The sequence below is a fragment of the Equus caballus genome, chromosome 15, assembly GCF_041296265.1.
Source record: "Equus caballus isolate H_3958 breed thoroughbred chromosome 15, TB-T2T, whole genome shotgun sequence".
Classification (NCBI taxonomy): domain Eukaryota; kingdom Metazoa; phylum Chordata; class Mammalia; order Perissodactyla; family Equidae; genus Equus; species Equus caballus.
The window spans coordinates 30,141,635-30,212,014 of record NC_091698.1 but is presented as its reverse complement, the minus strand read 5'-3'; the positions used below and the strand labels follow the sequence as shown (position 1 = coordinate 30,212,014).

At 46.7% G+C, this 70,380-nt stretch overlaps 1 long non-coding RNA gene across 1 annotated transcript; it reads left to right on the top strand.

The window, feature by feature from the left end:
* Window positions 1–48,661: 48,661 nt before the first annotated feature.
* Window positions 48,662–63,431, top strand: LOC111768041 (uncharacterized). The gene is made up of 2 exons (XR_002800012.2): window positions 48,662–48,765; window positions 59,274–63,431. It is a non-coding gene; the product is annotated as an uncharacterized lncRNA (long non-coding RNA).
* Window positions 63,432–70,380: the final 6,949 nt, after the last annotated feature.

Genomic DNA, 70,380 nt, shown 5'->3' with positions numbered 1-70,380 from the left:
TCTCCTATGTATTCTTCTAAATGTTCCATAGTTTTACACTTTACATTTAAGTATGTAATCTATTTGGAGTTAATTTTCGTAGAAGATGTGAGGTGTGAGGTGTAGGTCGAGGTTATTCATTTATTTTTGCCTCTGGACGTGTATCACTCCAGCAACATTTGCTGAAAAGACTACCTTCCTCCGTAGAATTACTTTTGCACTTTTGTCAAAAATCAGTTGGCTGTTCTCGTGTGGGGCCGTACTTTGGTTTTCTGTTCTGTTCTGTTCCATTGGCCTGTGTCTCCTCCTCTGCCCATACCGTATAGCCTCGATTACTATAGCTATATAACAAGTCTTAAAATTGGGTAGAGTAACTCCTCCCATTTTCTTCTTCTTTTCTCAAATTGTTTTAGCTATTCTAGTTCCAAAATATAGATTTTGGAATAATTTTGTTCATATTTACAAATATCTTGCTGAGCTTTTTTTAAAGGAATTATGTTAAACCTGTGCATTAACTTGGGGAGAATTGACATCTTTACCTTGAGTATGACCGTCCTTGAACACAGTGTATCTTTCTATTTGTTTAGGTCTTTGATTTCTTTCATCAGCATTTTTTAAGGTTTAGGATACAAATCCTGTACATGTTTTGTTAGATTTCTACCTAAGTATTTCATTTTTTTAAAAAAAGGACTGCTGTTTTTTCTTTTTTTTTTATACCTTGGCACCTGAGCTAACATCTGTTGCCAGTCTTCTTTTTTTCGCCTTCTTCTCCCCAAAGGCCCCCAGGACATAGTCGTATATCTAGCTCTAGGTCCTTCTGGGTGTGCTATGTGGGGCGCTGCCTCAGCACGTGGCCTGATGAGTGGTGCTATGTCTGTGCCCAGGATCCAAACTGGTGCAATCCTGGGCCACTGAAGCTGAGCACGCAAACTTAACCACTTGGCCACGGGCCAGCCCTAGGTATTTCATTCTTTAAGAGACTGTAAATGGTACAGTATGTTTGATTTTGGTTTCCATGTATTCATGCTAGTGTATAGAAATATAATTAATTTTTGTATTTCGGTCTTTTACCTTGTGACCTGACTGGAGTCTCTTAGTAGTTCCAGGAGTTTTTTCGGTGGATTCTATAGAGTTTTCTACAGAGGCCATCATGTCATCTGCAAAGGGCATCACTTGACCTTCTTCTTTTCTGATCTCTGAGCCTTTTATTTACTTTTTTTTTTTGCCTTATTGCCTTAGCTAGAACTTCCAGTACTAGGTTGATAATCGTGGTGACAACAGACATCCTTACTAACATCCTTACCTTGTTCTTTTTTTTTTTGCTGAGGAAGATTCACCCTGAGCTAACATCTGTTACCAATCCTACTCTTTTTTTTGCCTGAGGAAGATTAACTGTGAGCTAACATCAGTGCCAATCCCCCTCTATTTTTTTTCATATATGGGACACTGCCACAGCCTGGTTGGTGAGTGGGGTAGGTCTGTGCCCAGGATCTGAACCCATGAACTTGGGCCGCCAAAGTGGAGTGCATGCAACCGTAACCACTCAGCCATTGGGTTTGGCCTTCCTTACCTTATTCTTAATCTTAGTGGAAAGAATTCAGTCTTTCATCATTAAGTTTGATGTTAGCTGTAGTTTTGGTAGGTGCTGTTTATCAAGATGAGGAAATTCCCCTCTATTCCTGTTTCTGAGAGTTTTTGTTACAAATGGATATTGAATTTTGTCAAATGTGTTTTCTGCATTAATTGATATAATCATGTGATTTGCCTTCTTTCAGCTGTTGATGGGCCACACTGATTGATTTTCACATATTGAACTGACCTTGCATTCCTGAAATAAACTCCACTTGGCCATGTGGTATTCTTTTGATATGCTGCTAAATTTAATTAACATGTATATTCATGAAAGATATTGGTCTGTAGTTTTCTTTTTTTGTACTGTTGTTGCTGGCTTGATATCAAGTAATATTAGGTCCATAAAATAAATTGAGAAGTGTTCCCTTCTTTCCTATTTTCTGGAAGAAATTGTGTAAAGTTTGTGTTAAAACTTTTTTAGACATTTGTTGAAATTCCCTTCAGTGAAATCATGTGGGCCTGGAGATTTCTTTTTAGGGAGTTTTAAAATTATGAGTTAAATTTATTTATTAGTTATAGGGCTATTCATAGTATCGATTTCATCTCGGGGGAGTTGCGGTGGTTGGCAATTTTCAAGGAATTGTTTCATTTCATCTAAGTTGTCAAATTTCTGCATGTGACGCTGTTTGTAGTATTTCCTCATTATCCATGTGATATCTGCTATATCTGTAGTTTTATTCCCTGTTTCATTCATGATATTGGTAATTTGTGTCTTCTCTCTTTCTTAGATTTGTTAAACTTGCGAGAGGTTTGTTAATTTCACTAATCTTTTTAAAGAACCAGCTTTTCATTTCATTGATTTCTGTTTTCAATTTTAGTGATTTCTGCTTTTTCTGATTTCTGGGGTTCCCCCTCCTCCCAAACAGGAGAGGCTTGAACTGGGTCACAGAGGTGAAAGTGGAGAAGTGAGTGGGGGTGAGGAATTTATTTCCATCCTTCTGTTTGGACGGTTGCCTATGGGAGGAGTAGAAAGGAACAGCCCAAGTAATGGAGAAGGGGCCCTCCAGCAGATCTTGTAGATTCACTCACTTCCTGACTCCAGGTTGCATTAAGGAGGGAGCTAGAGGCAGTGAGGAGGAGGAGCCCCGACTAGAGACTTCCAGGCTTCTCCTGAAGGGGATCCTGGATCTAGCAGCACTGTGGGTGCTGGAGGACACTATCCCATTTAAATCTCAAACCCGGCCGGGAAGAACTGGAAGAGGAAGCTGAGACTGTTATCCCTGTGTCTTGGAATGCGCCTCTCCCTCTCCCAGTGCCAATTTGGAGAACTCTACATTTGCACTTAAGGACTGCTGCTTGGGAGAAATGTTTCTGAAAATGCGCATTTGGGGACTCAAATGTCCTGCCTGGATCCAACAGTTCTTTCTTGTTTGTGAAGGTAAGTTGGCCTGGATAGTGCCCTGCCCGACCTTCTGCCCTGAAAAGCCTGGGATTTCTTGGCTCCTCAGCTTGCCCAGGTTGTCATGGGGGCAGGTGGTGGGGGGGTGGGAGGGGGTGGGGGGGTGGGGTGAGTATGGCTGGCAGCGCAGCAGGACACTCTGTTTAATAGGAGGACCCAGGCTGTTTTTCACATATAAATATACAAGAGGAAAGTTTCCCAGAACGTTTGGAGTTCAAACAGCTCTATAAAATGGCATTTTGATGAGCTGAGCATAAGTGAATTGGAAACATTCAGATAACATCTCCCCAGGGTTTAAAAACTGAGGAGAAAAGTGCTTGGCGAAGGGTCTAAGGGGCTGGCCAAGAGTTTGAAAAACGATTTCAGGTGTCATGATGAACCCAACTACCACCAGTTTCTCCCATCTCAGCTGGTGCAGAGAACCAAGGAGAGGCAGTCTCCAGACAGGGAAGAGGGGAGAACTCCTTTCTCTCCCAGGGAGTGGAGAGAGAACCTTTGAAACCATGGTCATCTGTGTGGGGCCTCCCACCTGGCCTGAATTTGCTGTCACATCTGTTGATCCATCCATCCAGCCAGCCAGCCAGCCAGCCAGCCATTTATTCGTCCATGTGTCCACCATCCATCCATCCATCCATCCATTTATCTGTCCCTTTGTCCAACCATCCATCTATCCATTTATCTGTCCAACTGTTCATCCATCCAATGAGCACTTATTAAGCACCCACTGTGTGCATGGCTCTGGGAGCACAGAAGGTAGTGAGGCTCAGCCCCTGCCCTTGCAGAGCTCAGCATCACGGTAGGAGAAACTTGTTACAATGTCTTGAGGACAGGCAGGGTGCTACAGGAGCCCTGGGAAGAGTGGCACCCCTTTGAGACTGTGAGGGTGACAAGCTTGCCGAAGTTTCCAGTGTCACCCTAGTGGGGTGCTAGGATGCCTCCAGGTTGGACCAGGGATCCCTAAGATGAGATGTCATTTGGGATGAAAAGCGAAGGAAGGAGTTCACTCTTCACTTGAGCCCAAAGCTGCACAGGCCTGCTCCAGGACAGTGGAATCTAGAGACCCCAGCAGTGGGAGGGTCCTCATTGCTAAGGGAGAGCCCCCTCCTTCTAAATACTGTCCTAGACCATTTCTTATTACCCCATGCAGCCCCCACCACAACCCCGTAGAGTAGATACTCTTGTCCTCTCTCAGGAAAAAGAGGCTTAGGGTGAGTATGCAGCCCAGGGCCACCTGGCTGGTAAGAGGGGAGCGGGGACCTGAATCTGGGCTCACTGCCCCTGAATAGGTGAGGGGGCTTCTCTCCAGCAGGTGAGAACAGAGCCAGGGTGCCAATTGCTACAAAATTCAGGCTCTGCCACCAGGCTGGGGAGGTAGCGTTTGGCCTTAACCAGGAAGAGAAATTACTGAGATGGGCAAGGCTGCAATCCACAAGGACATCAGTCCCGGGAGGTCTCTCTGTGAATTTAAGTCCTTCTTGGTGCGGAAGATAGAAGCTTGGAAGGGATTTGGAGGCCATAGGTCCAGATTCTGATTACACTGACCCCATCCTGTCCCCAAAGGGGACTTTCATAACCTGGACTTTTTTCTCTCTTGGCCGCAATTATGCTTTGGGTCAGCAGTGTAAATTTAAATGCTAGGACCCCAAGATAAATATTTCAGCCTTGTTTTCCTCACCCATCCCTCTAACTTGCTGCCTGGGGAAGCCCCTTGCACTGTGCCCTGTGGGCGAGGGGATTCTCTGAGTGACTTCTGCACACTGGCCTGCTTCTAAACATAGAATCCCCACAAACGCGACAGCTACACGTGCAGACCAGAGAAGGGCGTGGTGCTGGCGACCGAAACACCTGGAGAGCAACGGTGTTTGTGTCCCATTGTCCAGACAGGCTCTTGGAAAGATTCCAAACAAATCGAAGCACGGTCTTCTCTCCATGTGTGCAGTAGCTGATTCCTGGGAGAGTCAGTGTATTTTAAACCTTGCAACAAAAATACACCCTGTTTACACGTCAATGGAGAGCCCTTCAGGCTCAGGTGACAAAGAATGGATTTTCACCTACCTGGATGTCAAGGAAGATGTTTGAAAATCACACGGGATGTGGCGTGATTCTTTGTCGTGAGGGACTCTCCCGGAGTTCTTGATTTGCATCTGACAAATGCTGTCAGTGTCCTTCCCCCATCATGGTGACAACAGAAAGTTCCCACCGACTTCTTAAGTGTCCCCGAGGAGGCCTTGTCCCCCATGATGAAACCCACCTGCACGAATGAGACGTTTGGAAAGAATAAAGGGTGGGCTGCAGACATCACAGCCTCCGTTTGGCAATGGGATGCTTCTCTCTTTCCCCCTGAGAACACATGACCATTCTAGAAATCTAGAAACTTCTGAGGCCCATCCAAAATTAGCCCCTTGAAACACAACAGGTTACAATGGTTTTCCTGGACAGGTGATGTTTTTCTTCTTATACTGCTCGAAATGAGACAGTGACTATCGTATTCCAAAACAACAACCAACGAAAATACCCTTTAGACAAACTGATGCCTTAGAAGGCCAGCTGCTCCTGGTCCAGCACTTATGAGAATGTTGCCAATTTCTAAATACGGAGCGTGAAATATCATATGCTTTATGACCCCAACCACCCTGTGGATAAAGGCAAAATTCTGTCGTCAGCACCCTTGGGGTGTCTCTATTGCCAAGAAGCTCCCGGCACAGCGTCTGGCCCAGGATGCTGCAGTGTGAGAAAATGCCCAGGCTCTTTTGCTGGCAGCAGTTGGAACTCTGAGGCCCCTTGATCCATAGGTGGGACCCTAGTGAAGGCACCAGAGGACGCTGTCCTCAGCCAGGCTGGGATATCCACCCATCCCTGGTGTCCCCAGCAGGCGTTGGGGTCAAAACCAAGAGGCATTTAGCAGGCACCATCCCAAACATGGTTCCATCCCAGTCAAGAAGGCCGGACCTCTGTGGGAGCTGACTCTTCCCCATCGGGAAAGTAGTTTGCACAATAAAAATTTAGAGCTCCTGCTTATGTACTTGGCATGGTGATGGGGCCAAGGAGAAAAAATAAGAAGTGGAAAGCTGGTTCCTCACAGGAAAAAAAATCTGAAAGTGACCCACAAGTTCTCCTTGAGCCTCTGTCAGCCACGGGCTCGGCTTTTGAAGCCCACCTCGTAGAAACAGCTCCGTGTGCTTGGGGCCAGGAGTGTTCCAGACGCTTCCCATGCACAAGGAGGCCCGTGACGCAAGGCCACTCTGTCCCTGATTTGCAGGGCAGGTGGTGAAGTTTGGACAAGGAGAGATGCCCAAGCTTTGTCAAAACCACATCTGAATCCGTTCACTCCCTGAGGTGTGGCAGCAAGGCTGTGGGATGAGAGGTGGGTATGAAGGCTGTACTTTCAGTCCCTGCGACTCCCGATCCTCTGGCTCCCTTATCCTTGTTCCTCTTATCTCTCACCACAGCCCTATGAGGGAGATGCTATCAACGCCCTCAGGTTACATACGAGGAAACTGAGGCATGGGAAGGTTAGTGACTTGCTCAGAGCCGCCTGCTGGTGAGGACAGCACCGAGGCCAGAAGCAGGACCCTCTGCTGTGCTTTCTGGAGCCGGCAGTGTTCTGATGCTGGCAAACCGAAGACCCGGGTTCTGGGACCTCTTGGCCCAGGGAAACCCCTCACCCGGCAGCAACATTGCAGATCTAAGTTCTGCCAGGGCAAGCCCGTCTGCCTGCTGCATGAGAGAATAAGAAACCCGAGGGCCAGCCCAGCCTCCTCAGTAAGGTGGGCCGTGGGTGGAGCCCAGCGAGGAGGGAGAGCAGACCGGGGCTCACACTGAGAGCTGAGGCCGCAGGGCCCTCCCGCCCCCTCATTATCAGAAATCCTGCCGTTGGAGAAGGGGCTCTGGGGCTCCTTGAATCATGTCTTGTCATCTCAGAATGCTTTCAAGACAGGTGTGGCCCAAAGGGGCCTTCAGGGACTTTTAGACCACCCACACACTCTCGGTGAGCCTTTCCCCTCGGTGTGCTGGCACATCACGGTCGACGCTCACTGAATAGTGGCAGCTCTCCACTTCCTGGTGTGGCAGGTGGCACTTCCCGCCCCTGCAGGTGGGTGGGGCAAGTGACTAGTTCTGGACGGTGAATTGTGAGCCAAAGTGATGCTGTTAACTCAAGCGCTGGTGCGAGACCCTGCAGACTCCCCTTCCTCCAGTACAGAGGTGGGCCCCATTCCAGGCGGAGGTTCCTCTATCCATCGGGGTCCCTGAGTGACCCAGTGAGCACTGGAGGTTGGGGCTGCAGTACAGTGAAGGGGGTCTCCGGGGTATCTGGCAGGGAAAACCAGACCAAGGGAATTGGGCATTCAAAGAAAACGTTACTCAGAGAGTTTAGGCACCTGGGGTCAAAACTGATGTGGCTAGAAAGCAGGGAGTCAGGCTTCGAACCCAGATATTTCCAAGGTATAGGCGTCCTGCCTCCTGATAACTGACCTGTGGTCCTAGATGCAGCAGCTGTGACATAATGGCTGGGACAGGGCCAAAGGGTCAGTGTCAGAAGGCTGCTTCCCAGAGGGCCTGGCTCTCCGCACACACAGTGGGTCTATACTTAACTGGGGCAGAAGATGCTCTGGGAAGTGGAGCTGAACACCGGCCCGGGATGACTCCGAAAGCTCTTGTTAGTTACAAGGTGAGCGGGCCAGCCTTGTCCTCTCATTCTCCCTCCCTGCCCTTTACTGGGCACTGATTCCATGTCAGGCACTCACCTGTGCAGGCAGCACTTGCTGTCCTGTGTCACAGAGAAGGCCTGGGAGTCTGAGAGGACAGCGACCTAATCAGCTCACTGATGTGGACCAGCCTCACATCACCTCCTCTCCTCACTAACTTCAGCCCTGCATGGCAGGAAATGGGAGAGATTTTAGGCAATCACTGCCTGGCGTGCATCCCTCTGTTCTCAAGCCTCGGCCTGGGCGGGGACCGAGGTAGACCAGTGTAGGGAACAGGGGACGTGTTCCGTCTCCGCTGTGTCTTTAGTGCATTTTGCAGAACAGAATGCGTTACTTCTCGTCCTTGGGTGTGTGGTTTACACCGGGGCTCCTCAGCTCTAATGTGCACACGAATTATCTGGAATCTTATTGAGAGGCAGATTCTGGTTCAACAGGTCTGGGGTGGGGCCTGGGACTCTGCATTTTCTCCAAGCTCTCAGAGGGTGTTGGTGCTGCCGGTGAGGACCACACTTAGAGGAGTGATGGTCTATGTAAGCAGAGCTCCTTCTAAGAACAGCGAGCGCTGTGCTGGGGAGATGACGCCAGGCCCCTCTGAGCAGGCGCCCCGTTGTCCCTGAGCACCCCTTGGCGGCTTGCAGTGCCTGAGGCGTCCAGCATCCTGATAGTAGTAACAGCTGATAAGAGACTTGAATGCCAGGCCTCGCACAAACAGGTTTCAGAGTAGGCTGGATTTTATTTTGGTCTCTGAAATTTTGCCAGTTTGGCCACAGAATACATTGTCAGCTCCGAAATAAGATTCATTTTCTGGCATATTGAAATAATTAGAAATAAAGGACCTTTTCCTGCTCTTTTTGGATAACGAAAACAATGAGCCAGGTGATGCAAGGCCAAGCCGTTGTGGTAGGTGGACTTCTAAGATGGCTCCCAAGATCCGTGTCCTTGATGCACGTTATTCAGCACCTTCTCCCATTTTTTCAGTCAAACACTAATCTAGGAGCTGCTGTGAAGGGATTTTTGCAGATGCAATTAAGGTCCCCAATCAGTTGACTTTAAGGAAAGGAGATTATTGTGGGTGAGCCTGGCCTAATCAGGTGAGCCCTTAGAAGGGGCTGGACTCTTCCCGGCAGGAGAGGTTTGAGGTGTGAGAGGGACTCCGTGTGAGGGAGATTCTCCTTTGCTGGTTTTGAAGATGGAGGGGGCCATGTGGCAGGGGATGCAGGTGGCCTCTAGGAGCTGAAACTAACCCTTGGCCGAAAGCCAGGAAAGAAACAGGGAGCTTAGCCCTACAAGTCATTCATCCAACAACCTGAACGAGCTTGCAGGCAGATATTCCCTGGAGCCTCTAGAAAGGAGGCAGCCATCTGATACTTTGACTTCAGGCTTGTAACGCCCCGGGTGGAGAACCGGGCCACGCCAGCCACGGACTTCTCACTAACAAACTGGAAGCTGACAAATGGTGTTACTTTAAGCTGAGTTTGGGATAATTTGATGTGCTGAAACAGAAAACTGATGCAGCCACAAGAGGGGATCTTTACGACCTTAGGAACACACGTAGTGGCATAGCCCTGTGCACATGGTCATCTTTTTATACTGGCCTTCTGGGTCAGAATCGTCACAAATCAAGTGCTTGGAATCTGAAAGTCATAATTTTTCTACTTTAAAGCTAATTTTGTATTCACACTCTGGTTTCTTCTCTTTTTCTTGTAGGAAAAAACGTAAGACAATACATGAAGACAAGAACTGTTGTTTCCTTGAAATGATTGTGCCTGGCAAAGACAATTGTAATATTTTAAGTATGATATTTATGTTTTTCTGCTCCGTCCAGTAGGAAAAATATAGTTTGAAAATATTTGGTTAACCGCTTATGTCACACAGGGAGGTGGGCGTGGAGAGTGGAGGCAGAGAGTGCCGAAGCTCAGGCAGAATGTTGTCATATGTTGCATGTTGACTTTTTCTGGTTAAATGTTATTCAGTTTTCTAAAGGAGAGCTCAGTTGCCTTCTTAGTCAGCTCAGACTGCCATAACAAAATACCGTCGACTGGGTGGTTTAAACAACAAACATTTATTTCTCACAGTTCTGGAGTCTGAGAAGTCTAAGATCAAGGGGCCAGCACATTCGGCTCCTGGTGAGGGCTCTTTCCTGGCTTGCGAATGACTGCCTTTTGTTATGGCCTCTCGTGGCCTTTCCTTGGTGTGTGCTGGCCAGGAGGTGGGGTGGGGAAGAGAGAGAAAGGGAGAGAGAGACACGGAGAGAGAGAGAGAGTTCTGTCTCTTCCTTTTCTTATAAGGACATGAACCCCAACATGAAGGCACCACGCTCAGGACCTCATCCAAATGGATCCACTTCCCGAAGACCTTGCCTCCACATACCACCACACTGGGAGTTGGGACTTCAATATACAAATTTGGGGGCGTCCTAAACATTCAGTCTGTAACAGTTGCTTAGATAAAAGGCAGACAACAGCCAGTCTTACTGCCCCGACATGTTGTGGGTAGTCTTTCCCACAATGGATTTGAAGAAATGCTCCCCAGAGGCCATCTCATTCCTCTGTGCTCCCCAGCTCCAACCACCGGGGAACTCTGAGCTGGTGACATCAGTTTTAAAGACTCTGAAGAGATCTCGATGAGGGAACTTCTCACGGATGATCACAGGGTTCAACACAGTTTTCAAGTAGCCCAGCATCTTTTATGTGATTACCATTTCATAATTACCGTGATGATTTATGTGTTTTAATGGGGGGTCCAGATGGCCGATCTTTGGGAAAGTCCATGTTATATTCTTTAATTCCAAGTTGAAGTTTTTCAACAGAACTGGATTAATGTGGGGGAATACTGGAGTCCTCTCTTTGCCACCTACATGTTAATCTTTCCTCAATCTCAGTTCTCTTGCGTATCAGAGGAGGTTAATGACCAGACCTAAGTTTAGGGTGGTTGTGAGGGGTAATTTAGCTAATCCACGTCCAGTGCTTGACTTGTATGTCATTGAGGGGTCTACCTAGACTCATCTTATGGGCAGAAGGTTGGGGGGCATTTGGGGAAGGCGTGAACAGACGTGCCTAAGCTGGGCATGATGTGACCCGGTTTGTGCAGTAGCAAGCTCCATCTGCGGTGGAGCGCAGAAACATGGCTGACGGAAAGGACCACAGAAACTGCACTACAGGAGGCCATGTGGAGCGGGAGGGCCGTTTCAGAGAAGGGAAGCTGGGAGGCGGAGGTGAGAGACTGGTGATAAACTGGATGTGGGTGGTGCAGAGGGCAGAGGAGGCGGGCAGGACGGCAAGGCTTCCAGCCAGGACACGTGGGCAGGCGGAGGTGCAGGAAGGAAAGTACTACAGAGATGGGTGGCTGGAGCAGGGGTGGCCTGGGCTCCACGTGTGATGTGCTCCGTACGTGATGCACTTGACGTGCCCGGGGACAGTCAGCTGGAGAGATTTAGAGTCTCCTTAGTCCAGAGCTAAGGAGAGGGGCGGGGATGGGCTATGGAGAGCCACTGATAACTGTATTTTCTAACATACCCATTTTTATTAACCCTCCCCTCTGACCAGCCCCTTCTGTATTAGTTTCCTGTGGCTGCCTTAACAAATTACCACAAACTGGGTAGCTTATAATAACACAAATTTATCCTCCCACAGTTCTGGAGGCCAGAGTCTGAAATCAAGGAATTGATGGGGTGCCTTCTCTCTGAAGCCTCTAGGGGAAGACCCTTCCTCATTTCTTCTAGCTGCTGGGGGTTGCCAGCAATCCTTGGTGCTTGTTGGCTTGAAGATGTGTCACTCCAGTCTCTGCCTCCGTCTTTCCGTGGCGTCCATCACTGTGCATCTGTGTATCTCTCCTCTTCCTTTAAGGACACGTGTTGTATTGTCTTTAGGGCTCACCCTAATCCAGTATGACCACATCTTAACTAATTATACCTGCAAAGGCCCTCTTTCCAAAAGGACACTGAGGTTCCAGGTGGATACGAATTTTGGGGGGACACTATTCAACCCAGGACACCTTCCTTACGACTTACATTTCAAACTCTACATGAGCAGAATGTTGAATTCTAATTTCAGGGCCACGATTGCAAACCACAGTAGTATTAAAATTTGTGTGTGTGGCACCTGGCTGTCCTAAAGCCAGCATTGCCTGTTTCTACGATGTAAGAGTAGTGTACTTTGGCTCTGGTACTCGTATTTTTCTCCACCTAAGACCAGTCACGGAACTCAGTGCCTTTCCAGCTCCCCCAAAAGAAGCCAGTCATATGAAAACATTACACACCACAAAACTATCAAAAATTTTAGGGAGGGTGTGATCCATGCCCACCAGCTGGCCCATGCACACTGGTGTCGGCGGCATTCTCTTTCTGAGTCCTCCTCACCCTAGCCTGGGCTTGGTGTCTCCTCTCACCCTCCAGGACTTCTTCCCCTCCCTGAGAAGATTCCTGCTCCCTTTCCACGGCATGGAGTTGTGGCAGGAAGCAGCTGCCCAGCCAGGGGCCACGTGCCCCGTCCCACTTGCATCTAGATGGGGCCCCTGGACCAGTTCTCACCAGTGAGATGGGAGTGGATGTGATGTGAGTCACATCTTGACCCAAGTGGTTGTCACTGGCCGGAGCTGGAAGGATCCTGGATCCCTGAACTGCTGAACACACGTGCTGGATGGCCTGTGAGCAAGGAAAAGCTTCCTTGTGAGAAGTCTCTGAGCCGGGAGGTACCACTCACGGTGCTAGTGTTCTTCTCTCGTACCACCCGCAGTGCAGCTGCAGTCTCATCCCTCGATTGCCAGGAGTGACTCTGCTCTGCCTCAGCTCCAGTTCCCAGCACACGTCCCAGCCCTGACCCGGGGCTCAGTGGAACGCATGGTGGCCCAGGGAGCGGGGCCCTCCTCTTAGAGGGTGGTAGGAATTGTTCTGGAGAAGGTTCAACTTAGACAAATATGATGCTTCAGGATTAACTGGGGATGGGGAGGTGGGGGACAATCCTGCAGCCTTGAGGACCTGAAGGAGGCTCTGCATTACCCAGCACAGGCGATGAGTCCTGCTCCTCTCTGTAGCTCCCAGACAGTGTCCCATTCTGTCATTTAGAAATTGCCCACGTCACTTTCATCCCTAACATGACCTAATGTGACTAATTCTATTCTCTGACAGGGTATGCGCTGCGGTGGCTTTTTTTTTTTTTTTTTTGAGGAGAATTGAAGTTTTTTCACCTGCTCATCTGAAAAATTCAGTCCTTGGTGCAAGACGATGGTACCACTGATGCGACCAAGGCTTTCCACCCTATCTCACGTGGATGCAGGATATGTCCCAGGGGATGCTGTTGACAAGAAGTTTCTCGTTGGCTTTGCAGTCTCACGAAGGCACACAGGAGTCCTCATTTCAGCACGCAGCTGTGGTTTTTAAAATGACAATGCAAGCCTGTGGGGTTTGATCCTAATGTCCATTTAACTTGACCTCCTCTTAAATGTGGCCACTTTTCCTTTTAAGCGAACTGTGCTTTAAAACATTTTGTAAGACATCAGTTATTTCAGCAATTTCATTCTCTGATTCATTTATTCAGCAAATATTTATTGAGCTGATGTCATGTACCAGGGACTGTTAGAGGCCTGGGGATCTCACAGTAAGTATAATAGACAACCTGGAGGTTTTTTTTTTTTCCCCACTTTGTAATTAAGTTGTAATTAGATTTACACTATTTCTTCTTATCTTCATCTTTGCCTTCTGCAGCTGTGTCTGAAGCTGTGAGAAGGCGATAGCTTCGGGACCTGGCAGACAGGACCTGAAATCGCCCCTCTGCCCCTGGGTTTTCTGTGGGTGCCGTGAGGCTGTGCTCCTGTGGGGCTGGGCATGTCGGGTGCCTGATCAGTGAGAACCAGTCGGCGAGTTACTTATTTTGCAGGAATAATGCGTGACCACTTTGCATTTGACAAATCAGCTCATGTTAGTGCAAATTAATCACCCTGTTTTTGGTTTACCAGATACCTAAAATATCACACCATTTCCCAGGGCAGCGGCCTCCTGGTCCCTCTACCCGCTCCCCCGACTCAGCATCATTAGGTAAAGGAGAACACAAGCTTCGGGGTACTCTCCACGAGTCCTGACTGCTTAGGAGAAGGGAAGCAAAGGACCAGATCTGGGGGAAGGGGCAGTGCAGGGCCAGCGGTTAAGCCACCCACCGGCAAGGCCAAAGGTGATTTGATTGGTCTCCTTTGCAGAACAGAACCACCGTCATGGATTTTCTAAGGCTAGTCCTTACTCTTAAAGAACCGAGGTGTGGATGGCTGGCATTCTCACGTTTGCATTTTCTGATTTAGAATTAGAAAAGATGTATATTTTTAAAGCAACCAGCATGTGGTTATTCTAGCTGCGATTACACGGCTGAAAACATTTCTTCCCTTATGGCTGGGACCCTGTCACTGGATGCCCCCAGTAGGCAGAAAATGTATCTGTCACCTTGGACTGGCTTGGCTTGATCTGTTGCACACGATGATGTTCCCCAAATGCAATTTTGCAAGCGCCTGGTTCTATATGGGTCACTAGGGCTCTAATTCCTATTCTATGACAAAATGGTGTAAACGAAAAATAAATGAAATCTTATTGCCACGAAAATTACTCCACTTACTTTGAATTGATAGGTTTTTATTTATTTTTCGTTTTATATTTTCTGATGATAAAAATAATATATACCCATTTTCCAAAATATGAAAATCAACAAAGCACTAAGAAAAAGGTAAAAATCTCACATAATCGCACCCAGGATTTGCATTCTCACCAATTTTATTTTGGGTTTCCTTAATCTACCTGTTAATTCTCACTGTCTCCCTCTATCTCCTTAGAGCAACAATTCCCCACCTTTTTCTTCCCTGGAAGTCTCTCGAATGTGTTTGGCATCTCTCTTAGGATGTTCCTGCTGTTGGAACTCAGGGAGGGGTGTGACCCCTGGCCTTTCCTGTACAGGTGAGCTTTGGGTCAGGGCTATGTGGAAGCTACCCCAGATCCTGGGGGAAGGTAGCTTTTGTTAAAAAAGGACATTCAATGTGGATCCCAAGAGTGGAAGAAGGGGACGGACAGAGACTTTGGAGGACACACCCATAATAGTTGGGGCCTCCGGGGGCAGGCACTGGTCCAAGTGCTTGATGAGAATTAACGGGATTCCCGGCAGACACTGTGACTGTCTCACTGCAGATACCACAGGGGGTGAGAAGATGGGTGAGCTTCCTGTTACAGGCCTTGCTGGCTGGGATGATGCCCTGTCTGTGCTGTGGTATCAGCCACTCTTGTATGGTACCTGAGTGGCTGGCAGATACTAGGGACCCCATAAATAGTTATTTAATGGCTCAATGTATGGTGCTTTTAAATACTAACCAATAATTAATGGTATTGTAAGAAATAGTGTTGTTCCGAAAGAGGAAAGTCCCTGTGCCACCCCAGCTCTGGGTGCCTAACTGCTGAATCCTTCCTCTGGGCCCCTCTGTTCTTGTCCACGCAGGATGGCCAACTGGGTTTCTCTTGGGTTGTCATACTCAACCGTGTATGCCTCTATGCCATTCCAGTGGGTTCCCACGGTTGGGGCACTCTGGTGCTTAGTGCAGCGGAAGCACAAGTCACCCGCAAGGCCAGGCACCAGCTCCCGAGCCTTTCCTGCATGTGGTTGGATGAGAGGGGCCGGGCCCTGTCTTCGGCTCGATTCTCAGGTCTCTGAGGGATATTTCCTTCCATGAGAAGATTAGCCCTGAGCTAACATCTGCTGCCAATCCTCCTCTTTTTGCTGAGGGAGACTGGCCCTGAGCTAACATCCGTGCCCATCTTCCTCTACTTTATAAGTGGGACACCTACCACAGCATGGTGTGCCAAGCGGTGCCATGTCCGCACCTGGGATCTGAACCAGTGAACCCCAGGCTGCGAAGCAGAACGTACAGAACGTACGAACTTAACTGCATCACCAGGCTGGCCCCTAGCGCTAGTTTTATCTTCCTTTGACTTCTATTTTAAAATCGTTTTTTGTTTTGAAAAACTCAACAAATACACAGAAGTACAGAGAACCTCCAAACCCCTGTGATCATGCCATTCAGATGGGGTAGTTAGCACCACCTTATCATCTCTGTCGCATGTTGTCGTTGTGAGGTATGAATAAACAGTGTGGGTGAGGTGGGGTCCGCTGGCGCTCACCCTGCACCCTCTCCCCGTCCCCCCAGGCCCCACCTGCCCCAGGAACTGCCGCCCTCAGGATAGGCGTGCTTCCTTCCAGTCTTTTGCTTACACTTTGGCATACAATTCACATACACGGAAGCAGGAAGGTGTTCTGAACTCCTGTTTACCTGGCACTTAGCGCCAGTGGTCAGCACGATTTCCCCACATTTGCTTAGTTCCCTTCTCGTCCTCTTTGCTGGGGTATTTTATAACAAACCCCAGTCACCAGGTGATTTCATCCTGACAGCAGTTGGATACGCTAAAACGTATGGACTTTTATGTTTTTTTCTAACAGAACGACAAAGCTACCATCAAATGTAACAAAACGAGTAACAATTCCTTATCATTTAACACCCACTCCATAATTGGATTTCCTTTATTGTCTCAAAAATATCTTTTTTTTTTTAAAGATTTTATTTTTTTTCCTTTTTCTCCCCAAAGCCCCCCGGTACATAGTTGTATATTCTTCGTTGTGGGTCCTTCTAGTTGTGGCATGTGGGACGCTGCCTCAGCCTGGTTTGATGAGCAGTGCCATGTCCGCGCCCAGGATTCAAACCAACGAAACACTGGGCCGCCTGCAGCAGAGCGCGCGAATTTAACCACTCAGCCACGGGGCCAGCCCCTCAAAAATGTCTTTTTTAATCTGTTTGTGTCAGAATCCAAGCCCTACCCGGGAACCTCCCTCCTGACCCCACTTCATCTTCATGCTAGGAGCCCCCGGAAGGCGGGTCACTTGCCTGGAGAACAGTCCCATTCCGGGGTCTCCTTTGCTTTTCTCGGAGTGTCAGGGACCTCTGTCTGAGTCTGTTCCGGTGGCTGTAAGCGGACTGGGTGGCTTACAACAACACAGCTATTTCTTGCCGTTCTGCAGGCTGGAGCTCTGAGGCCACCGTGCAGCGCGGTCGGTGAGGCCTCGTTCCTGGGTCACGGACGTCTCGTTGTGTCCTCACACGCTGGAAGCAGCGAGGGAGCTCTCTGGCGTGGCCTTGTAAGGGCACTGACCCCATTCATGAGGATTAACGGCGAATCACCTCCCGAAGGCCCTTCTTCCTAACACCATCACCGTGGGTCTTAGGTTTTCAACACGTGGATTTTGGGGGACACAGACATTCAGACTTTCGCAAACCTCATCCTCCATGGCTGTGTTCCCAACGAATGGAGGTTCAGCTAAAGGCTGGACTTTAGGGGCAGGGTCAACTGTTTCGGCAAGAATTCTTCATAGACGGAAAAGATTTTTTTTAACTCATCACCGTCATGTGTGTCTTTCCAGAGCCTGACGAGCTGCTTCCATTTACCTGTGGAACAAGCCCCGTCTCCTCCATTGGGCCGTCGGGGGATACTCAGCCGTCCCCACCCGCAGGCTCTTCAGCAGAGCTGCAGCGCACGCCCTCGTGTGCACACGCGGAAAAGGGTCTCGAGGGGTTTTGCCCAGGTGTGTGGTTACTATGAGCAATCTTTTCTTTATTGAAGTAAAAATACCTCACTATCTGAGTCCACAGCACTAAGCAAATCCAAACATCGATGCTCGTGTAGTTGAGGCCTGCATTTAAACTGGCCTCAGTTTACCTCCTGTTTTTCAAACAATGGATAATTTTTAACTTTCACTTTCAAATAATAGATGCAAGTAACAAAAATAATCAGCCAATAGATTAATTTATAAAGGAGACATCACTCTATAACCTAGTCTTGCTGTAAGTTACCGAAACCGAAGTGGGCTCCCTCCTGGGGAGTTAATTTAGACTCTCCACCAGAAGTGGCTCTCCCACAAAGTGAAGTATATTTGCGGCAAATAGGAGACCGTGAGGAAGCATTTCAGAGTCATTGTGTCCTGGAACAAAGGGAAGCAGGGACTTTTATTTTGGATGGGGAATGAATATGCCAAAGGGCGAGGTGGGCATTCGCTTGTGCAGGCTGAGTTGGAAAACATGCGTCCAGGTACACTGCAGGTTATGGGAATAAGGCCTAAGCTCCTCCTGAGAGATCTTAGCGTTAAAAATAAGGCACAGGTCACAGGCATAGCTTGTGGGGAGGCTTGCTCTGGTTCAGGGTGGTTCGTGATTGCATCTCCTTAACATGACAAAAGGAAAAAGACAATTTGGAAAAACAATTAAAATATCCAAACCCACCCTTGAGTTCCTTGGGGTGACTAGTCGGTGGCATAACCATGGTTAATAGTTTGATGACTGTCCTTCCAGAGTTTTCCCTATTCATACACGAACATATACAAATATAGGAGCATCCCATTTATCACAAAAGGAGTCCTAATACGCATATTTTTCTACGGCTCTATTTCTTTTTCAAATTTAATATTTCGTGCACGTCTTCCCACATCACGTGCTCAAATCCAAATCATCTCTTTTAACAGCTGGGCAGCGTTCAATTGCCCAGGGATGACGTGAGGGTTAATTTCATGTGTCAGCTTGACGGGCCACAGGGCGCTCAGATTAAACCTTATCTCTGGGTGCGTCTGTGGGCGTGTTTCCAGATGAGATGAGCATTTGAATCCGTGGACTCAGGGGTGGGAGACGGAGGCTGAGGCTAGTGTCTACGCTTAAGGCCATGATTTAATTGTGCAGGTGGCTGGGGACCTTTAGTTTAAAGAGCAGTTGATTCATAGGGCATTGTGTCTGGTTCAGACTCGAGAGCCACTCATCTGCAGGTGTGAAGCACCCGTTCTGTGCCCAGGCCCATGCTTGGTCCCGTGCAATTGAAATAAAAAATAAATTAAAAAATCCAAGCTTCACTTAAAGTTATTAACAAGTGCAGTTTTTTATAGAGGGCCTCTGGGCTGGCTGCCTCAGTTGGCTGTTGGGTTAGGCTGTGCTAATACCTAGGTCTTTCCTTTTGGGCACATAAAGAGATGAGGTAGCTAGGTCTGCCGGTCATCTTCGCTGGTGTTAAATTAGACCCCTTTGAAATAGGCTTGGTTCTCAGCACGGTGCTGGTCTGCAGAAGCAGCTTGGTCCACAGTGTCCACGTCTCGTCACAATAGTTATGGCTGTTCACATCCCGCAGTTGCAGGCCCACCTCTCTGTGCTTCTGGGGAGGGAACGTCTCAATTGGGGCTGCCCTCTGGGCACAAGGCACTCGCTCAGCCAGAAGTGTATTTCCTCATTGCTGTGTGTTTCAAAATACCACAGTGCCCTCCCAGCCACGAGGCCCCCTCCTGAGGGACAGCTCAGGGAGCTTATGTGCTGGAAGCGGATAAGGACTGGGGGCCCTGCTGTAGCCTTATGCTGACTGTCCCTCCCGGGAAGGACCCACAGCCCAAGACCACTCTTCTGGCCATGGCCCTGTGTGCCGAAGGGGAATGAGGGTGGGGATCTAGCAGGTGGCACTTTTGAGGAGCTTCTGGTTGTTTTACAATTGATTGATTGTTGGGTTGATTTGCGAGGCTGGTTTGGAGACATCTTGGACCATCTCCAGTTATTCCAAGATGGTATCTTAAACCTTGCAGGTTCCCGTAACGAAATACATTTAAATGTATTAAATCTACATTCCTTCTCAAACCAAGCCAGCACGTGAAATATGGAGTGGGTACAAGGCAGTGGAAAGGGCGACCTCGTGTAGAGCTGGTGGGACTGCAAATTAGCCACTGCTCAGGTGGACATTTGCCCGGGAGAATGACAGCCGGTCGTGTTCGCAGTTCCCCGACTTAACCTCCCATGGTTTACATGAGTCCTTGATGCCACCTTCACCACTGGATGTACCGTTGGAACTTTCCTGTCTTATTTGTCCCTGTGTCCCCAGACTGTGCCTGACACATGGCAGGTGCCCCCAAAAAAGAATAAATGAATGGATGCTATTTTATATTTAATGGCTGAGTTAGTGTTTGTGACAATTTTAAATTAATCAAGACAGAAACTTGTTTAGGAGAGTCTGAGATTGAGTCCGTAAAAAAACCCCGTCCCCCCACATCTGCACGTGCACACTCTGCAATAGCTAGACTTCGAAATGTCAGCTGTGCTGTTGACTGATGGAGAGGCCCCGGATGACCTCCTAAAACATATTTAAAAAATAATTTTTAATATTTTCCAAAATGTCATCAACAAGTATGTATTGCCTTTATCATGTGACCAATCAGCTTAAAGGAAACAAACCAAAAGCCATATATTTTACATTTTCTTTTCTGTGTAGACTAGAGAGTCATAAAAATCGAATAAGTAGTGGAGAAGAGCTGGGCCCTCAGTGGTCGGGAGTTTCCAGCCTGGATCACATGGTTGCATGACTTAGCGGTTGGACGTGTCTTAGGGGAAGAATAAAGATATTTGTTTACGCTTTGGCAGCACCGGAGCAGGCACACGTGATTCCACCAGCGTTGCTGGGCTAGTGGCTTGGCACGAACGATTCATGCGAGCTTGGTTCTTTATTGCGTGCACCAGATCTGCAGTGGAGCGTAACCAGTGACACAGTGGACGTCTTAGCCATAATCCATTGGGAGTGAAAGTGTAAGGCAGAAATCGAACTGAACGATGGAGCGTCTGAAAACTGAAGAGAAACCACCCGTCGGGCATACTCATGGATGGCAGCAACAGGACCACACCTGACACTGTCCTCGGTGTGTAATATGGCTCAGAAAGGAATGGAATTCTTTGGTTCTTCTGGCTAAGTTCAAACCTTTGCCAAGAACTGCACCGTGGAGAGAGCCAGACTGGCTGGAGCCGTCCGCCTCTGGACACTCATCTGTGCCATCACCTTGGTGTGGGGCCTCAGTTGTCTCTGCAGAATGCGGGTCATCGTGCCTCCCTGCAAGGTTGTTAAGAGTCAGTGAGGGGCTCAACACATGATGACTCTCCTATTTCCTTTCTCTTCCTGGATGGGGCTGGTATCCACCTCCCTCATTTGAAGGGGTCTCTTCATGCCCTACTCCTCTGCTGTCTTTTCCTTCATACCAAAATACCTCTATCCAGTTTTAATAAAAAAACTTTCCTTTCATCTAATGTGTGTCCTTTTGGGCTTAGGGATTATCTGAACAGAATTTTCTGGATCAACTCTTCCCTTTAAGACATGAAAATCTCAAATTAAGTTACATTTATTGAATATGTGCTGTTTGCCTTTGTCTGTAATATGTATACCACTGAGAAATACAAAATCATAGAAGATGATGCTTTTCAAAAAGGGGTTTTCCTTCTTATTTTCCCTCCTTTGTGCCTGAAATGAATATCATTTTAATAAACTCTTTGTTTCAATAGAACCTTGTATAACTATTGGTACTGTCAGCACCATTACCACCACCACCATCACAACAACACACACCATCACTATCACCACCAATGTCAGCTCCACCATAGTCACTGCGCACACAACCTCCATCAGCATCACCACCTCCAACCATCACTACCACTATCACTACCACCAACATCAGCTCCACCATCACTGCCACCATCACCAGCAATGCCATTATCATAAAACTGCCACTGCTACCACGATCACCATAATCACCAGCAATAACAACACTAATACCTCCATCATGATCACTACTTGCATCCCCACTTCCATCACCACTGTTAAAATTACACCACAATTCCAATGATCACTGCTACCATTATTGCCATCATTACCACCACCATGACTTCCATCCCTATCTACACCACCACTACTGCCACTAACAATACCATCACCATCACCCTTATCACCACCTCTGCCATCACCACTATCACTCCCACTCTGACCACCATCACCATCACCACTTCCACCAGAGTTGCCCTACCACCACAATTATCATTACCACCCTATTGCCATTACTACTACTATCCTCTCCTCCATCACTATCTCCGTCATCACCACCATCAATGACAACACCACCATTTCCACTACCACTAGCAACACTGTCACCACTCTTACTCTGGTCCCTTATATAGGTCCTTACATATGGACCTTTAGCAAAGGTTTTCAAATTACACCTGTGAAACTCTCAGACTCTGATGAACCCCTGAGGGGTGGAGTGAAGTGGGGACACAAAGGCCACTAAGCAGATGGGACATCAGGCCCATATTCTTCCACTCATGCTTCAATCTGAGGCACCCCTCATTATCTGCTTTTCACATTGGGGTTCCTTGTAAAATTCCATCTGAAGAGTTCCAGACCTTAAAAGTATTTTAAATCGTGGAATTCAGAGTGCTCTGTCGATTTGTTTATCATGAGAGAGCAGGGTCATCTTGGGTGGTGGTGGGGAGAGCCCAGGACTCCACACTCCTGGACTGGCATCAGAGAAGGCAGCTAGAAGGAAGTGAAAGGGGAAAAGAAACTTCAAGGTAGAAAAGGCAAATGTTGTTTTTGTTTCCAAGGTATTTTCAGGATGAGATTAGGTTAATCTGAGTTTAGGAAGAACAGCCGGGGAGGCTGGGAAGCTTTCCTGGAGGCCGAGGGCGATGACAAGCGTTCTCTTCCCGTCTGCGGCCCCTGCCAGGTCACTCCACTCCGATGCCAGGCCCAGGCAGGCTTTTCTGGGAGGTTTCTTCTCTCTGCACTCACTTCTGGCACGTCTTATCTTTGGGGTCCAGGGCCTGAGGCTTGTCTCTTTTGGATAATAAGCGTTGGAGAGCCTTATTGGATAATTCCCTCCCTTGAACTTTACTCTCTGAGGAAAAATACATGCTCTCATTAGATATGAAACGTATCATGTTTTGTTAAAATCCAGCACAGAAACAGGTCTGAGCCTTACAAGCAGGTCCAGCACTGAGGACAAATGCTTCATCTATTTCCTCAACAATTAATTTTTTGGACCGCTGTGTCAGACTCAGAAACACTGTGAGGCTGGGAGACATTTCTCACATTCCAGATGCTAGCTGAAGTTTTCTTTCTTCTTCTGCTCTGAGGAGCAATTAGATGAGCATAGAGATGAGGATGGGGAAGTTGAGGCAGGAGAGGGATGTGTAATGAGAAGGCAGAGGGGCCTGGGGAGCTGTGGGGGACACAGAACTCCTGTCCCATCTAAATGGAACAAAGCCACTCTTGGCCATGGGAAAATGAGAGCCCATCGTTGCCACATTTTCTGATTTTTTTCCCCCAAGAGAAGCTAGAATCTGGATTTTTTACACCCCCAAATGCCTGATTTTTAAATGTTGACAACATATTACTTTGCAAAAATTATACTACTGTGCAGGCCAAATGAACACATTTGGGGGACAGTAACTTGCTTCCGATATTGGATTTTCTTTCTCCATTCTATCCAATAAAGAACTTTTGGTCTCCAGTGAAGGTACAGAGAACATGTCAGAATATCTACATCTGAAGATGGCTTGGTTGGTGAAGATCCGTTTTCCCCACCAGCAAACCTTTGAGAATCTGTTGGGGAGGAGCGCTGATCAGAGATGGTTCTGGTAGGCTGGAATGTTCACGGGCCTTTCCCAGGGCCAGAAAGCAGTTTGTGGTCAGACGGTTGGTTATGGGGCGAGGGGACTTGTGTTTTAACTGTCACCAGGGCTAATGGCCCCTGCCCTGGTCACCAGTTTATTACCTGTAAAATGAGAGAACTGGATGGGGTATGGGGATTTCAAAATGTGTGTGTGTGTGTATGTGTTTAATTAAAACTTACTTAAAACTCAAGACCCAGCGACTGAAGCAGATGAGTGACGGGCTTCTGCAGTTAAGGCAGATGCCTTTAAAGAGGAGGACTTGGCCAAAACAGGTTCCTACTTCAAGAGGACAGTGGAAAATCTAGACCTCGAGGCAAATCAGCTCCAAAAGCAGAGCATATTTTTCTGCTGAGTGAGAACTCCTGCTTTTACTAAGCGAAGAAATACAGCTTCAAGAACTCTTCAGGAATGCAGACATGATCTCGAAGGAGGCCTGGGTCCAGGTACTGCCTGGTTATCATTCATTAGTGAAAGATCACAAAGTCGATCCTTTGGATGTTGATGGAAAAAGCCAGATGATCATGTCTGCCTGGCACACGGGCCCGGGGGGGCGATGCTGGTGTTTGTCCAGTCCTTCCTGCTGGGCGTTTGGCCTTCACAAAAGCGGTGACTTGAAATGTTGACTCTAAGCATTGAGGATCAATTTTGGAAGGATGGGAAGAGCCAGCAGAGGGAGACAGCATGAACACAGCGTTCTCAGAGCTTCTCACAGGCGTCTGCTTGTTACCCAACGGACGGGAATATTTGTGGAATTCAAATTGGAGCAAAGAGACTCTGAACAGCTGTATTAGTGACGATGGTAACACCCGTGTTAAACACTGTATGTGCTTCCCTCGCTGAATCCTTGTAATGACCCTCTGAGCAAACAACTGGACGAATTCACAGATGAGGACTCCCAGGATGACAGGGCAGCAGAGGTGGGAGGAGGGGGTTGCAGGCCCCCACCCTTGCCTGTGGCCCAGGTTGCACTCAAAGCCTCTGATGCTCTGAAGAAGCCAATTCCTGCTTATCCTGCTGCCGTGTAGTAGTTGTGGAGGGTTCTTGGCATCCTTGTCCTTAGTACCACCTACGGAATGCTTGTCTCCTGGGGGATGAGCACAGAGATGAGACATGGCAGGGGCAGCTTTCCAGGGTGGCTATCAGCCCGCAGCTCCCTGAGGGCTCTCTGTCCTCCCCGCCAGTTCAGGAAGGTCCACAACTCACGCCGATCAGGGTTGAGGTCTGCAGAAGTTGCTGGTTTGTCCTGTCAGTTCCACCTTCTCTGGCAGCTTCTGGGTTGACTCAGAAGCTGAGCGTCAGGGCTGTGAACACTAACAAACGTCTGATCGCCCCTCACTATGGCCCGAATGTTTGTCTCCCTTCCAAATGCGTACATTGAAGCGTAAACTCCTAACACAATGGTATTAGGCCTCCACACGGGCGTTTCATGCATTGGGAGGAAGTGGGTGAGTCCCACCTACCCACAAAATCTGAGTCTCCCGCTGTGTGCTTTTCTTTGGCAGAATGCACGTCACACACGGGAGGACTCTAGAGAGGCCCCCAGCATTTTAGTGTTGAGATCATCTCCTCCAACTCCTTTATGTCGTAGAAGAGACCTCCAGGACGGGCAGAGCAGGGGGCTCTGACCAAGGCCACACAGAGTTATGGGGCCGAGGAGGCGAGGGGTGGAGTCAGAGCCCCGGCTGGGGTCAAGGCTGTGCCGATCAGCAGCACATAGTGGGAAAACCACCTGACCTCTCTAGAACTTGGTTCTCTCAGCTGCAAAGTGGGAACAATAATGACATCTACTCTAGCATTTCGGTGAGGACTGAATAGGTTAAATCATGTACAAAACTTAGCACGCTGCTTGGCATGTCGATAGCTCGTCTTCTGCTGTTAGGAGTTTCAATGCCTCATTCATTTAAACCATTAGTTACTCCTACTTATGAGTTTATCATTCAATTAAATATATACTGAGTCCACACTATGCACCAAGTAATTAGGCCACACATATGACAAATCAAAAGCCTTGGCCTGGCCTCCTGGAGACCTGCAGTTTCCACCTGGAGGCGGGAGCTGGAGAGACGCGGCGAGTGCAGATGTGAGTGTCGGGGGGAAGAGATCCGATTGGGCCTCAGGGAACAGGAGGTGCCAGGAAGGAGGCTGGGAAGGGGTGATCCTCGTGGCAGGAGAGCGAGGAGAGGGAGCCGAGTAATGAGGCAGGAGAGACATTTGAGATGGAGGAGGAGAGCAGGGGTTTGAGAAGCAAGTAGAGTCACGGGTTTGCTACCCGCTGACCTTGTGTCCATTGGCCTCATAAGGGAGAATATTGGTCAGAAGGGGATGGGGCAGGGATGAAGGTGACAGGGACCTGGAAGTGTCTCCTCATGCCTTTGAGTTAAGATCTGCTTGTTATTGCAAGGGAAGAAGGCAGGGAGGGGCTTGCCCTCAGAGCTTATGCCTTTGATGGGCATCCAGAGGCCCAGGCGGGGGACCCGTGGAGGTGGCTTTGTGCACTTAGGGGCGAGAAGCCTGGCTCTGCCACTCACTCACTATGTGGCCCTAAGTAATCCCTTTGGCTCCTTGGAGGCTCAGTTTCTCCTGTAAGGTGGGTCTCTAATAGCATGGGCTTCATAGGGTGTCGAAAGGACCAAATGAGGAAATGCATGGAAATGACTGAGGCCCATGCAGAATAAATGTTTAATACACGCTTGCCGTTATGTTTGAGCTTCAGTTTTCTCATATTGAAAAAGGAAGACCACAATAGCTTTTCTGCTCTGGAAAGAAAATGAAAAGGGCCGTGTGTGTGAAAGTCATTTGGAAATGTAACCCCGCAGTGTAGTGTTATTGTTGGAGGAACCTTCAGTTCAGTTTTGCTGGAGAGACGGAGGGAACGTCAGGGACATGGGGACTTCTGTGCTGAGTTAGGAGAACAAGATAGAGAATCACAGGCTGGGTTTCAAAAGGAAAAAAACGGCCTTAAATAAAGCTGTGTGTTTTCCCAACAGATTTGTGGAAAGAACATAAAAGCCCCCATCACTGGCCTCTAGTTTAATGAAAGAAAGGAAGCTTGATTTAAGTGGCCTGCTGACCATATCAACAATGTGTGGGTAACATCAGTAAATGTTGGAGGGAATCGTGCAGGGCAAAGTAAACTCTCAGGATGGAAGCAGGCTCCTTGTGTCCCTAACTGCCATGTCTGCTGATCTTGAAGGTGATCCATTAAAGCTTTGTGAGACGATTGTTCCAGCAGTGATGGTGGCGTGCACGTATTGCTAAATAGAAGTTTGCCTGCGTTCTGTCCATCACATTACTGATGACAAGTCTTTCAAAGCTGTGTTTCAAACGTTTCAGCTTGAGCACGATGCTTCATGCCAGCTCTGAGAACCCTTTATTTTGGGACAGGATAGCTAGCTACTTTTTGAGCTTCTCATTGTGAATTTCAACCTGCAACAGGCTAGGTTATCGGCCTCTCAGTAACGAAATAACCTGGTTAACCCTCCTCTTGGTGCTCTCAACAATCTGGTACCGTGTTGAACACAACCAGGGGGTATCTGAGCTGGAGAAGGTGTGTGTACTTGTTATTGGAGCAAAAGACAGGCGTATGAGCAAAGAGAAGCTGTGGAGGAAAGAGACTAAGGGACAGGATGGGGACACTTCACTGGGGGGCTGGGAGGGGTGGAGGGGACTTCCATTCCAACACAAATTCTCTGACACCAACTGAGTGTCCTACAATTCAGTTCAATTCTGACATGACCCAGAGCTAGTGCAGACCTGCCACGTTCAGGGGCTCAGTTCCACAAGACTCCCCCCACCTCCCAGGTTTAGACGCCAGTCACAAGTCCCAGGTCCCCAGGCTGCTCACACTTCTGTCCAACTTCTGGCTACAATTTGAGGGTTCCCATGACCCCTCCCCTGCTTCAGAATTCTCTAGAATGACTCACAGAGCTCAGGAAAGTACCATATTTACAATCACCATTTATTATAAAGGATGCAAATGAGCAGCCAGATGAAGAGATACAGAGGGCAGCAAGGCCCGGGTTAGGGGAGGGCAGAGGTGGCAGGTGCAGAAGTTTCTGTCATGGAATCAGGATGTGCCAGCCTCCCAGTACGTCAACAAGTTCACCATCCAGGAAGCCCCCTCAGCCGGGTTGTTTCCGGTCTCGTCTGGGGTTTCATTCCACGGGCAAGCTTGATAAAATCATGTGATTGCAGTCAATCTCCAGCCCCTCCCTGGAGCTCTGGGGTGGGGCTGAAAGTTCCAATTCTCTAATCAAGTGCGGGGCAAGGCTCTGCCTCTCAGAACCTGGCGCTTTTTATTAGTAAAACAAACATGGTGACAGGACTTGCCTTGGAGGGTTGTCATCTGAATGAATAGATAAGGCCAGTAAAGGCTTGATGTAGCGCCTGGTACTGTGGGAGCTCACAAAATGCCAGGATGCAGGGTGGGGGTGGTGGTGAGGGCAAGGATACAGCAGCACAAACACCACACTGCTGACACATCCCCAAAGCATCCTAAGCTCTACAGAGGTAAAGTGAGGACAAATAACTTGGCCAACATTTGGAGTTTGTTGTCTTGAGACAAGGTCTTGGTTGAAAACTTAAATAGTTTGCAGACTGATGAGGGTGAGGATGGCTGGCACTAAGACTGAGCCCTAATCGGCTCTTGGGGAATCTGCATTTTAGGGGCCACTTCCCTGAACTTTCGTTTCTAAGAGGAAAGGTCAGGGACTTCTACAAACACTTCATGTCCAGGACCTTGACTGACACATCCTCGTCTTAATAACCCATGGCCTTTATTATACTCGTTGCTTCTCAGTAGGAGACATGAGCTCTGAAAACACATTGCCGTATTTCATTCTTAGGAAATTGGGTTCACAGTTGTTCTCAGAAGTATCCCTTGGATGTAAAATATGTGTCAAGTCCGACCAGATTTTTCTCCTACTTCATCCTCACCTGCGCGATTTCACTGCTGAGGCCGTTGGCGCAGGAACCCCGGGGCCGTCCAAAGAGAAGCAGAGCCACAGACCCTCATGCGGCCTGGTCAACAGAGAGAGCAAGCGTGTCTGGAGAAGACGCCTCTGATCCCAGCTGTGCCCAGAGGTGCTGAGTACCTTTGGAAAGTGAATTTCCCATTTCTGGGCCTTGGTTCCTCCTTGGAAATTGACAGAGTTCAATCCAATGACATTTATTCTTCTGTTTTCCAGTACTCGCTGTCCATGAAACGGATGATCTGACCACCAGCAGTGACGCTGCCGACTGGGCACTCACTGCGTGCTAGGACCTGTGTCAGCTCTTTCCATGCCCAGCGTCCTTTCTCCCTGGCAACAACTGGAGGAAGGAACACCTCTATCATCCTTGTTTGCCAGCTGAGAAGATTGAGGCTTAGGGGCTGAGCAAGTTTCCTAGGGTCTCTGAGGCAGCTGGGCTGGAGTCCAGTTGTGCCTGAATCCATGGAATTGAAAACAAGGTAAGAAAGAGTTGAGGGGAAACTAGCTTTATTAACAACTGAAGGCTGGTGTAGAGAAGCCCGAACAGAAAGGGCAGGGTGGATATGGTATAAGACATCTGGAAAGCATTAAAAAAGAAAAAGAGAGAGAGAGAGAGAAAACCCCCAATCTTCTGGATGAGAGACACACGTCCTCCTTGGCCTGGTTCAGCACCGGCCATGGGTGTCCTGGTCATTCTCCGCCCAGGAGTAAGGGATGGTCCCCTGGTAACTCGGGAGCTATGGTGATGGCCCTCCAGGAGGAAACATTACGACCTTTGCCCTGTGGCTGATAATAAAATGAAGAAACATTCAAATAAGGTGAACAGAGCAGAAGTGAGAAGCGCGGCAAGGTTATCCTAAGAAAAACAGAGCAGGTTCGTCTGCGGGCTGTGGGAGGATGGAGGCCTGAGGACGTCTGACTGCTCTCGGCCCGGCTCGTCTGCCCGGAATTATCTTGAAGGCAGGAGGGAGGAGTGGGAGCAGGGAATTGAAACCATTTGGTCTCAGGCTGAGGCTGTGTTTTGCGGATTTGGCAGAGAAATTTTCAGTCATTATTTTTATTAACCCTTGCTTGGAAAACAAAGGGCAAAGTCGTGTCTGTTGTCCTTTTTCTGTCGAAACCCGGGTGGCAAGCAGGGAACATGTCCTCTCCGGTCCTCACACCACCCCTGGGAACCTCACGGAGCTCCCTCGTCAAGGAAACCCATACGTTTCCTTGCCCCTTTAGTGGGTGACAATATCGTGTCCCCTGGGCTGGAAAGTGGACTAGGTGCATGGATGGTCATAAAAGGAAGAGATTGTTCTTTTCCATTTTGTCTCTCTGAGAGGCTGACCTCCCTATCTCGTGTTTCTCCAACACAGCCCCCTGCACCCTTGTTCCCAACCCTTACCACTGTCTCATCAACAGTAAACATGAATCCACCCAGAAATGCTTGTACTTTCAGGCTCCATATGAAGGTTTGGGTCGGAACTGGCCTGGGCCATGTAGAAAGCTGAGCGCCTTCTTGGAGGTGGCAGGCCCGTGGGTCTCGTACTGTGGTGGGCCGAGCCCATCGCTGGTTCACCGGTGACCCCAGTAGCAGATACTGTGCTGGGTGGAAGCTGCTTAAAAACTAGTACAGAACATAATATCCCGGAGCAAGACTCTTGGGAGAGCAACTAATCCATAGCATAGATAAGCATCAACAGAAGGAAGGAAACAGCTCAGGCATCGTTTTTTAAAGGAATTGGTCTTTAACAAAATTTGTAAACCTCTTCCCCACCTGAAGACTCTCAGGGGTGGAGGAGCTTGAAAAACTCTTTTCAGAGTCTTGCCAGTTGCATCCTTAGATTTTCTTTTTTCTCTTCTGGTGGTAAGCCTTAACGATCTTTATGTTTTGCAGTCTATATTGATTGGATTTTGGTAAAAACACCTCTAAACTGTTCCCTCAGGTTGACTGACTTCTCTTTCCTTTCTAAAAACATGGAACTTTTGTTCACCAAAAGTTGGAGCAAAGTAGAATCAAAGAAGAGCAAAGACAGTTCAGAGAGAAACCCAATGATGAATGAAATGTCCAAGGTTGATGGCCAATGTCTGCGTAGGGAGAGATGGAGCAGACGCTATGAAGCCGTGTCCCTGGATGACAGGCTGCTCTAGAAACTAAGCAGAGTGGCCTGAGCTTATCACCAAGGGACAGCAGAGAGCACATCCGTGTGTATTCTGGCCATTATTTTCCTGTCATTAGGCTTAAGAATTAGCTGCGCTTGACGATCATTGAAACATCATTTTTGTGTGTGTGTAAGGAAGATTGGCCCTGAGCCAACATCTGTGCCAATCTTCCTCTGTTTTGTATCTGGGCTGCTGCCACAGCATGGCTTAATGAGCGGTGTGCAGGTCCGCGCCCAGGGTCTGAACCCATGAACCCCGGGCCACCAAAGTGGAGTGTGCGAACTCAGCCACTATACCACCAGCAGACCCGAAACATTATTTTTGAACAGAAAGAAATACCAGAGCTCTGGTTTCCCTCATTGGAGATGGAGAGTGGTGGGTGGGAGGGGGTAAGGGGAGAGCTGGTGAGGGTTGTGAACCGTTAGAAGCATCCCCAGGCAGGTCCCTCCCTCCCAGGGTGGAGCCATCTGATGGGATATAGTTTCTGGCTATATCCGCCTCAGATGTCAGAGTGGTGTACCTATGCTAGTCATGGAGCTAGGCTCAGTATGCTAATTTATTTAAATCTCACCACAACCCAGTCAATAGATCTAACTAGCTGGGTTTACAGGTGAGGAAAGTGAGGTTCAGAAAGGCTGAGCAGCCTCTCTGAGGTCACCCAGCTGTGAGCAGGGAAGCTGGGATTGGGCTCATGCGTCTCTGCTCCCTGGGCTGCTGGTCAGCCTGCCCGGAGCTCCCCCACCCACCACTGCCCTGGTTTTAGGGAGAGGCCTTCAATGCCAGCTGTCTGAGGGTAGCCAGCCGAGCAGACGCTCCGCCCTTGGGACCGTGTTTCCACAGTTGCCCCAAGAACTTGATGCTCGTCTGGGTCACCACTGCCAGAGCAAGGGGTGTGGGGAGGAAAGTTCAAAGACGAGGTCACGATTTACCTTCTTTTTCATGGTTTGGGATTCAGGGTGGCTGGAGTTCTCCCGGGGCGGGAGGTGGGTGTCCTCTAAGGGGATTACAGGAGTGGGAACTCTGTAGCCGTATCTGTGCCTCGTGGTGAGATATTGTGATTAACGGAACTATTAGAAATCAGAGCAGTGACTGTTGTATGTCTTGTGTTGTTTTGGATATTTTCCATTTACACAGAACTTTGTACCGTAACGGTCGAGACATGAGATTTTGTAGAAATGATCTGGAAAGGGATATGGACGTGCACCAACAGTGAAGACCCGTAGTCCCTTCTCTGGGACGGCGATTCTGGAAGGAGCAGCATCCTTCCACTTACGGCACAGCCTCACCAGTTCCCCACTTTAGCAACCCTTTTAATTATCCCTTTTAATTTCCTTTTTGTCCCAGTGGGACTGAGGACTTTCAGCTTTAGCATAAAAAGTGTTGGCTCCCTTTGTAGCTGTGCTTTTTGAAGGAGTCAATTCCATCAGTTGTAAACAAAAAAGAGTGTCTGTGAGTGACTTAGGAGACGTGTTAACAGACCATGCGCTAGAAAATAACGGGCTTGCTAACCGTGGCACAACTGATTCATAACATGTTCCAAATTGCTCGTTCACCTCTTTACCACTGTTGAAACTGATGTCTTAGAAATCCCCATAAATGATGAAGACGAGGTCCCTTCTGGACAGGAAGCAGCTATACGCGAAAGCAGGCCTTCCCAATTTGGAACAGTTCGGGGCCCAGTGATTAGGATGGGATCCCCAGGCCGTCTACATCCGTGTCCTCACATTCTAGTCCTTAGAACAAGCAAAGAACGCTCACGTGAAGCCCCATCCGTCAGCCCGCTTCTGGAATGCTCCAGAGAGAGAGGAGAGAGGGGGGGTCTGAACAGCACCAGCCAGGGGGACAGGTCTCCCTGGAGCTGCTTCCAGGGGCTGTGGCTTCACGGACCAGGAGCCTCGGTCCCACGGGTGCTACCTGCAGTAGCGGTCAGAAACACCAACGCGGACGCTTCTCCTTACTGACAACAGTCTGCCCTGGAAAAGTTGGCCCTGAGGGGAGACCCTTTTGCAGGGCTGGTGGAGATTCAGTTTTATAGAACAAAGAGCAGGACTCGAGGCTCGGGTTGAATGAAACTTTCCAAAGAGTCTGAGAATCTCCTGAACACGACCTCATTAATAGTTGATGAAATTGTGTGTTTGTGGTCATTTCCCTGAAAAGCTTGACCTTAGTCTTTCTACTAACAAAGTGATGTCTCTACGAGGAATCGGGCTTAGAAGCACAGCGCCTTTCTCTGGAACATTCATTTTACCCCCTGCATGGATTATAGGCATTGGATTTGAAGTCTTTAAGAATATTTCTCTGGAAATGACCCCAGGCGTGCAGAAGCTGACCTTAGTCCTCTGTAGAGGCCACCCGGACTTGTGTTCCCAGGGGGTGGTGTGGTGCAGAGGTGAAGCACGGGGCTCAAATCCCAGCTTCACCACTAACTAGTGGTGGGGGCTTGGCAAGGTGCCTATGTTTTTGTATCTCCGTATTTGCATCCATAATTGGGGATGATGATGGTAAAATATGCTTCATAGGTTTATTGGGAGGATTAAACCATTTCATATACATATCGAGTGGGAAGAACACTGGTGGACACGTGGCACACACTCCACGGTGCTGGTGAGCAGTATGTGGAAGTGGCTGTGACAGATTCAAGAGCAGCGGAATTGTGTGTTGGGGTTTAATGTTGCACACTTGCCTTCCAAAAGCTGCCTGGGATTTTTCCCTGGTCATCTTCAGAGACACTTCTGAGTCAATTCCGTGTGTGCACATTCCTTCCTTTTGTGCTATCAGAAAGAAAGGAGTTGGAGATGGTTCAAAGCTATGGGGAGGAGGCAGACGAGATAAAGTTTTCCATGTGGCCCGAGTCAGCTCTTCTCAGTGGTCTGTCTCTGATACTCAGAGAAGCAGCTGCTCTGTCTCAGCGGGACCAGCCCTGATCCCTCCTGGCAGAGCTGATGAGAGGGGAATCTCGGTCGTGCTTCTTGACTTTGCTCGCAGGTTCTGCTCAGCCTCACTCTCACCTGCGCTGCATTTCACTCCCCCTCCTCCTGGTGGTTTCTGGATGGCCTTTCCAATGCTTTTATGGCGAATCTTTTAATTGAGCTGTAACATACATAGGGAACAACGTGTGCATTGTGCTGAGTTATGCTCCCTTCCTGTCTCTCCTCCAGCATCACCTCCTCCAAAGGTAATCACTAAATCACTAGTCTTACCTCCCTCACCATAGACTGGTAATGGAACTAGGCAGTGGGCACTCTTTCCAGCTTGGCTTCTCTTGCTTGATATTCTGTCTGTGAGATTCTGCCACGTTATTTTTCCTTGCCGTATACAGCTCCATTGTGTTAATTTATTCATGTGTTCTATTTATTTATCCGTTCTCTCTTGCTGGATGTTTGAGTTGTTTTCAGTTTTGGACTGTCATGAATAATGCTGCCTTGAACATGTCTTTAGGTGAACACACATACGCGTTTCTGCTGGGTAGGCATCGGGGGGAGTGGAATTGATCGGTCGGTCATAAGCTATGCGTATGTTCAGCTTCAGTGAATATTGCCTAACAGCTGTGCAAAGAAGTTGAACCAGTTTATGTTCCACACTAGCAGTATACGAATATTCCTTTGCTCATATTCTCACCAACACTTGGTAGTATTAGTTTATTTTCTGGAGCGTGTGTCATGGTATCTCATTGCATCTTCAATTTGCGCTTCTCTGGTGATTAAGAATGTTGTGCACCTCTTTAAATGTTTGTTGGACACTTAGATATCTCCCTTTGTGAAGCGCTTGTTTACATTATTTGTTCAGTTTTTAAATAGGCTCGTCAGCCTATCTCATTTGGAGATTTTCTTCATGCCTCCTGGATATGAGTCCTTTGCCGGATGTATTTGCTGTAGTTACCTTGTCCTAGTGTGTGGTTTGCTTTTTCACTTTCTGATCGTATTTTTTTCCTGAACAGATATGCCTAATTTTAATGAAGTCCAATTTGGCAAGGTTTTCATATAATTATTCATGATTTTTTGTCCTATTTGAGAAATCTCTGCCTAGCTCAAGGTCATAGAATTATTCTCCTATGTAATCTTCTAGAAACTCTATTGCTTTACCTTTCACGTTTGGGTTTATGATACTACAGGAACTGTTCGGTTCGTTTCTGGACCCTCAGTCCTATTCCCCTGATCATTATGTCTATATGTCTATTCTTATACCCATACCACAGTGTCTTGATTACTGTAGCTTCTTTTGTAGAGCTTTATAGATTTTGAAATCTGGAAGCGTGAGTCCTGCAAACTCGTTCTTCTTTTTCAAGATTGTTTTGGCTATTTTGAGTCATTTGTAATTCTATACGAATTTGAGGATCAGTTTGCTTATTTCTGTAAAAAAGGCAGTTGGAATTTTGATAGGGATTGCGTTGACTCTGCAGATGAATTTGAGGAGTATTGCCATCTTTTTTTTTTTTTTTGGCTGAGGAAGATTCGCTCCGAACTAACATCTGTTGTCAATCTTTCCCTTTTGCTTGAGGAGGATTAGCCCTGAGCTAACCTCTGTGCCAGTCTTCCTCTATTTCTCACGGCGTTTGCTACCACATCATGGTCACTGATGGGTGGTGTAGGTCTGCACCCGGGAACCAAACCCAGGCTGCTGAAGCAGAGTACACTGAACTTAACCACGAGGCCAAGGGGCTGGCCCCAGCGTTGCCATCTTAACCTTAGGTCTTCCTATCCATGAACATGGAATGTCTTTCCATTATTTAGATTTTTAATTTTGTTAAACAAAGTATTGGAGTTTTCAGTATTCAAGTCTTGTACTTTTTTGATTAACTTTTTTCTTCTGTATTTTTCTTTTTAATACAATTGTAAATGGGATAGTTTTCTTAATTTCATTTTCAAATTGTTCATTGCTAGGGTTTAGAAATACAACTGATTTTCGAATATTGATTGTGTATCCTATAACCTGGCTGAACTCATTTATTCGTTTTAATAGATTTGTTGCTGTTATGGATTCTTTAGATACATCTCCATAGGTCTCTATATATCGTATATCTCTGTCTCTATCTAGCTATCTATATAGATCATGTCACCTGCAAATACAGGTACTTTCACTTCTTCTTTTCCAATAGGATACTTTTTGTTTCCTTACTTCATAAGATTTAGTCAATTTTCTTGACTAAATGCTCCCTGGGTTGCTACAAGTCTTTGGTTAATTTTCAAAGTTCTGAAAAAGTTGATTTTGAGAAAATTTGCCAATTTCTGATTGCTTTTATGGAGGGACAAACTTTTGGAGGTCTTTACCCCTCCATTTTGTTAATGTTACCTCATTCTTCTATTTGGAACATTTCCATTTTATATAATGATGTCCATCTCATAATTTGTTTTCTACTTGTGTTGCCTATTTTGTGTTTCTTTGTCTCTCCCTTCTTGCCTTCTTTTGTATTAATCAAAGATTTTTATTATCCAGTTTTCCCTTGTCCGTTAGCTTCTTAGTTTTATATTCTTGGCATTTTACCCTTGAATATAAATGAACATTTTTATCATTTTTCAGACAAAGTTGTTACCTTAGAACACTTTAACACTGTTTCCCCTCTCATGCCTTTTGTGCTATTATAGCAATCATGTGTTTTAAGTCTGGATATATTATAGTTTCAGTATGTCATCATTATTATTTTGTACAACCAATATTTGTTTACATTTACCCACATATATGTCTTTTCCCTAGCTCTTCTTTGTTTCTGTAGTTTTCTTTTCTTTTCTTTTTGGCAGGGTCATCATTTTCCTTTTGCTAAAGAATTCTTTGAGTATATCATTCAGTACAGGTTTTCTTTTCTTTTTTTGATGAAGAAGATTTGCCTTAAGCTAAAATCCATTGCCAATCTTCCTCTTTTTTGTGTGTGGGATGCCACCACAGCTTGCCTGATGTGTGGAGTAGGTCTGCGCCTGAGGTCCAAACCTGTGAACCTGGGCCGCCAAAGCAGAGAGTGTGTAATTTTAACCACTCAGCCACAGGGCTGGCCCCCAGTATGGGTTTTCTTTTGATGAATACTCTCAGGTTTTTGTTGGAGGGAACTGAAGTCTGAAAATGTATTTATTATGCCTTCAGTTTTGAAAGATAGTCCGCTGGGTACAGAATTCTAGGTCGTAAGTTATTTTCTTTTAGCACTTGAAAATCTTTTCATTGCTTTTGACTTCCACGGTTTCTATTAGAACGTTAACTATCAGTCTCATCGTTGCTCTTTTGAAGGTATGTGTCTTCCCCGCTTTGGCTGCTTTTGGGACTTTTTTTGGGCTGTGGCTTTTTGTAATTTTACTGTAGTATGTATATCATAGAAGACTCTGTCAAGGCTCTACACGTATTCCCTTGGGTCCTTCCACCAGAAGGTGGTTAGATTGAGATCAAAGCAGGGAATTACCAAATGACAAAATGATTTGCGAAATTGCAACACTTGTAATGATTAATACATTTGAAATAGCAGTAATAAAATTCATTCTCATTTGAAACTTAAATCCTTTTGTTCTAGAGAAATGTTGAGCCAAGCCCAGTTCTTGGCATAGAATTAGTGCTCTGTAAATGTTTCAACAAAATGTTTCGGTAAATGGTTCAATGAATGAATGAGTGATGAATCCAACCAAATGGACAATCAGACCAAATTGAAGATAAGTGGGCTTCCCCTTTTGATCTGACACGCGTCTGATTTTCTGGAACAGGTCCCTGAAATTCTCTTGGGGTCACTTCCTTCAGGTCATTTTCTGCACATGAGGCAGGAAGGCATTGGTGTGGAACATCTTTAGATCTTCCGGCTCTACTGGTCTGTGAGATGTCTGGAAACAAACTATCTCTGTGCTCAGAGCTCAGAAGTCAACCATCCTGGTGACTTCTCAGCTTGTCTCAGAGCTTCCAGACAGAACCGCCTTGCCTAATTTGCAAGTTTTTCTCCATGATTTCCTCACATGTAGGAGTAAGGAAATGATGCCAGTTGCCCTGCGCCACCTCAAATCACACATTTCCTGCTCCCAGAGCTCCAAGTCAACCCCTTTAGAGTTATCTTCATGTGTGCTGTCTTCTTCACCTTTGCACGACTCCCCAGTGCCTGGTATAACAGCTGACGCATGGCGGGCACTCAGTGAGTCGTGAGTGAAGGAATGGTGGTCCTATGCTGTTTCTGGGACAACAGAAGCTCTCTGGCACAGTCTTCTCATCGAGTGGAGACTTCTTTCCCTCCTCAAGATGTGGTTTACATTTAGTGATGGAAAGAAATTGTTTTTAAAAGGAAGGGAACCAGAACTGCTTAAAAACTCATCCTTGAGAGTAAGCTACTAACTTATGGAGAAAGAAAATGGGGAGAGGGAGGAAGGTGCTTGGCTCAGCCCTCCTCCCCCTGCTCCTGTGCTCTGCATTCCCAGTTCTGGACGCCAGGTCCTCATACTCAGAAGGCAAATAGGTTCCTGTGCGAGAGGAGGGCCTGCTTGTTTGGGAGAGCGCTGTGTGCAGGTGTATGCGAGGCCTGCCTGGGCTCTGTCAGCTCGCCCAGCAGAGCTCACCAGCCCCTTATCCGCAGCCCTCAGCAGCAGCTGTTCCTCTTTGAGCTTCTTGCCTTTTCCTTGTTCCAGTCCATTGAAAGCTTGAGACTGACCACACCACCCACTCAGCCTACCATGGGGTAAACCCATGGCTGCCCATAGCTTACTTTTCAAGTAGGAAGTCCTTTCAATGGCAGCCTTTTCCTACATTCAACCCATCTTCCTTAATCTATTTCATTTGGGGAAAAGACAACATGGTTTTCAACCTTGTCTCCATCCCCTCCAGATGGGCGACACTTGGTGGACTCCTCGGTAAATTGGTGACAAAGATTCCTCCTCTGTAACAATTCCAGCCATGGATATGTAGGAAAGCTTCTGGCCCCTGGCTTCAAATCGGGTCTTCATGGTTCACTAACTAAGGCACTTTGGGACAGAAATCTCTCTTGGCCTCTGCTTCTCCATCTGCACACTGGGGACTTCTGTCATTGCTGTGAATAATAAACGAGATGATGCGTGTAACGGGCATAGTAGAGTACCTAATTTAATACACGTTAGTGGTTGTTATTTCTATAGCCTCTGAGACATCATAAGTATTTAGTATCCATTTCCTCTTTTCTTCTTGGCCTAGAGATGTTTGAGTAACAAGTCAAACTGTGATTTCTCTTTCCTTCAGGAATCACAGGAAGAATGTAAGTGCAAAAGCTGTCTCTTCTCTTGCCCGGGGTTCCCAGCTGAGGTTGCTGGCATGGGTCTCGTGGAAAACCATTACACTCTTTTCGGAGCTCTTGGCTAATTTGTTATTCTCTGAACTGAAAGAGTCTTCATTCCTGGGATTGCCTACATTTCACAAAATTGCAGATTTACTTCTTTTAAATAAAAAGAGACGTTTCCTTTGGAGACCTCAGCAAAGCCCTGTGGGGAAGATAGCGATCTGGCGGGGCTCAGGCACGGGTCTTCATAGAAAATGAAGGTCCCTCCCTGGGTCATGTTGCTGTGTCATGTCTGCTCTTTGCAAAAGGAGGAAATAACACCAAATATGAAAACCGAAAAGTCATTGAGGGATTGACGTTGGGTGAAACCCCTTTTGTAATTCAGTAGATCACGGTCTGTAAAACCATCGTGTATTATGGTGATTGTTATTCTATTTTAGAATTCTGAGAATTAGTGACAGAGAAACGTCAGATTGTGCCTCCTTTGTGTCAATTCACAATTTTGTGATGTTTGTCATCTTGATCTTCATCAGAGCGTAAAAGAGACCACACTGCTGATTAACGATTCTTTTTCTCCTCTCCATTAACCAAAGACTTTTTAGCCTAGATTTGTCTATGGTTTGCTTGACTTTTTTTTTAAAGGATTCTTAAGAAGATTAGTGTGGTTGAGCCAGTGGGTTTGCTCTCCCATGGCAGAGAGTGGCAGTGGGTGTGGACTTTGGTTCTAACCCTTTCTTAAATGACGCAACATCTTTCCATGTGGTGCTTTTTCCTGTTGGAGTGGCTGCTGAACTTGGAGACCCTCTTTCCTAGAAAACCAGAAAGTTCTAAGTGATCTCATAACCAAACCACAGGAGCATACAGTCCTGTAAAAAGGTCCTCAGGGGCAGTCAGCACAACAACGGAGCAGCAAAAGTTGGCCAGGAAGTTACTACTCTGTGTGTGCATGAGTGTGTGTGTGTGTGTATGTGTGTGCTTTTGGGGAGCACAGTCATCTAGTGGCTCTGTGCTGGGCCCTGGGACCTCAGAGGCACAATTGCATAGTAGCTAATGGACAACCTCTGGAGTCTGGTCGTTCAGAATCCAATTCCAACTCCCTACTTAGTGGCTGTGTGACCTTGGGAAAGGGACATAGCTTCTCTCTGACATTCTCTCCCATTCTACCAAATGGAGATGATGACAATAGTTGTTACCTAACAGGGCTATAGTGAAGATTGAATATGGCCATACGTATAGAACAGTCAGCACGGGCCTGATGCAACGTGTGCATTATGACTATCTATGTTAGTTTCAGTTGCTGCTGTAACAAACCACCACAGACTCAGTGACTTAAAACAACTCAACTTTACTGTCTAACAGCTGGAGGTCAGAAGTCCCATGTGGATCTCACCACGTGAAAATCAACGTGTCAGAAGGCTGCATTCCCTTCTGGAAGCTCTAGAGGAGAATCTGCTTCCTTTCTCATTTGGGTTGTCTGTAGAACTCAGTTCCTTGTGGTCGTAGGACTGAGCTCCCTGTTTTTGTGCTGGCTGTAAACAGAGGGCCATTCCCAGCTTCCAGAGGCTGCTGCATTCCTAGGCTTGTGACCCACTTCCTGCATCTTCAAAGCCAGCACTGGCGGGTTGAGTCCCCCACATCACATCTCTGATCAACTCTTCTGCCGCCCTCTTTTATTTTTATTTACTTCTTTTTTTTTGCAGGGGAAGATTCACCCTGTGCTCACATCTGTTACCAATCTCCCTTTTTTGCTTTCTTTTAACCCCACAAAGCTCCAGTACATAGTTGTGTATAGTTGTAAGTTCTTCTGGAGTTCGTCCATGTGAGCTGCCACCACAGCATGGCGACTGACAGATGAGTGGTGTAGTTCTGTGCCCAGGAACTGAACCCCTGCAGCCAAAGCCGAGCACACTGAACTTAACCGCTAGGCCATCAGGGCTGCCTCCCTCTTTTGTTTTTAATAGCTCATGTGACTACATTGGGCCTATCTGGATAATCCAGAACAATCTCCCTTACAGCTGATTAGGAAATTTAATTCCTTCTTCTGCAACCTTAATCACATTTTGCCACATTCACAGGTTCTGGCGAAGGTGGACATCTTTGAGGGACCATTACTGTCCTACCAAACCATCGTAATCATCATCGTCATACAGGGGCTACAAAGAAAGTAGATGGCGGGTGCACATGGGACCCTGTGTGCAGAGATGCACCGATATTCCCCGGTACAGAGGGTTTTTGAGATCATCAGAGTAGATAATGTTGGGGTGCGTGTTGGGAGTGGGGATCAGGGATGGTGGTCTGAGGCAGAAGTGGAAACTGAGTAAAGCCAGTCTTTTGGCCCTACCCGCTCCAGCCTGCCCATCACTCCAGATTCGCACATTCTCTATTTCTCATCTTGCCCCCTCCACTTTTGATGCCCTCTCAACCTCTGTGTCACCGGGCAGGGAGAGTTGCTACTCTTTACGGGGCTTCTGCTGAGGGCCAGGCTGGTGCTGGGTGCTCTGTCTCCATCGCGCAGGCTCACACAGGCTGACTGCTTGGCCTAAGATCACACAGTATATTAAGTTAAGGTTCTTATGGCTCTGGCAATAAACAGGGATTTATTGGAGGGCTGCGGAACTCATTTCCAGGATCTTGGGAAAAGTTAAAATGAGCAGGCCATGGGAGGAGCAGGTACCAGGGAACCCCTGGGACCTCAGCAGCAGAGTGCCAGGCCCTCTGGCTAGAATGCTGCTGGGAGCAGGACGGGGGGCCGGGAGCTCCCTGTCTGGGAGATGTGCCATTCAAGCTGCCTGTTCCAGGAGAGGAATCTTATGGTCCTGCATTTACACGTATATATGAGGTTTTCAGGAATTCCTGAATCTGAATTCAGAAGTAGATAGAGCTTGGAATTGTACTGGGACCCCAAGTTTGAAACAAAAACACTTCATTAAGAGAAATAGAGGGTTTGCCACTGGCTGTCTTACTATATTGTGAGGGTGGTGGGTTGGGTGTTTCTCCCCACGCTCCATGCACTAGGGCCGGGGAACAGGTCACAGAGCCCCCAGCCCCTGGGGGAGTGGTGTGAGCAGGGCAGGCCCCGGCCTCCCCGCCCCCCCATCATTGTCCTACAGCTAGTAAGTGGGGAAGTTGGTTGAAATTCAAGCCCCAGGTTGTTTACCCCACAAAGCAACGTCTTCCATGATTCCATTCACCAGAGGACAGTCAGTCTGACAGGACACGGTCCGGTCCGCTTATTAACTAACCTGTTGGTCCTTCCCAGTAGTATCTCCATCTTAAAGATGAGCCAGGGACGAGGTGCCTGGAGCAGGGTGGGTTCTCAGCCCGGGGCTGTGGGCGGGGGAGGTACTGTGAAAAGCTGCACCTAATTTGTTATTGCAATAGGTGGGCCTTACAGGAAGGCCCTGGAGGAGAAGGTGAGAGCCCAGCAGAAAAGCAAGGGAGGCCACTGACAGACAGCAGCCTGTGGCTGCCCCCAACACAGTGCTTGGCAAATCTGTGCACTCATTACACGGCTGTGTATTGAATACGGGAACGAATTTGCCAGAGGTGGGATTGCACAGGCTGCTCTGGGCCGAGAAGAAATAGTATTTTTTGCTCGTTTGTTTAATTTGGCTGTAAAAAGGGGCAAACATAGCCAGAAATGGGGGCAATTGAGGAGAGGGCCATCTAATGGGAGCTGGAAGAGCTGGTGCTGAGTTGACCTTGGGTTCAAGAGCCTCCTCAGCACATGGAAAACCTTGTCCCAAAGTGGAGTCAGGGGTTTCTTGGTCCCTTCGGTTCCGCATTGGTCAAGAGTGTGTTTCTAGATGCTTAGGTGGTGAGATGCAAAGAGATGTGGGTCTAGAACCCAGCCCCTAGGGGCTAAAATGATGCCCATCTGCATCCCCAGACTGGTTGTCATAGCATGACCCCACTTCTCTGCCCTGAGCTGTTCTGCAGAAGGATGTGTGGGTAACTCAGCTGGCATCTTTGTGTGTGAAAGTTGACTCAGTGAACACACACACACACACACAGGGGCTCGATTAGGAAATACGAATCATCTAGAAGAGTTAAAAGAACTAAGACTGAAGACAGAAGATTGACAATTTTTTTTTTCCTTTGGTGAGGAAGATTTGCCCCTGAGCTAACATCCATTGCCAATCTTCCTCTTTTTCTGTGGGAGGAAGATTAGCCCTGAGCTGACATCTGTGCCAATCTTCCTCTATTTTGTATGTCGGGTGCCTCCACAGCATGGCTGATGAGAGGGGTAGGTCTGCACCTGAGATTCGAACCAGAGAACCTGGGTGGAGGAAGCCGAGTGTGTGGAACTTCAACCACTCTGCCAAAGGCTGGACCCAGAAGATTGACAATTTTTAAATCTACGAAGCATGCTTATTTCAGAATGATACCAATATCGCTCTCCTACCATGTGTCAGGCTCGGGGCCAAGCTCTCCACGCTTTAGCTCACTTAATATTCCCTAAAGCTCTGCAAGATATTTCCCCTTTACTAAGGAGAAAACTGCTGTGTGGAAGGGTGAAGGGTGTTGCTCAAAGTCCTACAGCTCATACATGGTGGAGCCGAGGCAGAGCCCTCACTGAGCACATGGAAGGGATGGCCTTAAGATACAGCACAAAGGGTTTACGTTAGACACGAGACTAGTTTGGGGAAAATGAAGCTCACTGCAAGGCTTTGCACTGGGTTACTAGGAGCCTGTGGAATTCTGGATGCCTTTTGCAATAGCCAAAAGGTAGAAGCAAGTGTTCATGACAGATGAGTGGATAAACAAAGTGTAGTATGGACATACAATGGAATATTATTCAGCCTTAAAAAAGGAGGAAATTCTGACACATGTTACAACATGGAGGAACTCTGAGGACATTATACTAAGTGAAATAAGCCAGACACAAAAGGACAAACACAGAATTCCAGTCAAATGATGTACCCGGCGTAGTCAAATTCATACAGACAGAAAGCAGAATGGTGGTTGCCAGGGGCTGGGGACAGAGGGTTTAGGGTGTTATTGCAGAATGGGTGCAAAGTTTCAAATGAGATGATAAAAAGAGTTCTGTGGATGGTGGAGAACGTTCATAAGGTGAGTGTACTTAATGCTACTGACAGTACATGTAAAAGAGGTTAAGACGGTAAATTTTGTGTTATGTGTATGTTACCACAATTAAAAACAAATAGGATGGTTAACTGCAGGACTTCCTGAAGGTAAGGGCTGGTCTCCAGGACAGGCTGCTGTGTCCTCAGATGACATGGGAAGTCCTGATATAACTAACATGTCTTCCCCTGGCCTGGCCCATGTCCGCTGATGTTCTCTTAATTGTTAGCTATTAATTCCGCGTCTTATGCTTAGCTCTTAATGCATCCCATGATTGAGCGCTCTCTACCAGGGCTCAGTGGGCTTGGGCCCCAGGGAGTGGTGTTTTTGTGGGCAAGCCCGGGTCTGTGGTTTCTAAGACGTTGACTAGGTTTCATGTTGCAACCCTGGGAAGGACTGGGTGCTTTTTGCATGAAAAAACGTTGTGGCCTGATTTTCACGTGGGTGAGTTTTCAAGAGTAATTATACGTGAGCCTCGCTGCGGAATGTGTGATCCAAAAAGAAAAACAGAGTCTGATCGCATTTATGGCGCAGACGGAGACCTAAAGGAATTTGTGCTGCTCTCAAAGTTCCAGAAATTCGGAGCCACAGCTTGTGGTGGATCAGAGAGGCCCTTTAAGTCACGAATCAAATTTTGGTGGGAGACGTCCTGGCATAATGCCTCCTTTTAGCACACCGAAGTTCTTTTTCTCCATTGCCACTTTGCGAATGTCCTAAAAGGGGTCAAGTGAAAGGTTTTGTGCTTTTCATCTTTGCTCTCTCTCTTCCCCACAGCCAGGTGGTGGTGGCAGTGCTCCGTGCAAAGACTGGCGAGGCTGGCATCCTTTTACATACTGAGTGCCTATTTGTAGCTCTCCTTGTGTAGATTGTCTATCCACGTCCTCCTGTTTAAAAAAAGGGGTCGTTCCTTTTTTCTTATTAAATTGTTTATAATTCTGGATGCTAATTCTTTATCTTTCATGCACTTCGCAAATATTTTGTTCCAATCTGCTGTTTTTAACCTGTATTTTTGTGATGGTTGTACACAATTAAAAAAAAAGCATGTAGTCCTTTTCTTTATAGCCCTTGCATTTTACTTCTACTCTACCCTGAATTCACAAAAATGCTATCTTATATTTTTTGTAATGCTTTTATAGTGTGTGTTTTATGTTTGTTTTTTGATTCATTTGGAATTTCTTTCTCTTTTTTTTGCACACATGTGTATATATGTAATATAGAATTTAATTTAAGGTAGTAATACATTTGGAATTCATAATCAGGAACAAAACTGACAGAAGCATATCATACAGCTCAATTCTAATTTACCAAATGTTAATTTCTTTTTTTTTTCCCCTGGATGTACATGGTAATATCTTTCGAATTCTGTGTAGATCACGTCATGTTCACCACCTGAAAACTAATTATAGTCCATCCCCTCACATGTGAGCCTAATCACCCCTGTTGCCCGCCCCCCTCCCCCCTTCCCCTATGGTAACCACCAATCCAGTCTCCAATGCTACGTGTTTGTTTGTCTTTGTTTTTATCTTCTACTTATGAGTGAGATCATATGGTATTTGACATTCTCCCTCTGACTTATTTCACTGAGCGTAATACCCTCAAGGTCCATCCATGTTGTCACAAATGGCCAGATTTTGTCGTTTCTTATGGCTGAGTAGTAGTCCATTGTGTATAAATACCACATCTTCTTTATCCATTCGTCCCTTGATGGGCACCAAGGTGGCTTCCAAGTCTTGGCTATTGTGTATAATGCCACAATGAACATAGGGGTGCAAGTGTCTTTATGCCTTTGTGTTTTCCTGTTCTTTGGATAAATACCCAGCAGTGGGATAGCTGGATCACATGGTAGATCTATGCTTAATTTTCTGAGAATAGTCCATACTGCTTGCCATAGTGGCTGCACCAGTTTGCACTCCCACCAGCAGGGTGCAAGGGTTCCCTTCTCTCCACATCCTCTCCAATATTTGCTGTTTCCTGTCTTGTTAATTATAGCCATTCTGACCGGAGTGAGGTGATACCTCATTGTAGTTTTGATTTGCATTTCCCTGATAGCTAATAACGTTGAGCATCTTTTCATATGCCTGTTGGCCTTCCGTATATCTTCTTTGGAGAAATCTCTGTTCAGATCTTTTGCCCATTTTTTTAAATTGAATTCTTGGTTTTTTTGTTGTTGAGCTGTATGAGTTCTTTGTATATTTTGGATATTAACCCCTTATCTGATATGTGGTTTGTAAATATCTTCTCCCAATTGTTAGGTTGTCTTTTCGTTTTGTTGATTGTTTCCTTTGCTGTGCAGAAGATTTTTAGTTTGATGTAGTCCCATTTGTTCATTTTTTCTTTTGTTTCCCTTGCACGGTCAGACATGGTACTTGAAAATATGCTGCTAAGACAGATGTCAAAGAGCGTACCACCTTCTAGAAGTTTCATGGTTTCGGGTCTGACATTCAAGTCTTTAATCCATCTTGAGTTGATTTTTGTGCATGGTGTAAGGGAATGGTCTACTTTCATTCTTTTGCCTGTGGCTGTCCAGTTTTCCCAACACCATTTATTGAAGAGACTCTCCTTTCTCCATCGTATGCTCTTGGCTCCCTTGTCGAATATTAGCTGTCCATAAATGTGTGGGTTTACTTCTGGGCTCTCGATTCTGTTCCATTGATCTGTGTGTCTGTTTTTGTGCCAGTGGAATTCATTTTTGTATATATGCTGTGAGGTAGGGATTTAACCTTAATTTTCTTCCAGTAAACTTTATTGATTGTCCCAATAGAATTTATTAAATTTCCCACAGATTTGAGACCCCATCAATTTTATATTCATTTGCTTACACACATACACACAAACACAGGCAACTACATTCTAAATTCTTGACTCCCCCCTCCTTTTTAAGAGTCATTTATCTAGCTATTAATCTGGTTTGCAAGAAAAGCAACTTTGGCTTCATGAAGAAACTCACTTGTTTATGCTTTTGTATTTACTAATTCTGCACTTCATTCTTTGCTTTGCTATTTTTTTCCTTGCTTCTTGAGTTGAATGCTTATTGCATCCATTTTCATTTTTAAAATGTTCTAATATTTGCATTAAAGACTAAATCTTTTTCAGAATACCTCTCTGACTGAAGTTTATAGGTTTGACATGCACTACTCTGTGTTTCTTTTAAAATAATTCACAAGTCTGTTTGAATTTTTCTGTTGTTCTAAAGTTCTCAGATGAATTGGGTTTTTGGCTCTCTTTTTTGCTATTAATTTATATTTTATGGAATTGCGTTCAAAGAAGATGCCCTGGGAGATTTTTGCTTTGAGAAATGTTTTGAGGTTTTCTTTAATCCTGATAGTGGCCGATTTTTGTGTGTTTGGAATAAATATATATTTTCTGCTTGTTGCACACAAAGGTCTCCGTTAAGCCATTCCTGTTCATTAGGTTATTTAAATTCTCTAGACCCTCACCTGTTTTTTGGTCTATTCGATCTGTTGAGTTTTGGAAGAAATGTGTTAAAATATCCATTGTGAGGTGGACTTGTCCGTTTCTTGCCTTTCTATCAGTTTTGTATTAAATACTTTGGAATTAGTTGATAGGTTCATCCAGGTTGATGATTGTTATATGGATTTTCCTTTTTTTACTAATTAAGTATAGTTTTTGTTTGTCCTCTTTGATGCTTTTGTCTTCAAATCTTGTTGTCTGGATGTAATATTGCTCCAGTATCTATTTCTTAGTGTTTGCCTGCTATGCTTTTTTCGCTTTTATCTTTTCTTTCTATACTTTTTGCATTATTTTGTCTCAGGAGCGTCTTATAATTCCCAAATGTCTGCCTTTACAGAAGAACTTAACCTTGACTTTTTACTGATTACTTACCTTTTTGAATTTATTCCTGCCATCATATTCTATGCTTTGTCACTAATATTCTGCCTGTTCTTCTCCTTTTTAATTAAAAAAATCTTGCCTTCTGTTGGATTGATGGTTTTCTTCCTTTCTTTCTTGTTCTAATGGATTGAAAGTAACACATCTCCAGTCTATATTTTTCTAGTGATTACGATTAGAGCTTTAATTTGCACAATGACACATTTTCTCCTATCAGTGTTGATTTAATTACATCTCTATTCCTCATCCCTTACTGTTCCATCTGAACAAAACAAAACCCTAACTTCACTTTTCCTGTCATTACCACTTCTCATTTTGAGATCATCTGGAATAATCATCAAGACTATTGTTGGGCCAGCCTGGTGGCTCAGTGGTTAAGTTTGCACATTCCGCTTCGGCAGCCTGGGGTTTGCCAATTTGGATCCCGGGTGCGGACATGGCACTGCTTGGCAAGCCATGTTGTGGCAGGCATCCCACATATAAAGTAGAGGAAGGTGGGCACGGATGTTAGCTCAGGGCCAGTCTTCCTCAGCAAAAAGAGGAGGACTGGTGGCAGATGTTAGCTAGGACTAATCTTCCTCAAAAATAAATAAATTAAAAATTAAAACTTTATTAAAAAAGACTATTGTTGATTTTTCTTAAAATCAATGCCAGTTAGATGTAACTATATATTTTATTACCGCTTTTTAAAATTCCCTGTCTCTTGGATTGTATTACATTTTGAAGAAGGATATCCTCTAGCAATTCTTTCAGAGAAAGGGCCTGAATAGTGAACTTTCTGTGTGTTGTGTATTATTCAGGTGTTGCTGCATTAATGCTGTATAACAATTAACCCAGAGTCCTGTGACTTATAATGACAAACATATATTTTGCTTGTTTGTGGGTCTGTGGGTCAGCTGGAATGTGACTGTCTCTGGACAGGCTTATCTGGGCTTAGCTTCAACTGTAAGTTGGATTTGGCTCTGTTCCATGTGTCTCCTCCTGGATGAAGTGGCTCCCTGGGGCACACTCTTCCCACGGCCGACCGCAGGAGCTGGAGAGGCTGGGCCAAACCCCGCGAACACAGCCCAGGCTTTGCTCGAGTATCACTGGCCTAAGTAGGTCACATGACCAAGATCAAAGCCAATAGGGCGAGGGTGTCTACTCCTCCTTCTTTGCTACGAGTCTCTTCCTGGTCCCATAGTCAAGGGAGGGAGTAAAGAACTGAGAACAGTAATCCAATTTACCATGACGTAACTGGACATTTTCTCCCCCTCACACCTGAATGGCAGTTCAGTTGAGTATAGAATTTTATGTTCTTTCTTCTTCCCTTCCTCCTCTCTTCCTTCTCCGTCTCCTTCTTTTTCTTCTCCTCCTCCTCTCCCTCCTCCTCCTCTTCTTTTATAAATAAAGCCTGTCCTCTCTTAGACCTGGAAGATTTTACTTCTGTTCTTTTCGGTACTTTTTGCTTAAATAATTTTAAATTTCTATACGTAAAAGAATTTGTACATGTGGCTGGTACAAAATTAATTATATTTGTTTTCAAGTCTCCTTCTGTTTCCTTTTAATTCTTTTTCTGAACAATTTATTCTTCCGCTTATGAGTTTGATGCTTCTTTCTTGATAGTCACTGTCTTTAAATACTTGTCCTTTTGTGGATGTGTTTTCCAGTTTTGTATCGGGGGGTTGCCTGAACGCTGTTCCTCCTTTGTTACAGCCTAGTGATGCGGGGTGGTGGGGACAGGACAGGCTGTGTGGTGAGCAGGCAGGCTCTTGATGTGGTCTCTGCCTCCACCTGACCTCATCTGTCACGGGGTCTTATCAGGGTCTGGTCCAATGTCTGGCCCAGTTAGGGGCAATTTCCTTTTATAAAGCATACTTTATTGTCATCACTAGAGATTTGAGATTTGAGATGAAGGCAGGTATGCGTGCTCTGGCAGGGTTCTTCTCGCATGCATTTCTGGGAGTAAGCTTTAAAAGGGGAGTGAGAGCCTACAGACACAGAAAAGAAGGAGCAGGAAAGGGAGCCAGCTGTTAAAATCCTCTCCTCACGTCCCTTCCTGCAGTACTGGCCTGGCTCAGGCTCTGGGGACCATGGCTGAGCAGGAGTATACACAAGGTCTGCTCTTTCCCTCCTCCTCCCTCTGCCTGTCCTAGCCTCCTGCTCTGCTGTGCTAGGGCAGGTGGAAGGGAGAAGCTGGAATGGCTCTGGGCCCTTCCGCCCTGGTCTTGGCTGGCTGTAAGCGCCCTCTGTGTGGTTGGCATTCACACAGTAGGCCCCTTGGGAGGCACTTCTGTGCATTCCTTGGAGGACCCAGCAGGATCCCTCTCTGCATACTTTTCCTGATGTGAGAGTTCCCCTTGGGCTCAGACTTTTTTCTTTTTAACATGTCCTTTATTCCAGGAAGGGCCTGGAATTCTTTGCCAGATGAAAGGTGCATTTGTCCACTTGTCAAACATTTGTCGAGTGCTGCTGTGCGCTAGGTACTCAGGTCAAAAGCTGGACATACAAAGATAACTTGCAGAGGTACTGCCTTGCTGGGGCTTTTCACCCAATAGAGATCTTTGTGTAGGGATTTAGGACTTACAAAATACACAATATGGTGTCATTTCCACGTGCTGAGGTGGGGAGAAGGATGGAGGGGTTGGGAAAGGTTTTATAGAGAACGTGAGTCTTGATTGAGTCTTGAAAAGTGAGTGGGCATTTTCTGAGCAGTGTAAAGGGAGAGAGGACCGTGGAAACTGAGGCTTTGAGGTAGACGGTGGGTCCGAACCCCCATTGCCGGCAGTTAAATTGAGTCTCTGAAAGGTTCTGCAAAGCAGAGATGCAACTCCCCTCAGTTTCGGGTTCCAGAAAGACTCATCCAGTAGGTGTGAGGAGCAGGGATTGGGTGGGGAAGGTCGTATGTGGGGGCGTTGTTAAGAGGCTGTTTGAAGTCCCAAGAGCTGGTCAAGAAAAAAGTGCCCATGAGCACACTTCTGTTTTTGTTTTTTTTTTTTTGATGAGGAAAATTCACCCTGAACTAACTTCCGTTTGCCAATCTTCCTCTTTTTTTTGGCTTGAGGAAAATTAGCCCTGAGCTAATATCTGTGCCCATCTTCCTCTATTTTTTGTATGTGGGATGCCTCCACAGCATGGCTGACAAGCAGAACAGGTCCACACCTGGGATCCAAACCCACAAACCTGGGCCATGGAACTTTCTTTCTTCCTTCCTTCCTTCCTTCCTCCCTCCCTTCCTCCCTCCTTTCCTTCCTTCCTTCCTATCTTTCTTTCTTTCTTTCCTTTCTTTTTTTTGAGGAAGATTAGCCCTGAGCTAGCTACTGCCAATCCTCCTCTTTTTGCTGAGGAAGACTGGCCCTGAGCTAACATCCATGCCCATCTTTCTCTACTTTATATGTGGGATGCCTGCCACAGCATGGCTTCACAAGCGGTGCCATGTCCACACCCAGAATCCGAACCGGTGAACCCTGGGCCACCGAGAAGCTGAATGTGCGAACTTAACTGCTTCACCATGGAGCCGGTCCCTGGGCCATGAAATTTCAATAACCACTCGGCCATGGGGCCAGCCCCATGTTTCTGTTTTGGAATGTTTGTGCACATGTGTACACACGTGTGCATGCACACACACAGACACTCACGCACAGCCAGATGCAGAAGCTGCTGGACAAAAATCACTGCCCAGGCTGCTGCCAGGCCACAATTGCCATGGAAGGATAGAGTGCATGGAAACAACAGCTCCTGAGAGCCAATTTCCTTAAAAAGCATCTTTTCTCTGAGCCCTTGGGGGAGAGACAGGGCTGGGCCTGAGAAAGAAAGCCGGGCCTCAGGATGATGCAATTGCCCACATCGTGCAGCGGTGAGGCTGGAACAGGAGGCTTCGGCGGTTAAATAATCAGCTGACAGTTCTGGATTAATTACTCAGCAAATTTATCAGGGGAGGGAGGCCAAGTCATCCAAATAACACTTTCTATTGTGCATGGAGGGGAGACAGCAACCAGAGAAGGGTGGCAGGTCTGGGCCTGATGGGTGTGCTGTTAATAAGGATTTGGTAGCCTCGGCCAAAGGCTACTAGGAAAGCAGGTATGTGATTATTTTGGGGCCTCACCTTGAGTCCAAACAAGTGAGTTTGGAAGTGTTTGGCAGTCTATTATTTTTGTCCTGTGAAGTCACACACGTCCATTTACCAGCTAGGCCTAATTCCAGGGCCTGCGATGTGGCCTTCCAGGTTTCCTTCTCGGTGATGGAAGGCACCTGGCGCTGAGCCCAAAAACTAAAACCTGGGCCTCGGATAGGAGTGTTGTACATTTTGGAAATGGTGTGGTCCAGTACGTAGTTAATGAGAATTAGAATTGGATTTGATTTCCAACAGAGCTCAACTGAAAAATCCCCTTTTGCCTTCATCCTGTTTTCTTGTAGACGAGCTGTAATTAAGTCACCCATGGCATTGTCAGATTTTATTTTGGGTTGAAATATCTCACGTTTGATTTTGGCACAGAAACAATTTCTTTTGGAGAGTGCTGTGAAACATCCTTTCAGCTATTTTCTTGTAATAGAAAGTTGAGAAAAGTATCTCCACTTTTGTGTATTTTCCCCAACAAAGGCTTATTGGGTCTGAGTCATGAGTTTAAAAGTGTTAGGTGTTGTATGGGGTGTCGGGGGGGGATGTTTACAAAATAAATGAAAAAAATGCCTCATTTATCTAGAGGCCACTTTTCCAGCAGCCTTGATTATCTGGAACACAGCCAACAACAAGACTGTAGTAAAAACAGCCACTGAATTGCCAAAATATTATCAAAACTCCGAGTGCCCAAGCTCTGGTTCATAACGTAAAGTCTCATAGGTGCTCCTTCACAGTCAATTTACTCCTAATTTAGATACAATATAAACAATCTTGGCTGTATGATTTCCTTAACCCTCAGCAAATTAGAAGTAAGGACTGAAGTGAGGAGCCTTCCAAAAGGAGTTACCCTGAAGTGGGAGTGATGGCTGGCTGGCTGACAGGAAGGCAGGAGAGGAGAGAGCCACAGAAAGCACATGGAAGAGAGACCCACTTACTGAGCTGGCCCGAGGGCAGGAGACAGAGGTACAGCAAAGGATGGAGGGCACCCAGAGGAATGCAGATTTTGACCCATTTAGTGACTGTGCAAACACATCGAGAAAACTTTTCATCCTATATGCAGAGACAAAGCATGTTCATGGTCCAGGCAGTCAGCAAGGTCCATGAGAGTCTGCCTCTGTGTGGTCAGCTGTGGAAGCTGAGTGCTTTGCACAGAGTGGGCATCAAAAATATATGTTAGCTCTTCCAGTTCCAGAACAAGGTGGCGTGTGTGCTCTTTCCCCTGATCCTTCCCTCTAACTATAACTAAGAGCCCTGGAAATTATTCAACGGGCAATTATAAAAGAACTCTGAGAGCTGGAAAGGAGGAGGAGGACTGGATAGGGACCTCAGAACTTGAGGAACAACAATGGGGTGAGTTCCTTGGGTTTTCTTTTTTTCTCCCGGACTGGGGGCAGGAGAGATCTGAAATCTGGACCTGCCAATGGTCATAGACAAAAAAATCCAAGAAAAGCCTGTTCTCTGACCAAAAGACTAGGGAAGGGAAGCCTAACAGAGACCTAGTGAGACCCCTACCCTCAGCTCTACAATTAGGGTCCCTGCAGGGGGCCTAATCTGTTTACAACAGCAGCAGCAAAGCCCTGGCCACTCCAGTTCCCACTCACAAGCTGAGTGAGCAGTGAGTGATCCCATACGCCCACAGCAGCAACTGTGAAGCCCTGTGTCTCCCTGTGCTCCACCCAGTGGCATAAAGATACCCAGGCCAGTGGCTTCTGCCCCTTCCTCCATGGATGGTCACCCAGAGACAATAAACAGCCCTGAGAAGGACCTTCTGCCCCTGCAGAAAGTATCAGGCAGTGTGGATTGAGCAGGAGTACTAGCATCACCTGAAGGAAAAAAGAGACCAAACAGCATGCAAGGGCTCAAAAAACTAAACTGCCATTGGAACTAAAGCCCCCCAAAGTAAGACAGAACCTATAATCCAAACCTAAACAGAGAAAGTGCCTACTAAAATAGAAGATTCAAATAGATCGAGTCTCCTAATGTGATAATCAGAATGTCCAGGATACAGTAAAAAGTTGCTCATCAATTCAGGAAAACCACAATTTGAATGAGAAAAGATAATCAACTGGTGCAATACCAAGATGAATCAGATGTAGGAATTATTGGACAAGGATTTTAAAGCAGCCATCATAAAAATGCTTCAACAACCAATTACAAATTCTCCTGAAACAAAACTAAAAGGAGAAAATCTTAGCAAAGAAATAGAAAGTATAAAAGAGAAGTAAATAGAAATGATATGACTGAAAAATACAGTAACCAAAATAAAAAACTCACTGGATGGACTCAGTAGCAGAGTGGAATCAGTGAACTTGAAGAGAGATCAATAAAATTTACTCAATCTGAACAACAGAGAGAAAATAGGCTGGAAAAAAATTGGAGAGCATCAGGGAGTCCAAGAGAGAGAATAGAAGACTGAAAAAGTATTGCAAGAAATAATAGCTGAAAACCGCCCAAATTTGACAAGAGATATAAATCTACAGATTCATGAAGCTGAGAAAAATTCAAAATAGGATAAATCCAAAGAAGTTCACATCAACGCACATCATAGTCAGACTGGTAAAAACTAAAGACAAAGAAGAATTCTTAAAAATAGGTGGAGAAAAATGATGCATTACCTATAAAGGAACATCAATTTGAATGATGGTGGATTTCTCATTTGAAACCATGGAGGTCAGAAGGAAGTGGTACAACATTTTTCAAGTGTTAAAAGAAAAGAGCTGTTAGCCCCACATCATATATCCAGGGAAATATCCTTCAGAGTTGAAGGAGAAATTAAAAAATTCTCTGATGAATGAATACTAGGATAATTTGCTGTTAGCACACCTACTCTTAAAGAATGCCTAAGAAAGCTCTCCAAAGTGAAAGAAGATGGTAATAGAAAAAGACTGGAACTATCAGAAAAAAAAAGAACATTGGAAAGCGTCAAAATAGAAATAAACATAATAGACTATCCTTCATCTCATGAGTTTCTTTAATCACATTTTATGGTTTTATTGTTGAATCAAAATTTACCACACCATTTGATATGGTATCCAGTGTGTGCAGAGGAAATACTTTTAAGATGAGTATATTTAATAAGTGGAGATGATAAAGTGACCTAAATGAGTGTAAGCTTTCTATACTTCACTGGAAGTGGTAAAACATCAACACAAGTAGGCAATGATAAATTATATACATGTACGATAATACCTAGAGAAACTTCCAAGAAAACTATAGCAAGAAATAGTCTCAAAAACATTATAATTAAGTAAAAGTGAAGTTCCAAAAAATGTTTAAGTAACCCACAGGATGGCAAGAGAAAACTAACAGAGGAATGAGAAATACAGGGAACAAAACAGAAAACAAATAAAAGATGTTTTGGATTTTTCTACATAGACAATCATGTCATCTTAAATAAGGACAGTTTTATTTCTTGCTTACTGATCTGTGTACCTTTCATTTCCTTTCCTTGCATTATTGCCCTGGCTAAAACTTCCAGTACCATGTTGAATAAAGAGTGGTGGGAGCAGACATCCTTGTCTTGTTCCTGGTCTTGGCATCTGAAAGCAGTTGGGACTTTCACCTTTGAGTATAGTGTTAGCTGAAGGTGTAGGGTTTTGTTTTGTTTTTTTTTTTGGTAGATGTTAGCTGTAGGTTTTTTGTAGATGCTCTTTGTTAAATTGAAGAATGCCCCCTCTATTTCTATTTTTATGAGTTTTCATCAGGAATGGGTGTTCAGTTTCGTCAAGATCTTTTCATGCACATATTGATATAATCATGTGATTTTTCACTGTTGATACAGTAAATTACATTAATTAATTTTCAAATATTGAAAAAGCCTTGAATCCCTGGAATAAACCCCACTTGGTCATGGTGTATAACTCTTACATATTGCTTAATTCTATTTTCAAATATTTGTAAGGGAATTTTACATCTATATTCATGAACGATATTGTTTTTTTTTTTTTTTTTTTTTTAACACCGTCCTTTCCTGGTTTGGGTATCAGGGTAATACTAGCTTCATAAAATGAATTGGGAAGTGTTCTCTCCTATTTTCTGGCAGAGATTACATCAAACTGTTATTAAAACTTCTACAAAGAAGTTTCCTCTACAGTAAAACCATCTGGGCTTGAGGATTTCTATTTTAGGAGATTTTAAATTATGAATCCAATCTCCTTAATAGTTGTAGGCCTATTCAAATTGTCTATTTCATTTTTGTAGTTTGTGATTTTTGATGAGTTGGTCCATTTTATCTGAGTCCAGATTTATGTGTCTAGGGTTGTTTGTGGTTTTAACCGTATTAGCCTTTTGGTGCCAGCACAGTCTGTGTTGATGATCCTTCTTTTGTTCCTAATATTGGTAATTTGTATTTTCTCTCTTTTTTCTTAGTCAGAAATGCTAGAGATTTGTCTGCTATATTTATTTCCTTATTTCTTGTAAGGAATCAGCTGTCTGTTTCATTCATTTTATCTATTGTTTTTCTGTTTTAACTTCATTGATTTCTGCTTTTATATTTACTATTTTTTTCTTTCTGCCTGCTTTGAGTATATTTTCCTAGGTTTTTGAGGTGAAAGCTTAGATTGGTTTGAGACTTTTCTTCCTCCTAGTGTGTGCATTTAGTACTATAAATTCCCCCCTTTGCACTGCTTTAGCTACAACTCACAACTTTTTATATGCTGTATTGAGTGTTTTGAGATTTTCCTTATTGGTTTCTAGTTTGATTCCATTGTGGCTGGAGAACACACTGTATGATTTCAATTCTTTCAGATTTGTTGAAGTTGGTTTTATGGCTCAGGATATGGCTTGGCTTGGTATATGTCTATAGGTGATTGTAAAGAATGTGTGATCTGTTTCCCCCTTCTCAGGGGGTGCTCCTTCTCTGACACCATCTGACAGAGGGTTAGAGTACCTCCTTACAGCCTGGTGATGATAGAAATCTAGGCTCTCCACTTGGCTTTGCTGGCGTGGGTAGGGGTAGGGCCATAGTTTTTGTATGGTATTTGATTGGATGGTTGTTGTCTAAAAGTTTTGGTCTTGCTAGTCTGTCCTTTTCCTAGTCTGGCTAGACAGAGCAGGATTTTGTTGGGGCTATTTTTGCCTGTGCCCACTGGATCTTCCAGTTTGCTAGTTTCTTCAGCTCCAAGTCTGGGATGTATGTGGCCAAAAGTTAAGTCAGAGAACTCAGCATTATTTTGTTACTTGGGTTCTGAAGTCCCTAGCTTATCTGCCTTCTTCTCTCCACCTTTCAAAGTCTGTAAACATTATACTCAAAGCCCTGGGTTTTTAGTTGGATTTAGCAGGAGGAACAGGGAAAAAGTACATGGACCTCACCTTCCCATAAATTAAAATTCTTGCATCACATTTTTTTCTTTTTTAGGAAGATTAGCCCTGAGCTAACTGCTGCCAATCCTCCTCTTTTCACTGAGGAAGACTGGTGCTGAGCTAACATCCATGCCCATCTTCCTCTACTTTATATGTGGGACACCTACCACAGCGTGGCTTGCCAAGCGGTGCCATGTCCACACCTGGGATCCGAACCAGTGAACCCAGGGCCGCTGAAGCGGACCGTGCAAACTTAACCGCTGAGCCACCGGGCCGGGCCCTGGCATCACGTTTTTAATTACAAGAAACTTGCTCATTTAAATTAACTTGTGACAGTTTCAAGCTTGGTGGGTTATTAATTTTGTAAATTAAGATCCAAATACAATAAAAGTAACACTGAAGGGGCTGTGTTCTATACGCCACGTATCAATTATACTGATTTTTACAACTGTGACTGGCTTCTGTGAGCAAATCTCGTAATCTGAACCCTCACTGTAGCTTTCTTCTTTGAAATCCATGTTAAGAAATGCTCCACTCTACTAGGCTTAAGTAAGATTAGCATCTGGACATGTTGCTTAACAAAGTTCCTATAGCCATGCAAACTGTGATTTATATCAGGAAATCTACTGTTGACATTTCTTAAAGGAACACCACCAGCTAATTCAGGGCAAAACATACTTGGCAGACATGGATTATCAGAGGGAAAAAAGATCATTCAGTAAAAACGATAGGTTTGCCAGGTGTGAGAAGGATGGTAGGTGCTGGAAGACGGAAAAGAAGAAGTGGTCCCTGATCCAAGAATTCATTGTCTGGTGAGAGAGAGATATGCAAAGAAATGCTTTCAGCGAAGTGGGATAGGTATTACAATAGAGGGAAGAAAAAGTCCGGGAGGCACCATGAAGGGAGAAGCTAACTGGCTGAGGAGGAGGATGGGGCACAGATGTTAGGAAGGTTTAATGGGGAGGTGAGAAGCGACGTCTGAGCTGAGCTTCTGGGGGTAACGATGAGGTGGTGGCAGCAGAATGTGCAAGAGTCGTGGAGGAGAGCCTCTGACCACTGGAGGAGAAAGTGGGTGTGGAGAACGTCAGGTGACATGGCTGGGCATATGGAGGCAGGGAGAGAATATAAAAGATCTGGATGCCGTGGATTTAGTAATAATTCTTTTTTGAGTTTTTTTTGAAGAAAAAAATAGTTTTGAGGAAATAATGCTCTTTAGGTTTTGGGTTACAGCTTTGCAGTAGTTAAAAATATGGAAGCAAGACTAGGAGGATGGAAAAAAAGGGAAACCTTGTTATACGTAGAAGAAATGGAGGTGATACCCTCCAAAGGCACTACTGAGCCAAGAAAAGAGGCGAGTGGGGCAGGATGGAAGAAGTCTGCACACGTGAAGGGAAATGCTCAGTGGAAGAGGCATCTTTCTGCTGTTGTCGGGTGGCCCTGAGGCGCAGAGCCGGGCTCAGTGGGGAGCCACAGTCGGGCTGATTTCTCCTTGGCACAGTGATGTTTCACAGAGCTGTACCCAGATGCCACGGGCTGCCTCACAACGTCATGGGTTCCCTGTTACTGGAAGTGTGCAAATACTGGAGACGTTGGCTGGCCACCCACCGGGCTGGTGAAGTTGTTTGAAAGTTTAGGCGTTCAGTGCCGAATTGGACTGGAGGATCTCCTAGGTCCCTTTTAGTCCTGAGAATCTATGATTCTCTCTGAACCCCGAGTAGAGCCTCATGTAGAACAAAGTGGATTATTGGTGAATATTTACCGATAGACCAGGTGAAAATCAGGTTGAGGTCAAAGCCTGAAACACACTAGCCTATCACTATCCACTCTGAGGGAAATGGACATGTTACCATTTTCATCATTTATGTTTTCCCCATGTATTTTCATCTTTAAAGCCTTCACCAGAATTTTCAGCCCTTCGAGGGTTGGCATGATTCCTTTAGGGCTACACTGGGAACCTGCTATGTGTTTACCTGGGTGAATTCCTCCACGTGAATCCAGATTAGACCACGATCCCAGGCCTTCCCCAGAATCAAACTTTGTCCGAGTTGGGGTTATTTTGACCCAGGACCATTCTAACCCATTGCAGATTCAATATTTTCGGAGTTGGGAGGGAGTTTACTCAGCCGTAGTGAGAGGTCAGAAGCAAAAACACACGCTTTGCAGGAAATGGTGTGCTTTCCTTCACTGACTACTTTCTCAGATATTAATTCTTCCTCTTCTCTTTCCCTTCTCTCCTACTCACCACTGGGACCGACTAATAGGAAAAATAAAAATAAGCAATAACCAATGTACTGGATATTTGCAGTGTTTGAGGCAATGTGATGCATATTTCATTTCCTTAACAACCCAATAAGTAGATTTTATGATTATTTCCACTTAACAGATGGGGAAACTGAGGCCCAGAGCGACTAGAGAGTTGGCCCAAGCTTGCAGAGCTGGAACCTTTGGCTCCTGAGCCTGAGTCTTGGGGGGTCTTGCTTGTGGAACCTCATTTGACCTCTCTTAAAGGTTCACTCAGCGATCTCTTTGCCTTCCTCCGTTCCTGCCTCCCCACCAAGACGTGTGAGAATGTTATGAGGTTGCGTCTGTGAAAAACACTCTATCCCGAGTGTGAGGCTGGATGAACTTCCACACCCTGAATATGCTGCTATCCCCACCAGCAACATCAAGACACGGAACGTGACCAGTTCCCCCGGTGCCTCCATCATACCTCAGACGGACCACTGCTCTGACTTCCATCACCATGGATGCGCTTTGCCCGTTCTTGAACTCCTTATAAATGGGATCAAGCAGTGTGTTCCCTTTTATGTCTAGTTACTTCTGCTCAACATCTGTAAGATCCATCCAGTGGTGTGCTGATAAATTGGCTCTCCAAAAAGAAAAAAAAAGAGAGAGAAAAAGAAGAAAAAAAAGAAAGGCCCTATTTGTAGTATTTGCCAATTTCAGTGATGTAAATACTTCCACCTTGACTGATTTCAAGCCACCAATGATTTAACAACCAGCTTGCAAAATTCCAGAATATTTCACAATCAGCTCTCATGAGCTGGCAAGAGGCTGCCCCACAGTGTCACAGGCTCCATTCTAATTTTGTGTAGTGGATATCATTCATTCTCCTTTTTGTTTAGTATTCCTTGTATGAACATGTGGGGCGGTCTTTTTATTATGGGCTTTTGGCAAAAGCCACTAGTTTTCAGAATGGGGCATTCGTTTGTGCAGCTCATTGCTGCTGGAGGGCGGAGGCGCGAGCTCTGGAGACAGACCTTGCCGGTTCCGGTCCTGTCTCTGCCAGGACCTCTCCTGACTCCCGTTCTCAGCCTCAGCTCTGCAGACGGGAAGCACCGTACCCACCTCACAGGCCTGTGAGCACACTTGGTACTCAGTAGGTGCTCAATAAATGTTCCCTCCATCCCTTTCTTTCTCTTTCTCATCCCAGGGAGGGTGATGGTACCTGGGTCAAGTCACGTTGGGGTGGATCTGTGTCCCTGCACGGGTCTCTGGGCCGTTCTGCTCTGGTGCCCAGTGCGCCTGCAGGATCCTCAGCTTTGTTTCCATTTAGTTTCTTTGAAGAGGAAGAAGAGAAGGAAGGAGGAAAGGAGGGAGAGAAAGAGGGAAGGAAGGAAACAGGCCTGTCAGTTTCATCGCTGCGGGCCTGGCCTGGAGGAAGAGCTCTGTTTATGGCTTGATTTGGCTGCCATCATGGGCCCAGGACATCTCTTCACATGTGAGAATGACGTTCCTTTTGTTCCTGAGCTGCCTTCCTGCTTCTAAATAGATTATCACCACCCAGGTGTCCTCTGGCGAGACACCCCATATCCAGTGGAATGTGTAAGGGAACCCCGGAAAGGCTGCCAAAAGAAGGACACAAATGTGACAAAGAGTGTCACAGAGTGACAGTCTCTGGACATATCTTTTTTTCAGGGTGAAGGGGAACACGGAGGGGACGCCAGGGCCTTCTCCCAGACCACCTGCCTGGGGGCCTCCGCAGGACACGGAGCCGCTGACACTCAGCTCGCCGTCCACCGGGGCCGGTGTCCTCCGATGAGCCTCTCCTGAAGGGAGGGCAAAAAATCTCTTCCATGTCATTGTCCCAGTGCACTTTCTATCTGCAACAGGCTGAAAAGTCCCCTCCTGCCTCCCTTGTCAATTGTAAAAGCACTGATTGTGGCCGAGTGAAACCAGATGCCCCTCCCGGCCCGCGAGTGCAGCCCTTGGCCCCCCGACTGCAGGGCGTGATGGGGCACACCGTCAGCTTCCAAACCCACGACTGTTTTCTTTGGATCCCCCTCCAGCACCCCAGTTCCAGGACTTGGGGGCTCCCGGTGAAAGATGCTGGTTTCCATGACCTCTTCAATCAACTGAGTCCCGGGGACAAAAACCCTGTTCGGACCCCCAGCTGGAGCCCCACTTCTTGGCAGTCTGTCTGTGGCTCCTGCCGCCGCTGCTTCCCCAGGGCTTTGGGATGATATCTCAAAGAGGCAGCATGGCATAAGGAACAGAAAAGGTCATGATCCTGGAAGTGGGTGGACCTAATTTTAAACCCTGGCCCTGTGACATGCTTGCTGGGTGACCCAGGGCAAATGCCAGCTCCCACGTGTGCTGCCCGGTGTAATTCCTTTGAGAGTGCTGCAGGCTCGGGATTTCAACCCACTTTCCAAGGGTTGAGGTGGAAGAGCTGCCAAGGCCACCCGGCTAAGGCAAGACCGAGCAGGATTTGAACCCGTGCTGATCTGACTGCAAAGCCACCCTCGGTCCCCTATTCCTCACTCTCAGTGCTGCTGGCCTGGGATGCACCTGGGCCTGGGCCTCCCCATGGGTCCCGTGGCTCTTCCTGTGGGCAGGGGGAGGGGTGCTGAGGAGCCCTTCCTGCCCGGAGGAGCCCGCACATCTGTGCCTTTTTGCATGGTGTGGCATGTGTATTTAACCATTCTTTTTACAGTTAGATATCAAGATTGCTTCCAATTTTTTTCTGTCGTAAACAGGGCTGTGAAAACATTTGGGATGGTAACTCTTTTCTACATCCCTGTTTCCTATGAGGCGTATCTCAAAACTGAAATCCTGGGTCATAGGATACAAAAAATATCAGTCTTTAAATACAATATCTGTTGCCAAATTGCTCTCAATAAGGGTTCTGGTGGCTTATACCCCCTGTCCTCCGCTCCCCCGCCCCCCTCAGAGCCTTTTTCCTTCCATCTGGAGGTCCTTTCTGAGTTAAGGACAAGGCTGGTGCTGTTTTGGTCTTTGGTTAACCCAACAAAATACCCAGGGTGTGTAGGTGTGTGCTCTGGAGGCAGAGAGGGCTACAAAATCATTTTCTATGAAAAAAGGAAGTCCTCGAAGTCATCTCTTCTGTCTTCCTGATGTGTTGCTTAAATCCCTGAGTACACGGGCCGTGCACAGAGGCTATACAGAAATTGGAAACAAAAACAAAAACCCAGAGAGAAAAAAGGAAAAAACAAAAAAAAAGAAGCTTGCCTGAGATGGTGAGATCATGGGAGGTTTTCTTTTTCTAGTCAAAATATTTTTACAGTAGAAATGGAGGGGAGGGGATCTCATCCTTAACCAGAAGTGAACGCAACTTTGTTAGATATTAGACACATCGGGATAGACAATGAGCCCCACGGAGCACTGGGGCTCAAGTCTGGCTGACTGTGCAGACCGGGGGCGGGGGGGGGGGGGGGGGGAAAGAACAGCAGGATCTCTGAATGCAAAGACGAATGATGACCAGCGAGCCCCCATTCCTCAAAGCCCCAGGGACAGGGGCAATGGATTTCACCTGATCGCCTTCAGATTCTGCACAGGTCTTGCTCATTCCCCGGGGAGGGGGCATCTACCATCTTCGTCTTACTTCTCGCCTCCTTGGTTGTTGGGAATGGTCACGCCAGGAGTTGACTTGGGAGGGGTGGCCGGTGGCAAGCCCCCTTGTGCTCTGGCCTGCACTCTCTATGTAGCATGTGCTTTATGCACAAGAACTTTCGTGGTGCCCTATTTTTCCTTTTAAAATTAATTTTATGGTAATACATGTTCACTAGGAAAAAAGTTGGATAAGAAAAATAGAAGTGTGTGAAGAAAAATGTGAAATTATAATCTCTTCAATCAGAAAAATACTACTAACATCTTTTAGGGACTGAATTGTGTCCCTCGAAAATTCGTATGTTGAAATCCTAACCCCCAGTATCTCAGATGGTAGGTTTTTAAGGAGGGGATTAAGTTAAAAGGAGACTGGGAGGGTGGGCCTTACAATCTGTCTGGTGTCCTTACGAGAAACACACAAAGAGACACGAGGGGTACGTGCCCGAAGGGATGACCACATGAGGACACAGGGAGAAGATGGCCAGCTACAAGCTAAAGAGAGAAGTTTCGGAGGAAACCAGACCTGCTGACACCTTGATCTTGGACTTCCCTCCTGTTGAACTGGGAGAAAGAAATGTCTGTTGTTTAAGCTGCCCAGCCCGTGGTGTTTCGTTACAGCAGCTGAGTAGACTAATACACCGTCCTTCTCTCATCTCACACACGGTTTAATAAATTGGAGTCCTTCTGCACAGACGCTTGTACACCATGCTTTATTCACTCTCCTTTGCATATGGGCACTCTCCCATGTCCGTGGCTCCCTGCTGACCGGGAGGCTGAGGCCCCACCTCTGGGTGTGGGCATTTGAGATAATCCGTGGATGGCCCTCTACCTGGCCATGTGGATTGCTAGCTGTTTCCCAGACTTGCTCTGTGTCTTTTGCTCCTGCCACTCCCACCCTCCCTAAAAGTGCTTTTCCCAGCTGTCACTCAAGACCTAGGTCATTCATACAGCTGTCTCACCACACAGCCCGCTGGCCACACCAAGGCAGGGCATTTATAAATATATCTGTGTCTCAGCACTGACCATGGTCCCTCTAATGTATGCTGATTTCAGCCAGCTTTAGATGACTTTTTAAAAGGGTGCGTTGAGAGCGACGGGCAGAATTAAATTAACCTTGCGCCCCAGCCTCCTGTTTCCACAATATTAAAGAAAGGAGATGTACTATGACCAAGGTGGTTTATCCCAGGAATGCAAGTTTGGTTAAACATTAGAAACAGAACCAAGGTAACCCACGATATCAATGGAATGAAGGATTAAAATGATGAGATCGTTTCAATAGATGAGAAAAGCATTTAACAAAAGTTGACACCCATTCATGATAAAAACTCTCAGCAAACTAGGAATAGTAGAGAACTTCCTCAAAATGGTAAAAGGCATTGACAAAATTCCTGTAGACAGATCATCCTTTGAGGGGGAAGCCTGGATTCTTTCCTGAGCCCATTTCCTCCTCCACAAGGAAGCCCTTCCGTGCCCCCGACTGGGTGCACACCCACTCTACATTCCCTCAGGACAACCCTCTCCTCAGAGCCGTGACCACAATGGCACTGAAAATGCCTTTGTGCCACGCATGGGTCAATGTTCGCTTCCTCACCTAGGCAGTGAGCTCAGTGGATGGAAGCCGTCTGCCAGGTGTTGCTGCGCCGTGTGTGCACCAGCCTCAGTGAAGGACTGAGTGAGTAGCTGGCCCTGTCCTGCTTGCACAGAATTTACGAGCTGGTGAGGGGGTTATTTGTCAAATAAGCTCGTTCAGGCACATGAACTCCACAGGCAAGACCAACACTTTTGGCTCATTCGGGGTGACTCCCTCATAGGGAATAGAAGTTAGTGCTTTGTTCTTCCGACTTGAAGAATTTCAGGGCTGGAAGCACTGTGGAGGGTCATCCAGCCCTATCGCTACCCATCCCACACTGATGGACAAGGTCACTAGGGCCCGAGATCTGAAGCATGTGTGGTGAACGAACCACAAACCCAGCTCAGAGCTATCAGCAGTGAGAATTGCAGGGGAGTTCTGCGTGCAGCAGCCAGCTCGCTCCTGTGGCTCCTTCTAATTGATGCCCCAGGACTAACATCTGCAGTCTGAAACAGCTGTTGGCGTGCTGCCACTCCCAGGATGCTGGGACAAGGCCCCACCCCTTAGGCTGCTCATTCCCCTGTCTTTGCTCTGCTTGGCAGAAAACTGGCTTCTCCATCCAGTCACCTGACCCGATGTAAGACCCCTTTTCCTGCCCAGAAGCAGACTTTCCCTTTCTCTCCAACAGCCACTGGCAGATCCTCATGGATTAAGGGAAGCAGTGACAGCTCCAGAATTCTCCATTTGATGGTTGGTGGAGGGAGGGCAGGTCTGGAAGCTGTGCTGGTATAGACTTTGCATGAGATTGAGACGTTGCCAACTGTCCGTGCTGAAGAGCAAGGGGCTCGGGGAGGAGAGCTGGGGGTGGCTCCGGAGAAGGCAAAGTCTCTCAGCGTCATCCCTAGATGAGTGTGCCAGGGAGAGGAGAGGCTGCCCTCTGCATTGAAAGGTGAGGGCGAGCAGGGACCCCAACCTCTTGTGGGGAGCCTTGCAGACATGCGCTTCCCCGTCTCCCCCCGGGTTGGGTGTGATTCTGCACTGCTCCTTCTGAAACGTGTCTCACCCAGCTGCTCTATACAGCAAAGGCGATGGAAGCGAAGGAAGTGCGGGTGCCGTTGGTCCACCCATCCGTTGTGGATCCTCGAGAGGATGCACAGCTCTTGTGTTTGTTGATACAGCTGGCTCTCTCCTGAGATTGCAAAAGGATTATTATTTTTTTAAAATAAGGAAAAATCATGACTTATACAAATGTGAAACGAGCACTCATCAAAGGCTTTATTTACTTCATTAGTTAATGAGGGAACCAGTAAGATGTTACAAGCAGTCCAAAGGAGAATTAGAAATACGGCACGTAGATGGGCAGGTAGGAGTGCCGAGATGAATTTACAAATAGGTGCAGAATCAGCAGGAGGCACTGCTCAGAGCTCATTTGCATGTCTGTGGACAAGAATGGTGTGTCTTTCCATGGGAATTCCACAACTTACAGAGCCGTCAAATAATTAGGTCCACCAGAGCAAAGGGCAGAGGGAGCTGGGAAGAGGACTTCAGATGGAACGTGCAGCAACCTTTTTGCCCATTTTAAAGTCTTTCACAGATCTGGGGAGGGATGGGAGCAGAAGGAAACCTGGACGTTTATGTCACTGAAACGAAAGAGCTGAGGCAGGAGACAGGCTTACGACAAATGAGGATAAATCAATGCGCTGGACTCCCAGGTGCTCGTGCGAGGAAGAAGGAGCAGCTGGGAAGAGAGGGGAAGGGAATAGAACAAACAAACAAATAAATAAGAGTTAAAAAAAGAAGCCTAAAGGGGCTGAGAGAAGAACTCTATTTTGCTCATTCATTCTTCCTTTCGTTTCCTTGTTCCTTCACTGAGCAATGTATCTGGAGGGTGCCAGACCCTGGACTACAAGCTCAACCAGCTGACACGACCCTCATCACTCACATCCTGGTGGGAAAGACACTGTGTAGGCTGAGTGATGGCCCTTCCAGGTTGTCCGCATCCAGATCCCTGGAGTCTGTGAATATTACCATATATGGTTAAAGGGTGTTTGGAGATTGATAAAGAATTTTGAGATGGAGAGATTGCTCTGGATTATCTGAATAGTCCTGATGCATCCCAGGGGTCCTTGTAATAGGGAGGCAGGTGATCAGAGTAGGAGAAGGCAGTGTGATGACAAAAGCTGAAATTAGAGTGATGCAGCCACAAGCCAAGGAAGGCTGGCAGCCTCTACATCCTGGAAGAGGCAAAGAACGGATTCTCCTCTGCAGCCTCCAGAAGGCACCAGCCCTTCCAACACCTAGACTGTAGCCCTGTGAGACCTATTCGGCTTCCGACCTCCAGAACTGTAAGAGAATAAATTTGTGTTGTTTTAAGCCATTAAGTTTATGGTAATTTGTTACAGCAGCAACAGGAAATTCAGATACACTCTGAACCATTGCATTGTGGCATGACTGCAATGCAGAGTTTTTGATGGGGAAACAGAGGCAGTCAGGAGAGCCAGTGACTGGTGTCCTGGAGAAAAGGTTTCCTGCTGAGACCTGAGGGCTTTGAAGGAAGTGGCCCACAGAGTGTTGGGCTTGTGGTGGCGGTGGGGGCGTGGTGTCACAGAGTATACCAGATGAGGGAAGAATCTTGCAGAGGCCCCGAAGCAATACTTTTTTGTGCATATCACTCAGGGTTGGAGGGAGGCTGGAGGCAGGGGCCACGGGTGTGTGCTGGTGGTGGTTTTTACAGGGGTACAAGCCTGAACCCCGCGAACTCCGTGATGAGGTGAAAATGCAAAGGAGATGCGTTCCTAAGACTTTCAGGAGACATTTGTAGGAGGACGGAGGCTATATAAATCCAAGGTGGTGTTTTAGACAAAGGGCTTGAAACCATTCCTTAGTCATTTGAAATAAATATTAGCTTGGGTGAGTGGCACCACGGACCTAGCGGGCAGCTTCCGTGTGAAAGCAGCCTCAAGCTCCTCTCTCGGCATCCTTAGAAAAGGTGAGCTTAGAGGTACCTGTGTGTCTGATATTAACTGGGTAAAAAGAGAAGTCAGGTTGACCACTGCGTTGATTCCGAGCCTCGGCTAAAATTCCCTTTAAAATCCTATGAAGTGTTTTGCTCATCTGCGCCTTCCTACAGCTCACACAATCAGAAGTCTTAGCAGCCATTGGCCAACTGAGCACTGCATTTGAAATCTCTAAGAGGGTCATTTTGGAACAATTGGCCAACTTGCATTTCTTGTGATGCTAGTGGCTTGCACACCCTTTTGCCACCTCGTGAACACGTGTCTTTTTGTCCAGCCACTTGAGGCACTTGGTTTTCAAGGCTTATTTGTTTGCTCTTTAATGCTCAGGCATTCTCCCTTGGTGAATACTTGTGAGCCAAATTCTTTGGCGGGAGACTTTGGTGTCATGGCCAAACGGGGAGCAGCAGAATCAGTAGCTTTTAAAACTCTCTGCTCTCCGCGACCCTCTCCTCCTTTCGCTCGCGCACACATCATTTTAGCAGTTCTAGTGGCTGCTGCACAGACGAGAACCAGCCAGTCCCACGAACACTGATTCTCCGCTCTGGGCTGCCTCCTGCGCTGGATTATGCCTCTTCCCTGGGTGGTCTGTGATGGGTCCTTTCTCTTGTTTCCCCATAGACTCTTCTCTTAAGCTTCCATTTCTTACTAATTTATCACTTGCAGCATTGGTTCTGTTTGGAGGAGGTCCTGAAAAGCTGCATCTGGTCTCAGAGTGAGTGAGGGATCCACACCTAGGTCCCCAGGGAGGTGAATTCTGGATGACTTATAACCCAGTACAGTGGTAAAGTCCAGAATCGAGGGGCCCTCTGCCTAAGGGGTTATGCATGGGCAGAAAGAGCCGCCTTATCTATGCTCCGTGAAGTTTGCTCTAAACATTCTGATAAACTCTTCACTTCAGTCTTTTTTCATATCAGTGTCATGTCCTGCAAAATTTCCTAAGTGCCAACAGGCCTCCCCTGTTTAGTACTTGCTTGTGCAAGGAGCTGCATTGAGTGTGTTCTGTCCGTAACCCGGTTCCCTCCTTCCAGGCTGGTCCAAGTGTGTTTGCTGTTCACTCAAGGATCAGCCCCAATGTGGACGTCAACATTCTTAGAAAATGATCTCCCCAAATCAGTAAACACAGTATTACTCACTCTACTTACTGGGCCATGCTCTCTTCTGGAGAATTATTTTTTCCTCTCTTCGAGTAGATTAGATTAGAATAGAATAGTTTTTTTCTACCTTCTATTTCCTCCCCCCATGGGATGATGATAGGCATCAGGAGGAGGGTTTCTGAATTTTTGCAAGATTTATGTTCTCGTTGACATTGTGATAATGTTGGTTCGCAGCAGCTGTGTTCAAACAGGTCTTGTTGAGGTTATTGTAAGCAGGCCATCCTATGCAACCAGGGCTTGCCGGGGCCTCAATTCAGAAATCATTTCTTAGCAACTCTAGTTCTCTTGAGCACGTGTGTGTCATGGTTAAGAGGGCACAAAACTTTTAGAGCCCTGGAGACCCAAGACCTTCCATAGACCCAGCATGCACATTGTCTCGCAAATGAGGAAACGCTCTGGGGGTCAGTCAAACCAGGGCTCACAATAACCAGATGACCTGAATCCACGGTTCAAGTCATGAAATGGGATTCAGGAGGGGCAGACTGGCTGTGGCCTCAAACACAGCCCTTTCCCGACCCTCCTGCCTTTGACAGCGGGTCTGTCTGGCTACGGTTTCATGATGCCTGATGCCCTCTCTATACTGTCCCGTGAAGAGCCTGTGTGCTGGCAGCTCTGGGCTGGAGAGGAAGGTGGTGGGTCTCCAAGGCCACGTCCATCCGCCCCACCTGCAGACCAGATCAGTGAGGGTTTGGTTAAGCGGCAAATAACAGAGAACCTGAAAGGCAGAGGTTTCAAAGAAACGGAGTTTGCTTTTTCTGCATGCGAGAAGTTTGGGAAAGTCAAAAGTCCAGGGTGGGGTCAGAGGTTCAGGGATGCTGGGGCTGAGGCCTTGATGGTTTCTTTGGCTGATGCAGGTGGGGGCGGGGCTGGGTTGGAGGGAGTGGTGGGCTGTGAGTGGTGCTGGTGTGAGCATGGTTACTAGGAGGGCTCCTCTTCTCCACCTGGACACTCTGTTACCCAGGCAACCACGTTGAGAAAGGATGAAGTGCACCCATGCCAAGAAGCCAGGCTGGATTCCCAGGTGGGAAGGGGCAGTCCCAAGGCATGTGGGAGCTTTGGGGGGACTCATATTCCACGTTCTCCTGGAGCCCCTCAGTCACCCAGCTCAACAAGGCCAATATTATCCTCTCCAACACGGTCACCACCTGGCACTCTGTTAAACACCTAGATGCACCCAGGGCTGAACCCTTGGCCTTATGGAGCCCACTTTGATTGCAGACAACACCATGCTGAGAGGAGGGAGAAGGAGTGGTGATTGGGAGGCCGGCATCCGACCCTCAAGAGTTGTCATAGGACAAGGTGATGGGACAACTCCCAGAACACTTCTTTCCCTGCTGCTTTTATGTCTTGTGCTTTCAAATTTCCACCTCCCCTTCTTCCTTCCCACCTCTTCCTTGAGCTCTTTGGTTAAAGGCAGGCCGAGTCCCTGGGCATTGCTGCACCCCTGCCCTGCCTTTTTTTCCGGGTGGAGAAGCCCACCACAAGTCAACAAGGCCCGTGTCTTGGGAGCAGGTATAAACCTCAGGTCCATGGTCAGGTGTGCAGGAAATGCACTTTGGCTTTTCTTGAACATAACTTCTCAGGCTCCCAGTCTGCATGGGCAGAGGAGGCTTATTCCTGGTCGGCTGGCGTCTCCTGCCTCTCCTGTGGGTGTGCCCAGTGCCAGGGCTGGGTCGGCCACCTGGTCCTGGTGCCAGCATCTCTCCACTGGAGGCTGTAAAATGCTCTCCTGCCTGCTGTTGGTCATTAGGCCCTGCTGACCGCTGCTGTTGTGTCTCGTTCTTGCTCCATCCCAGCTCTGCTTCAAGCCTGCTCTCTCTGGGCCGCAGCCCCCACTGGAGCTCCCACCTCTCCTGGCAGGAAGGCCTGTGCACTCGGATCTGGCTTGCTGATTCTGAA